Raw genomic sequence first — 72,089 nt, forward strand, 5'->3', positions numbered from 1 at the left:
TTGGGGTGTCTATTTTCCAAAATGGGGTCATTTGGGGGGGTCTTGTACTGCCCTGCCATTTAGCACCTCAAGAAATGACATAGGCAGTCATAAACTAAAAGCTGTGTAAATTCCAGAAAATGTACCCTAGTTTGTAGACACTATAACTTTTGCAGCTGCGGGCATCATCCCGGTATAACCCCGGAAAGCCGAGTACGCATATCTGCGTACGGTTGGCGGGAAGGGGTTGTTTACTATGTTTTTTTGTATTTGCTTTGCAGGTATGGTAAGTCTTACTGTTATACTGTAATGTTACTTTGTTTTATTTTTAACCATCATTTGCTTAGCAGGTACGCCATTCAGTTGCAGCGCGGATTTATGTATCTTGACAGCAACAGCGTTTGCTCCCACGATACATAAAGCCATGACTCCAGTGCTGTTGGAGGTGATTTCACCACCACAGTTACATACTTCAGCATATATGCCAAAGCGTGGGGGCAGCAGTGGGCGGAGGAGCGATTTGCTCCTACCTTTTGCATGAGGATGCCCCCATGCTTCGGCATATATATATTTTAGGCACAGGTTGCGTTAAATGTTTTATTTTTTACTATGTTTTTTTTGTATTTGCTTTGCAGGTATGGTAAGTCTTACTGTTATACTGTAATGTTACTTTGTTTTATTTTTAACCATCATTTGCTTAGCAGGTACGCCATTCAGTTGCAGCGCAGATTTATTTATCTTGACAGCAACATGTCATGCCATGCCATAGGAATATGTGAAATTACACCCCAAAATACATTCTGTTGCTTCTCCTGAGTACGGGGATACCACATGTGTGAGACTTTTTGGGAGCCTATCTGTGTACGGGACCCCGAAAACCAATCACCGCCTTCAGGCTAAGGGCGTCAATTTTTGATTTCACTCTTCACTGCCTATCACAGTTTCGCAGGCCATGGAATGCCCAGGTGGCAACCCCCCCCCCCCCAAATGACCCTATTTTGGAAAGTAGACACCCCAAGCTATTTGCTGAGAGGTATAGTGAGTATTTTGCAGACCTCACTTTTTGTCACAAAGTTTTGAAAATTGAAAAAAGAAAAAAAAAATTTTCTTGTCTTTCTTCATTTTCAAAAACAAATGAGAGCTGCAAAATACTCACCATGCCTCTCAGCAAATAGCTTGGGGTGTCTACTTTCCAAAATGGGGTCATTTGGGGGGGGGGTTGCTATCTTGGCATTTTATGGCCTTCGAAACTGTGATAGGTAGTGAGGAGTGAATCAAAAATGTACGCCCTTAGAAATCCTGAAGGCGGTGATTGGTTTTCGGGGCCCCATATGCAGCTAGGCTCCCAAAAAGTCCCACACTTGTGGTATCCCCGTACTCAGGAGAAGCAGCAGAATGTATTTTGGGGTGTAATTCCACATATGCCCATAGCATGTTTGAGCAATATATCATTTAGTGACAACTTTGTGCAAAAAAAAAAAATTGTCACTTTCCCGCAACTTGTGTCAAAATATAAAATATTCCATGGACTCAACATGCCTCTCAGCAAATAGCTTGGGGTGTCTGCTTTCCAAAATGGGGTCATTTGGGGGGGTTTTGTGCCATCTGGGCATTTGCTTAGCAGGTACGCCATTCAGTTGCAGCGCATATTTTTTTTATCTTGACAGCAACAGCGTTTGCTCCCACGATACATAAAGCCGTGACTCCAGCGCTGTCAGAGGTGATTTTGCCACCACAGTTACATACTTCAGCATATATGCCAAAGCATGGGGGCAGCAGAGGGTGGAGGAGCGATTTGCTCCTAACTTTTGCGGGAGGATGCCCCCATGCTTCAGCATATATATATATATATATATACGGTGCATGTATGCCCATCATTAGAAGTGGGTGGATGAAGGGAGGTATTCTAATGGTGGGCATACCCACAGATCAATCTCTTTTTTTGTTCAGCCCACAGGCCGTATGAAAAAAAAGTTTACAATATATGCCCAACTCAGACCAGCAATGTACTGGTATGTTGCTGGACTTTGAGTGGTTATACCAGAATGATGCCTGCAGGTTTAGGTATCATCTTGGTATCATTCTTTTCAGCCAGCGGTCGGCTTTCATGTAAAAGCAATCCTAGCGGCTAATTAGCCTCCAGACTGCTTTTACAAGCAGTGGGAGGGAATGCCCCCCCACCGTCTTCCATGTTTTTCTCTGGCTCTCCTGTCCCAACAGGGAACCTGAGAATGCAGCCGGTGATTCAGCCAGCTGACCATAGAGGTGATCAGAGACCAGAGTGGCTCCAAACATCTCTATGGCCTAAGAAACCGGAAGCTACGAGCATTTCATGACTTAGATTTCGCCAGATGTAAACAGCGCCATTGGGAAATTGGGAAAGCATTTTATCACACCGATCTTGGTGCGGTCAGATGCTTTGGGGGCAGAGGAGAGATCTAGGCTCTAATAGACCCCAATTTTTTCAAAAAAGAGTACCTGTCACTACCTATTGCTATCATAGGGGATATTTACATTCCCTGAGATAACAATAAAGATGATTAAAAAAAAAATGAAAGGAACAGTTTAAAAATAAGATAAAAAAGCAAAAAAAAAATAAAGAAAAAAAAAAGCACCCCTGTCCCCCCCTGCTCTCGCGCAAAGGCAAACGCAAGCGTAGGTCCGGCGTCAAATGTAAACAGCAATTGCACCATGCATGTGAGGTATCACCGCGAAGGTCAGATCGAGGGCAGTCATTTTAGCAGTAGACCTCCTCTGTAAATCTAAAGTGGTAACCTGTAAAGGCTTTTAAAGGCTTTTAAAAATGTATTTAGTTTGTCGCCACTGCACGTTTGTGCGCAATTTAAAAGCATGTCATGCTTGGTATCCATGTACTCGGCCTAAGATCATCTTTCTTTCATCAAACAGTTGGGCAATATAGTATGTTTTAGTGCATTAAAATTTAAAAAAGTGTGTTTTTTCCCAAAAAAATGCGTTTGAAAAATTGCTGCGCAAATACTGTGTGAAAAAAAAAATGAAACACCCACCATTTTAATCTGTAGGGCATTTGCTTTAAAAAATATATAATGTTTGGGGGTATAAAGTAATTTTCTTGCAAAAAAAAATATTTTTTTCATGTAAACAAAAATTGTCAGAAAGGGCTTTGTCTTCAAGTGGTTAGAAGAGTGGGTGATGTGTGACATAAGCTTCTAAATTTTGTGCATAAAATGCCAGGACCGCTCAAAACCCCCGCAAATGACCCCATTTTGGAAAGTAGACACCCCAAGCTATTTGCTGAGAGGCATATCGAGTCCATGGAATATTTTATATTGTGACACAAGTTGCGGGAAAAAGACAAATTTTATTTTATTTTCTTGCACAAAGTTGTCACTAAATGATATATTGCTCAAACGTGCCATGGGCATATGTGAAATTACACCCCAAAATACATTCTGTTGCTTCTCCTGAGTACGGGGATACCACATGTGTGAGATTTTTTGGGAGCCTATCCACGTACGGGACCCCGAAAACCAAGCACCGCCTTCAGGCTTTCTAAGGGCGTAAATTTTTGATTTCACTCTTCACTGCCTATCACAGTTTCGGAGGCCATGGAATGCCCAGGTGGCACAAAACCCCCCAAATTACCCTATTTTGGAAAGTAGACACCCCAAGCTTTTTGCTGAGAGGTATAGTGAGTATTTTGCAGACCTCACTTTTTGTCACAAAGTTTTGAAAATTGAAAAAAAACAAATTTTTTTTCTTGTCTTTCTTCATTTTCAAAAACAAATGAGAGCTGCAAAATACTCACCATGCCTCTTAGCAAATAGCTTGGGGTGTCTACTTTCCAAAATGGGGTCATTTGGGGGGGGGGGGGGTTTGCTATCTTGGCATTTTATGGCCTTCGAAACTGTGATAGGTAGTGAGGAGTGAATCAAAAATTTACGCCCTTAGAAATCCTGAAGGCAGTGATTGAATTTCGGGGCCCCGTATGCAGCTAGACTCCCAAAAAGTCTCACACATGTGGTATCCCCGTACTCAGGAGAAGCAGCAGAATGTATTTTGGGGTGTAATTCCACATATGCCCATGGCATGTTTGAGCAATATATCATTTAGTGACAACTTTGTGCAAAAAAAAAAAAAATTGTCACTTTCCTGCAACTTGTGGCAAAATATAAAATATTCCATGGACTCAACATGCCTCTCAGCAAATAGCTTGGGGTGTCTACTTTCCAAAATGGGGTCATTTGGGGGGGGGGGGGGGGTTGTGCCATCTTGGCATTTTATGGCCTTCAAAACTGTGATAGGTAGTGAGGTGTGAAATCAAAAATTTACGCCCTTAGAAAGCTAAATATATTTTGGGGTGCAATTCCGCATATGCCCATGGCCTGTGTGAGCAATATATCATTTAGTGACAACTTTCTGTAATTTTTTTTTTTTTCTTGTCATTATTCAATCAATTGGGACAAAAAAAAATTATATTCAATGGGCTCAACATGCCTCTCAGCAATTTCCTTGGGGTGTCTATTTTCCAAAATGGGGTCATTTGGGGGGGTCTTGTACTGCCCTGCCATTTAGCACCTCAAGAAATGACATAGGCAGTCATAAACTAAAAGCTGTGTAAATTCCAGAAAATGTACCCTAGTTTGTAGACACTATAACTTTTGCGCAAACCAATAATTATACGCTTATTGACATTTTTTTTACCAAAGACATTAGGAGCACGGGACGCTGCCACAAACTAGCTGAGTGTGACGAGCTCGGCGCTCGTGGATGTATTACCCCCCAGCCGGTTTTTAAATGTAAGTTTATGGGACTTTTTCTACTCAATAAATTGTATTCTATATGGGATCACGCTATGTGTGCTTTCCCATTTTTATACCGCACACTTTGACTCTGCCTGACGAGCTGTGAGGAGCAGAAAGCGGGGACAGACTGAGGACTGTAGCCAGCATTTGGAGGCATACGAGCTCGTCGCTCGTGGGTTGAGGCCTGCGCTCATTTTTTACAAGTGAGTGCAACCCCCCCTCCCCTTCCCCCTCCCCTTCTGTGCCCTGCTACCCCCCCCTCAGACGTCACGGAATTATACTATATGCTGTTCGTTTTTTATCTCTCCATATGCCATACTGCATACTCAACCATCGTCACCTACTGTACTACCGGACTATTCCATTCGCTGACCTTTCACCACATATGCTGTATACCTTACAGCAGTAAGGTAAGCGGCCTGTGAACACGGAGGTGTCCTCACTGAAGAAACCCCCCTTTTTCACCACTGACATTTGGTTTGCATTTAGAAGTGTCATATTTGGTGGTGGGACTGTTGTTATTCCTTGGATTTACCACTTACAAGTTGCCACGTGCTGGCGTGATACTAGCACATATTCACTGGGACTATTTATTTTATAATGTTCATATACTTTTACTGATATAATTTTTCTGATTACCATATATCTGTTTTTTATGTTATTAACTGTTTACAGTGCCAGCATATTGATACACTCAATAAGGGTTTTTACCTGATGTTTTCTGGGCTTATGCACCCATTATTTTGATTCACACACCTATGTGCACTGTTTGTTTGTATATTTTTTGATGTCAGCATTCTCTGTATGCACTATTATGTTTTAGTGTTTTTATATGCTTTTACATATACCCTTACATTTATATATCTGCATCCGTGAGTCTTTTTTTGATGTATCTGACTCATGTACTTAGGTTATTTGGCATCTATTGTGTATGCGCTTTAGTATAGTCCGCCTCTTCCTTTTCCCTATTCCCCTTCTATCACAACGCAACCACCACTCCCTTTTTGGGGTCTTGTACTGCCCTGCCATTTTAGCACCTCAAGAAATGACATAGGCAGTCATAAACTAAAAGCTGTGTAAATTCCAGAAAATGTACCCTAGTTTGTAGACGCTATAACTTTTGCGCAAACCAATAGTTATACGCTTATTGACTTTTTTTTACCAAAGACATGAGGCCGAATACATTTTGGCCTAAATGTATGACTAAAATTGAGTTTATTGTATTTTTTTTATAACAAAAAGTAGAAAATATCATTTTTTTCAAAATTTTCGGTCTTTTTCCGTTTATAGCGCAAAAAATATAAAATCGCAGAGGTGATCAAATACCATCAAAAGAAAGCTCTATTTGTGGGAAGAAAAGGACGCAAATTTTGTTTGGGTACAGCATTGCATGACCGCGCAATTAGCAGTTAAAGTGACGCAGTACCAAATTGTAAAAAGTGCCCTGGTCAGGAAGGGGGTAAATCCTTCCGGGGCTGAAGTGGTTAATTCATTTCTTACTGGAGGCTCCCACACCATTACCACCAAAAAGGAGTACCTTCACACTGACGCGGCCTCTAGCTCGCGGGTGGAGGCTCCCAGACAATTACCACCGAAAAGGAGTCCCTTCACCCTGATGCGGCCTCTAGATCGTGGGTGGAGGCTCCCAGACAACTACCACCGAAAAGGAGTCCCTTCACCCTGACGCGGCCTCTAGCTCGCGGGTGGAGGCTCCCAGACAATTGCCACAGAAAAGGAGTCCCTTCACCCTGACACAGCCTCTAGCTCGCGGGTGGAGGCTCCCAGACAATTACCACCGAAAAGGAGTCCCTTCACCCTGTCGCGGCCTCTAGTTCGCAGGTGGAGGCTCCCAGACAATTACCACCGAAAAGGAGTCCCTTCACCCTGATGTGACCTCTAGATCGCGGGTGGAGGCTCCTAGGCAATTAAAATCGAAAAGGAGTCCCTTCACCCTGACGCGGCCTCTAGATCGCGAATGGAGGCTCCCGGACAATTACCACCGAAAAGGAGTCCCTCCGCCCTGACGCAGCCTCTAGCGAACGGGTGGAGGCTCCATCTAACAAAAAAGTAGAGTGATTGGCCGACTATTAGGGGATGGAGGAGGCAGGATTTTTTTTTTTCATGACACTAAATATAAAATATTTTATATAATCCATACAGATCGACTACTCCACGTCTCTGTAATTTATTTTTAATGAAATAATTTCCTTGTCACATCCTCTGTCAACTTCTGAGCCATTACCTGACCATTACCACCGGAAAGGAGTCCCTCCACCCTAAAGCGGCCTCTAGCTCGCGGGTGGAGGCTCCCAGGCAATTACCACCGAAAAGGAGTCCCTCCACCCTAAAGCGGCCTCTAGCTCGCGGGTGGAGGCTCCTAGGCAATTAAAACCGAAAAGGAGTCCCTTCACCCTGACGCGGCCTCTAGATCGCAGGTGGAGACTCCCGGACAATTACCACCAAAAAGGAGTCCCTCCGCCCTGACGCAGCCTCTAGCGCACGGGTGGAGGCTCCATCTAACAAAAAAGTAGAGTGATTGGCCGGCTATTAGGGGATGGAGGAGGCCGGATTTTTTTTTCATGACACTAAATATAAAATATTTTAAATAATCCATACAGATCGACTACTCCATGTCTCTGTAATTTATTTTTAATGAAATCATTTCCTTGTCACATCCTCTGTTAACTTCTGAGCCATTACCTGACCATTACCACCGAAAAGGAGTCCCTTCACCCTGATGCGGCCTCGAGCTCGCGGGTGGAGGCTCCCAGGCCATTACCACTGAATTTGTTCTTCTACTTCCTTGTACTGCAACATCCTCCATGAGCTCCCACACCTCTCATTTTCCCTTTCACTTCTGTTTGTTTAGAACAAGCAGTGCACGTTTGTTGCAGTTATTTACACTGCTCTATGTACACTGCCCACAGCCCACAGCAGGAAGTCAGATCACAAAAAAATATGGAGATTTAGAGGAGTCTGAAACCAGTAAAAATCACTTTTTTGGGGTTAATAACACATACCCGAATTGGATATTTTTTTAAACCAGAGTTTAGCATCACATTTTTACCATCTAACAAAAAAGGAGATTGATTGGCCAGCTATTATGGGATGGAGGAGGCCAGATTTTTTTTTCATGACATTAAATATATAATATTTTAAATAATCCATACAGATCCACTACTCCATGTCACTGTAATTTATTTTTAATTAAATCATTTCCTTGTCACATCCTCTGTTAACTCCTGAACCATTACCTGACCATTACCACCGAAAAGGAGTCCCTTCACCCTGACGCAGCCTCGAGCTTGCGGGTGAAGGCTCCCAGACCACTACCACCGAAAAGGAGTCCCTTCATCGTGACGCAGCCTCTAGCTTTCAGGTGAAGGCTCCCAGACAATTACCACCGAAAAGGAGTCCCTTCATCCTGATGCAGCCTCTAGCTCATGGGTGGAGGCTCCCAGACCATTACCACCGAAAAGGAGTCCCTTCATCCTGATGCAGCCTCTAGCTCATGGGTGGAGGCTCCCAGACCATTACTACCGAAAAGGTGTCCATTCACCCTGACGCAGCCTCTAGCTCATGGGTGGAGGCTCCCAGACCATTACCACCGAAAAGGAGTCCCTTCATCCTGACACAGCCTCTAGCTTTCGGGTGAAGGCTTCCAGACCATTACCACTGAAAAGGAGTCCCTTCATCCTGATGCAGCCTCGAGCTCGCGGGTGGAGGCTCCCAGACCATTACCACCGAAAAGGAGTCCCTTCACCCTGACGTAGCCTCTAGCTTTCGGGTGAAGGCTCCCAGACCATTACCACCGAAAAGGAGTCCCTTCACCCTGATGCAGCCTCAAGCTTGCGGGTGGAAGCTCCCAGACCATTACCACCGAAAAGGAGTCCTTTCATCCTGACGCATTCTCAAGCTCGCTGGTGGAGGCTCCCTGACCATTACCACCGAAAAGGAGTCCCTTCACCCTGACACAGCCTCTAGCTCACAGGTGAAGGCTCCTAGACCATTAACACCGAAAAGGAGTCCCTTCATCCTGACGCAGCCTCTAGCTTTCGGGTGAAGGCTCCCAGACAATTACTACCGAAAATGAGTCCCTTCACCCTGACGCAGCCTCTAGCTCGTGGGTGGAGGCTCCCAGACCATTACCACCGAAAAGGAGTCCCTTCATCCTGACTCAGCCTCAAGCTTGTGGGTGCAGGCTCCCAGACCATTACCACCGAAACGGAGTCCCTTCATCCTGACGCAGCCTCTAGCTCGTGGGTGGAGGCTCCCAGACCATTACCAGCGAAAAGGAGTCCCTTCAACCTGCTGCAGCCTCTAGTTTTCAGGTGAAGGCTCCCAGACCATTACCAACGAAAAGGAGTCCCTTCACCCTGACGTAGCCTCTAGCTCGTGGGTGGAGGCTCCCAGACCATTATCACCGAAAAGGAGTACTTCATCCTGACGCAGCCTCTAGCTCGCGGGTGGAGGCTCCCAGACCATTACCACCGAAAAGGAGTCCCTTCATCCTGATGCAGCCTCGAGTTTGAGGGTGGAGGCTCCCAGACCATTTCCACTGAAAAGGAGTCCCTTCACCCTGACGTAGCCTCTAGCTTGCGGATAGAGGCTCCCAGACAATTACCGCCGAAAAGGAGTCTCTCCACCCTGACGCGGCCTCTAGGACGCGGGTGGAGGCTTCCAGACAATTACAACCGAAAAGAAGTCCCTCCACCGAGGCGGCCTCTAGATCGCGGGTGGAGGCTCCCAGACAATTACCACCGAAAAGGAGTCCCACCACCCTGAGGCGGCCTCTAGGTCGCGGGTGGAGGCTCCCAGACAATTACCGCCGAAAAGGAGTCCCTCCACCCCAATGCGGCCTCTAACTCACGGGTGGAGGCTCCCAGACAATGACCACCGAAAAGGAGTCCCTCCACCCTGACACGGCCTCTAGATCGTGGGTAGAGGCTCCCAGACCATTACCTCTGAAAAGGAGTCTCTTCACCCTGACGTAGCCTCTAGCTTTCGGGTGAAGGCTCCCAGACCATTACCACCGAAAAGGAGTCCCTTCATCCTGATGCAATCTCGAGCTCGTGGGTGGAGGCTCCTAGACCATTAACACTGAAAAGGAGTCTCTTCACCCTGACGCAGCCTCTAGCGTGTGGCTGGAGGCTCTTAGACCATTACCACTGAAAAGGAGTCCCTTCACCCTGATGCAGCCTCATGCTCGCGGGTGGAGGCTCCCAGACAATTACCACTGAATTTGTTTTTCTGCTTCCTTGTACTGCAACATCCTCCATGAGCTCCCACACCTCTCATTTTCCCCTTCACTTCTGTTTGTTTGGAACAAGCAGTGCACGTTCGTGGCAGTTATGTACACTGCTCTATGTACACAGCCCACAGCAAGAAGTCGAATTAAAAAAAAAAAAATATGGAGATTTTGAGTCTGAAACCAGTAAAAATCACTTTTTTAGGGTTAAAAACACATACCTGAATTGGATATTTTTTTTAAACCAGAGGTTAGCATCACTTTACTATCTAACAAAAAAGGAGAGTGATTGGCCGGCTATTAGGGGATGGATGAGGCCGTTTTTTTTTTTTTTTTAATGACACTAAATATATAATATTTTAAATAATCCATACAGATCCACTACTCCATTTCTCTGTAATTTATTTCGAATGAAATCATTTCCTTGTCACATCCTCTGAACCTCTCCCTTTCCCCTCACTTCTGTTTGCTTGAAAAAAATAAAAAATAAAATTATATTAATTATATTATAGATATAGATATATATATATATAGAGAGAGAGAGAGAGACACACACACACACATTCTAGTTAATGTCCTTGTAAAGTATTTTTCATGAAATTGCGTCTGTACATTTTTGCCTCCTTCTGTCATCCTCCATTAACCCCACAAATCTATACTGCAGCCCAAAGCCCATTTCAGGAAGTTAGATTAGAAAAAAAAAACAGATGGGGATTTGGAGAAGTCTGAAATCAGTAAAAAGTACTTTTTTTGGTTAAGAACACATACCTGAAATAATTATATTTTTAAACCAGTGTTTAGAGTCACTTCTTACCATCTAACAAAACAGCAGAGTGATTGGCCGGCTATTAGGGGATGGAGGAGGCCAGATTTTTAGTTTTTTGTTTTTTTTATACACTAAATAATATATTTTTTTCAGTAGAAATTCATACACATCCACTAGTTAATAGTCCTACTACATCCCTCCTTTTTCCCTCATGTCTGTTTTAAAACAAGCAGTGCATGTTATTTGCAGTCATGTTCACTGCTCTATGTACACTGCAAAGCCCATAGCCCAAAGTTCATAGCCCTAGCCCAAAGCCCTTTTCAGGAAGTTGGATCATAAAAAAATAATAAACGGACCAGAGTTTAGTGTCACTTCTTTACCAACTTACACAAAAGCAGCGTGATTGGACGGCTATAAGGGGAGAAGGAAGCCCATAGCCCAAAGCCCATAGCCTATAGGCCCGAGCATAAAGTCTAAAGCCCATATCCTAAAGTCTAAAGCCCATATCCTAAAGTCCAAACCTCCTAGTCGAAAGCCCATATCCCAGAGCATAAGCCCATAGCCTAAAGTCCAAAGCTCATAGTCCAAAGCTCATAGCCCACAGCAGGAAGTCGGATCAAAAAAAATAAAATATGGAGATTTGGAGAAGTCTGAGATCAGTAAAAATCACTTTTTGGGTTAAGAACACATACTTAAATTGGATATTTAAAAAAAAAAAGTTTAGTGTCATTTTTTTAACAAAGACAGAACATGAATGGCTGGCTATTAGAGGAGGAGGCCAGATTTTTTTTAATGAAACTAAATAATATATATTTTTTTAAATCCATACACACACATTGCTCTATGTACACTGAAAATCTCATAGTCCACTGTCCATCCCAGGAGTGAGAAACAGAGAGAGAGAGAGAGGCTATGCTCTTGCGTACAGTGGGGACCATGGAGAATGAATGTAGCCACCCTCCAACAGGAAGTCACATCACAGGGTAAAAAAAAGGAATTTGGAGATTAAGAGGGTGAGAGCAACAGAAGGGACTTTTTTTAGTTAAAGTGATTGTAAATGGTCACCTTGTAAGACAACCCATTCAGTTTAACCACTTCAGCCCAGGAAGGTTTACCCCCTCTTCATGACCAGGCCATTTTTTTGCGATTTGGCACTGTGTCACTTTAACTGACAAATTGCACGGTCATGCCACGCTGTATCCAAATAAAATGATGCAAATTTTTCCCCACAAATAGCTTTCTTTAGGAGGCGGGGCGATGCACATTCTACCGCATCACACAGCTCTTTTTTTTCTCTCTTTTTTGTGTGAACTTTATGTGGAGCGCATAAATTAACACATCATTTATGTCACCGTAGAGCAGTGCAGTGTGATGAGCTGCTGTACAGTAATATGTAGTGCCTTCCTGTGTGTTACGATACAGTGCAGCATGTCTGCATTTTACTGCGGCTCCAGGCTGCATTGCAGAGCACACAGGGCACATAGATAACAACTGTGTGACTGGCGTTCTTCCAGTGCACAAAAAATGCCAGTCACTGTATTATGTGTGAATCGGCACAGAGCTTCTTCACACCGTGTCCGTTTACTGCACAACAACACACATGCATGGTGTGAACAGGGCACATAGAATACAATAGTTTCCTAGGGGACATGCTGTACATGTGTGGAGGTGTGCAGCAAAATGCAGCTCAATGGACATGATGTGAATAAGCCCTTCTTTAGTATTACAGCACTGGATGGTGCTCATGGGATACCCCTTCAGTATATGAGCCCTTGCACACTGGGGCGGCGTCAGCGGTAAAACGCCGCTATTAATAGCGGCGTTTTACCGTCGGTATGCGGCCGCTAGCGGGGCGGTTTTACCCCCCGCTAGCGGCCGAGAAAGGGTTAAAAACCACCGCAAAGCGCCTCTGCAGAGGCGCATTGCCGGCGGTATAGCCGTGCCGTCCCATTGATTTCAATGGGCAGGAGCGGTAAAGGAGCGGTATACACACCGCTCCTTCACCGCTCCGAAGATGCTGCTAGCAGGACTTTTATTACCGTCCTGCCAGCGCATCGCTCCAGTGTGCAAGCCCTCGGGGCTTTCACACAGGAATACATGCAGCGGCACTTTTGGGGCGGTTTGCAGGCGCTATTATTAGCGCAATAGCGCCTGCAAACCGCCCCAGTGTGCAAGGGCTCTAATGGAAGGACTGCTCACTGCCACTGCTGGAAGAATGAGGATTCGCAACATTCTTAAGTGCGGAAACAAGAAAATGTGTGTAAATAACACGGCTTTGTGATTTTTATTATAGGCTCTTGTATGTATTTTCATTTCAGGAAATAATAAAAATATATATCTTTATAGCTCTTGTCAGTGGATTCATTTGTCTTATTACGAAAATAAAACTAATACTAAAGTCTCCATTTTTTTTTTCATTTAAAAATCACAAATATGTTATACTTACCTGCTCTGTGGAATGGTTTTGCACACAGCAGCCGGCATCCCCCTCTTCTCTGGTCCCCCACAGGCTCTCCTGGCCCCTCCTTCCTGCTGAGTGCCCCCACAGCAAGCACACAGAAGACTTTTTAAAATAAAAAAAAAAAACCTTCTGACTTTACAACCACTTTAAGCCTGATTTGTTTATATGCAATGGTCAGCAGTGATAGATTCCTCCATGTGCACTGCTAGTAAGGTTAGATTTTTAGAACACGTAAAGTGATTGTAAACCTCAGATATGAAATATGAATAAAGCATTTCCGTCTATAGTGTTTACTTGTCTCAGTTAATCAACATAATCAATCAACATTATTTTTAATCCTTATGTTGCTAGTCTTAGTAAATAGATGGAAAAGTATACCATATTAATTGTTTTAAAGTTTTTTTTTTTACCATTTCTTCAGTTACTTCCTGGTTTCTTGCCTAGGCAAATTATGTTGGAGTCTTCGGGAGGGGAGGAGGGTTTTTCTCAAATAAGCACACACTTATGCAGGCCTGAGCTAAAGGCAGATGGAATCCAGGAAGTAAATGTTACATGAATCATTGCCCCTGCTCAAAACGGTTGATGGCCACAAATGCTAGGGGGGTGTTTTTAAAGTGATTTCTCAACAAAATAAAGCATAGATAGAGACATGGATGGATGGGGGAGTTTGCTTTGAATATTAAAAATTAATTAGTGTTTTTGGTTTAGTGTAAAGATTGGAACAGCGCTCCCCTAAGTGGTAAATAAACTTTATATACCTTATGTGTGAACCTTCTGTGATAGGCAGCAATACAATAAATCAATTAACATAATAAAGTAATGACAAAAATTAAAAAGAATATTAAAAATGCAAATCATTTAGGTGAAGTCACTCAAACTGTCACTTTAAATAAAAAATACTCCTAATAACATTACAATAGAACATCATCACAGTGGTAGAGTCCATGAGTGGAACCATACAAACCAATAAAGCAGTAGACTCCAATGGTTAAAAAGTGCAGTCCAAAGACATCCAGAGGATTAGATGGTACAGGGCAGACACACAAACACCTTCAGTGTTCCTCCACCTTCACTCTTATGCACTCACCTCCACTTTGGACCTAATACAGGTCACCATGCGCCTTCCACTTTAAGGGGTGTAAAATCCTCTAGTGGATGGTATTATTCTCTATTGGTACTTGCAATAATCCTGATGGTCCTGGCTCCTGCTAGGTGCTTGCAATATGTCCTATACCAGTCTTGTGCAGCATTGCTCACATAGAATAGAGAGGACTGACATAGTGCTGAATCCTTATAAAAACTTTAATAAAGGCCAATATAAAATATAAAAACTCACATTTTGTGGTGCACTGGTACTTGTAAACTCAGATCACATACATGGCACATAAAGGGTGTTGATAGAAAACAAAACAACCAGGATCAAACCTCCTTGTTGTGATGTCACTAGGCCCCGCACTGACGTATTTCCTGACATGTCATATGACTTCTTCAAAGGAAAAAGTTCCCAGTGACATTCCAGGGCTTTATATAATAAATGGTTAACTAATTCATTTGGGTGACATTTTCTTGTGGCCCGCCGCTTCTTCCCTTAGGCCCCTTTCACACTGGGGCGGTGGGGGCGTCGGCGGTACAACATCGCTATTTTTAGCGCTGCTGTACCGTCGTTCTTGCAGTGGTATTCGGCCGCTAGCGGTGCGGTTTTAACCCCCGCTGGCGGCCGAAAAAGGGTTAAAATCCCTCATACAGCGCGGCTATAGCCGCGGTATTGCCACGGTATAGCCGCGCTGTCCCATTGATTTCAATGGGCAGGAGCGGTTTAGGAGCGGTGAATACACCGCTCCTTCACCGCTCCAAAGAAGCGGTTTGCAGGACTTTTTTCACCGTCCTGCCAGCGCACCGCTTCAGTGTGAAAGCCCTCGGGCTTTCACACTGAACAAACAGCGGAGGCTGTTTAGGAGCGGTTTGCAGGCGGTATTTTTAGCGCAATACCGCCTGCAAACTGCCTCAGTGTGAAAGGGGCCATAGACTACTATGCGGGTGCCAGTTCATCATAGTCCTCCCATAAAAAAAGCAAGGGAGGAAGCCACTACTCAAATCTCATACTGGAACACCGGAGGTAAGATGTAAAAACGTTCAGTGCAGGCTATTGCAGATAGAAGCTACATAAGACTACAGAGGGAGTAATATGTACATAAATAAAAAATAAAGATAAGGGGCCAGCACGCACCCAGTACATAATAGATAGTGAAAAGGTAGATACGGGCACCAAGTTTTTATAGCCTGCCCCCAATTCACATATATTAAAATGCGTACTCCAATTTGTAATAGTCCTAACATGCAGAGGTATGCAAGGACTAGCAGCGGCCAAGGCATAAAAAAAAGTGCATAGAAATGGTAATAAAGATGAAAGATGGAAAACTAGGAATTAATTACCTCAAATATTGTAAGCATGTTTATAGTACTAAAAAAGGTATTACTATACCAATGTCCAAGTGTCATTAAAGAGCTTGACAAATTAGATATTGATTAACCCCTTCAGCCCCGGAAGGATTTGACCCCTTAATGACAAGGCCATTTTTTTGCGATACGGCACTGCGTCCCTTTAACTGACAATTGCGCAATCGTGCGACGCTGTATACAAACAAAATCGATGTCCTTTTTTTCCCACAAATAGAGCTTTCTTTTGGTGGTATTTGATCACCTCTGCGGTTTTTATTTTTTGTGCTATATACAAAGAGCCACAATTTAAAAAACTTTTTGCTATAATACACATCCAAAAATAAATAAATAAATAAATGTATTCATAGGTTAAGGCCGATATATATTCTTCTACATGTTTTTGTTATAAACAAAAAATAGCGACATTTTTGAAAAAAAAGCATTATTTTTTTACTTTTTGCTGTAATAAATATCCCCAAAAAATATATAAAAAAACATTTTTTTTCCCTCAGTTTAGGCCAATATGTATTCTTCTACATATTTTTGGTAAAAAAAATCCCAATAGGCGTATATTGATTGGTTTGCGCAAAAGTTATAGCGTCTATAAAATAGGGGATAGACTTATGGCATTTTTATTATTTTTATTTTTTTTTTACTAGTAATGGCGGCGATCTGCTATTTTTAGCGGGACTTTGCGGCGGACAGATCGGACACTTTTGACACTTTTTTGGGACCATTGACACGTATACAGCGATCAGTGCTATAAATAGCCGCTGATTACTGTATAAATGTCACTGGCAGGGAAGGGGTTAACACTAGGGGGCGTTTAAGGGGTTTAATGTGTTCCCTCAGCGTGTTCTAACTGTAGGGGAGGTGGGCTGGCAGGGACATGACAGAGATCACTGTTCCCGATCACTGGGAACAGTGGATCTCTGTCATGTCTCCTGTCAGAATGGGGATCCGCCTTGTTTACAAAGGCAGATCCCCATTCTGCCTCTGTATACCGTGATCACGGGTCACCGGCGGACATCGAGTCTGCCCGACCCGTGGGTGCGCTGCCACAGCGGGCAGGAGCCGCCGTACAGCTACGGCAATTTGCCTAGGAGAGTCGACCTGCCGCCATATAATGAGGGCGGCTGGTCGGCAAGCAGTTAAACACTCAGTATTCTCGCCATCTTGTGCTCACAAAACATATTACAATTTAGTATAAGTTCACACAGACATCCTGGAAGCCGGAATCGATCTGTATATATGTACCTACTCTACTAAGTGTAAATCTATGGCTACCTCTATACCCCCTAGTGGAGAAACAATGTATCCCTGGTCAGTCTGGTCATCCGCACCCCCCCTTCCCCCCGTGGGATGGTCAGCCCTGCACTTACCCCATCTATGGCGCGGGCAGCCACTGACACACATACCTCCCTGCTGATTGCAGTCGAAGAGGAAGCAGCTAAGGGCCCCGGGCTGACCTCTCCACCACAACTCCAGACACTGCCTCCAGCTGTTCACCTCCCCGGGAGCCTTCAGGAAGGTGGCCCTGGCCTCCAGGGAGTCCTTGGTATGGAGGATATAGTCCTCCAGCTGGGTAATGTTACACAGATCCTCCCCCACATCCCCGGCCGGGCCACCACTTCTTGGAGCCGCTGCTGCATGTTTTCCCCCTCGTCCTCCGTGATTTCACTTGCTGAAGGCAAAACTAAAGGCAGAAAGACCCACAAACAAAGAACAACTGAAGACAGTTGCAGTTAGAGCCTGACAAAGCATCAGAAAGGAGGAAACCCAGTCTTTGGTAATGTCCATGGGTTCCAGACTTCAGGCAGTCATTGCCAATAAAGGAATCTCAACAAAATAATAATGAACGTTTTATTTATGATTAAATTGATTTGTCCAATTACATTTGAGCCCCTGAAAATGGGGGGACTGTATATAAAAATGCTTGCAATTCCTAAAATTTGTACTTGATATTTATGTTCAACCCCTTGAATTAAAGCTGAAAGTCTGCACTTCAAATTAATTTGGATTGTTTAATTTTAATTTTATTCTGGTGGCATACATGAGAGAGAGAGCTGTGCATGATGTCATGCACAGCTCTCTCTCTGTGATCGAGAACAGTGATCACTGTCCTGTGTGTTCAAGCCCAGCCCCCTCACAATTAGAATCACTCCTTAGGACACACTTAACCCCTTCACTGCCCCCTAGTGGTTAACCCCTTCACTGCCCCCTAGTGGTTAACCCCTTCACTGCCCCTAGTGGTTAACCCCTTCACTGCCAGTGTCATTTACACAGTAATCAATGCATTTTTAATCGCACTGATCGCTGTATAAATGACAATGGTCCCAAAAATGTGTCAAAAATTTCCGATTGTGTCCGCCATAATGTCGCAGTTCCAATAAAAATCGCAGATCGCCGCCATTACTAATAAAAAAAATTAAAAATAAAAATGCCATAAAACTATCCCCTATTTTGTAGATGCTATAAATCGCTTATTGCGATTTTTTTTCTACCAAAAATATGTAGAAGAATACATATCGGCCTAAACGGAGGAAAAAAAAAAATGTTAATATATTTTTGGGGGATATTTATTATAGCAAAAACTAAAAAATACTGCATTTTTGTTTTCAAAATTGTTGCTTTTTTTTTTTTGTTTATAGCACAAAAAATAAAAACCGCAGAGGCGATCAAATACCACCAAAAGAAAGCTCTATTTGTGGGAAAAAAAGGACGTCAATTTTGTTTGGGTACAGCGTCGTTGTCAGTTAAAGTGAGGCAGTGCCGAACTGCAAAAAACGCTCTGGTCTTTGGACAGCCAAATTGTCTGGGGCTGAATTGGTTAATGTTTGATTCTTTAAATGACCACAGCCCTTGTCAGGTCCCGGCAATGATCAGCATGCCCACCCTACCATTACATGTGTATTTGTGTAAATTACTGCAAATGTAAAAAAAAAAAACAATTTTCTTTTTGATGGCTCTGTGTTACTGATCTTTGTTCCTAAGGCCTGGTTCACACCTATGCATTTTTTAGTGCATTTTCAGTTTTGCAGAAACACACTACAGTCCATTTAACATGGTTTCCTATGGATCACATTCACATCTGTGCATTTTATGGAAAGGGTCAGGGACTTTTTTCTGGTTTTTTGTTCCATAGACTTCAATGGATCAAAAAGGTGTATTGAAAAATGCAAAATGCACCTGGAATATGCAAAACTGCATAGGTATGAACCAGGCCCAAGACTCCATTCACACCTCATGGTTTGGAATCCGCAATTGCTGCACAATGCGCATTTGGGTGCCATTATTATTTAATGGCACCCCAAACGCGATGCGATTCTGCCACAATTTTCATGCGTCAGGATGGCGCATCAATCATGGCAAACAATGTCTTTAGAAATCACAGAAGGTTCGTGCTTAGGGCAGCCTATTCAAGTGAATGTACTGGCGCTATGTGACACTCAAAATCGTTTGAGAATTGCTCTTTGAACGCTCCAGATACATGATATGTGAACAGGGCTTTAGACAACAATATATCTATGTCCAGATCAGTAAACGTGCCGTTTTTCACTCCTGTATGCAAGAGACCTTTGCCACAGTTGCCAACAGTCCCGATTTTCCCGGGACAATCCCGATTTTGGGACCCTCGTCCCGATCGGAGGCTGTCCCGAATCGGGATTTGCCCAGGGAAATTCGGGAATGTTTGCATTCTTCATTTTTTTGCAACAGGCTTCAGAAAAATGGCGGCCGGTCCCGCCGCTGCCGCTAGAACGCTCCCCCTTGTGTTCAGTAGAAAGAGGAAGGGGGCTCGATCCGTGCAGCCAATGAATCGGCTTCTCCTCTCGCACGGATCGCCCCCTCCCCACTCCACTGAACACACGGCGCCGGCGGCCGCTGTAATGTAATGTGCTGGGGCCTGGGGGTGTTATGGGAGGGGGGTCTGCACTGAGGGGGGTCTGCCGAGGGCTTCTGCATTGATGGAGGGGGATCTGCACTGAGGGGGCCTGCATTGATAGAGGGGGCCTGCATTGATGGAGGGGGGCCTGCATTGATGGAGGGGGGTCTGCACTGAGGACGTCTGCATTGATGGAGGGGGGTCTGCACTGATGGGGGGTCTGCACTGAGGGGGTCTGCATTGATGGGGGTCTGCACTGAGGGGGCCTGCATTGATGGAGGGGGGTCTGCACTGAGGGGGTCTGCGCTGATGGAGGGGGGTCTGCACTGAGGGCATCTGCATTGATGGAGGGGGGTCTGCACTTAGGGGGTCTGCACTGATGGAGGGGGTCTGCACTGAGGGAGTCTGCACTGATGGAGGGGGTCTGCACTGAGGGGGTCTGCACTGAGGGTGTCTATACTGACTCTGCTGGGGGCACCTGATGCGAGGACGGACTCTGCTGGGGGCACCTGATGCGAGGACGGACTCTGCTGGGGGCACCTGATGCGAGGACGGACTCTGCTGGGGGCACATGATGCGAGGACGGACTCTGCTGGGGGCACCTGTGTGGACTCTGCTGGAGACCCCTGATGCAAGGACGGACTCTGCTGGAGACCCCTGATGCAAGGACGGACTCTGCTGGGGGCACCTGATGCAAGGACGGACTCTGCTGGGGACCCCTGATGCAAGGACGGACTCTGCTGGGGGCACCTGATGCAAGGACAGACTCTGCTGGTGGCACCTGATGCAAGGATAGCCTCTGCTTGTGGCAGGCGACGTGGCTAGTGACACGCTCAGAGATCCCACTGATTCGCCATTATGGTGAGTTGAGTTGAATGATTTAATTTTAAATTACAATGTAATAATAGAAATAATGCGCTTCAATCATCCTGACACCATAACAATCATGGTGCTGGGATGATTGAAGTGTTAACACCAGGTGTTTGGGGTATCTTTATCTGATGATTGTTAAACTTTCTAGAATACACATATTTCTATTGTTGTATAGGATCTGGGGCTGCTGTCCCTTCATTCCTCTCCCCCTCTTTCCCTCTCCATCCCTCATTCATCTCAGACTCTAACCACACCCCCTTTGAGACACGCCCATTTAAGCCACACCCACCATTTCACATAAACCACGCCCAGTTTTATTTTTTGCTAAGTTGCGCCTATAAACAAATGCCCCGCCCCCTAATTATTATATGGCTCCGCCTACAGCCAAAAAAGTGTCCCACATTTTTTTTTTTGCAATGTTGGCAACTATGCCTTTGCTTTTTAAATATTTATTATTTTAAAAGATGGACTGTGCTTCCACAGGTTCCCAGTGACATTTTTCCACCCTCTAATAAACGCTCCCTGTGTCAGTTGATGACATTGGCTATTGGTAAAGCTGAGTTGTTCCAGTGAGAGTCTTATCACCTGACCATCTTTAGAGCGGGAAGGAATGCGGAACTCTCCATTAGAACACAGCAACAACCAATGGGCGATATGAGAGCGAGGCGTGGAACGCAGATGGTACACGACATCGGAAATCAGCCTTCAGTCTTGTCTCTTAGCAACCCGGCAGCCCTACCTGCTGCTGCTACCGCCGCTCTGTAGACATGGTGAGCCTTCTGCAGCTCCTGCTTCCCTGCCTTGTCCTAGTCGGAGCCGGGGCCATCTCCTTCCATCTGCCCGGTGATAGCAAGAAGTGCCTGAAAGAGGAGATCCACAAAGATGTGCTGGTGACAGGGGAGTACGATGTGTCCGAGCAACCGGGGATCGTCACACACCTCAAGGTATCCCTATGTGACGTGTACAAGTACCGAGCACCGCTCTGCTGTGTCTGTGATGAGTTGTGTGCTGGGGTCAGAGATCCGACGATTCCCACTCATTGTCCTTTGTGTCATGAGATCCCTCACATCAAATGGGTTCTGTAAAATCAGTTCTATCCGGATGTGATGTACTGCTATGCTGCAGCAGGTAGGTAGGCGATCAGCAAACATGGCAGGCAGGTAAGTGATCATCACACATGGGAGGTAGGTAGGCGATCATCACACATGGCAGGCAGGTAGGTGATCATCACACATGGCAGGTAGGTAGGCGATCATCACACATGGCAGGTAGGTAGGCGATCATCACACATGGCAGGTAGGTAGGCGATCATCACACATGGCAGGTAGGTAGGCGATCATCACACATGGCAGGTAGGTAGGCGATCATCACACATGGCAGGTAGGTAGGTAGGCGATCATCACACATGGCAGGTAGGTAGGGGATCATCACACATGTCAGGTAGGTAGGTAGGCGATCATCACACATGTCAGGTAGGTAGGTAGGCGATCATCACACATGTCAGGCAGGTAGGCGATCATCACACATGGCAGGTAGGTAGGTAGGCGATCATCACACATGTCAGGCAGGTAGGCGATCATCACACATGGCAGGTAGGTAGGTAGGCGATCATCACACATGGTAGGTAGGTAGGCGATCATCACACATGGCAGGTAGGTAGGCGATCATCACACATGGCAGGTAGGTAGGCGATCATCACACATGGCAGGTAGGTAGGTAGGCGATCATCATACATGGCAGGTAGGCGATCATCACACATGTCAGGTAGGTAGGCGATCATCATACATGTCAGGCAGGTAGGCGATCATCACACATGGCAGGTAGGTAGGCGATCATCATACATGTCAGGCAGGTAGGCGATCATCACACATGGCAGGTAGGTAGGCGATCATCACACATGTCGGGTAGGTAGGTAGGCGATCATCACACATGGCAGGTAGGTAGGTAGGCGATCATCACACATGGCAGGTAGGTAGGTAGGCGATCATCACACATGTCAGGTAGGTAGGTAGGCGATCATCACACATGTCAGGTAGGTAGGCGATCATCACACATGTCAGGTAGGTAGGTAGGCGATCATCACACGTCAGGTAGGTAGGTAGGCGATCATCATACATGGCAGGTAGGTGATCATCACACAAGTCAGGTAGGTAGATGATCATCACACACGTCGGGCTGGGTTTACAGTCAATGAAGGGCAGTTCACACCTGATTGCAGTGCGTTTTTTATTTTTTGTGTGTGTTGGATCTACATTAAGCAGCGTATTCAAAACGCATCAGCTGCAAGGCCTGGTGCACACCTATGCGTGTTCAGTCCATTTAACATAGTTTCCTATGGGTCACGTTCTTATCTTTGCGTTTTTTGAAAAGGGTCAGGGCCAGTTCACACCATAGAAACAACGTCCAGATGCATTTCGGCATGCACATTTTTTTTATGTGTTTTTGGTGCCTTTCAGTGCAAAACAAATTGCACTCCTGTGACCCCTAGGAGAAGCTCAGGCTTCCTTGGGGGTCACCTTTAAGGCTACATAAACACTACAGCGTTTTGACACCTCAAATTGCGGTGCGGTAAATCGTGCTGCAATCACGGCAACCCGCATCGTAGGACGCATGCCGCCCAAAAGTAGCTCCTGAACTATTTTTGGGTGACATGCGCCCTGCGATTGCAGCACATCTTATCGCGCGGCAGACCCGCAACGCAATTTGAGGTGTCATACAAATGAATGGCCTCTCAAATGCGAGTCCCGCGATTTGCCATTCACACCTTGGCGCTGTCAAATCGCAGGCAGATCCGCAGCAAATCTGCCCACGATTCAAAACGCTGTAGTGTGGATGCAGCCTTAGGCCTGGTTCACACCTATGCATTTTTAATGCGTTTTCAGTTTTGCAGAAACACACTGCAGTCCATTTAACATGGTTGCCTATGGATCACATTCACATCTGTGCATTTTATGGAAAGGGTCAGGGACTTTTTTTTTTATGTTTTTGGGTTCCATAGACTTCAATGGATCAAAAACGTGTATTGAAAAATGCAAAATGCACTTGGGATATGCAAACCTGCATAGGTGTGAACCGCGGCTAAATGGAGACGTGCATTCTGGTGCGTTCCAGTGCGTTTTTGATGGTTTTACTGCGTTTCAGTTCAGTGTAGAAAAAATGCAGCATGTTCTACTTTTGTTTACTGCAACTGACCACACTGGTTTGAACTATGCCATTGGAAACCATATGATCTACTATCCATGTGTTTCTGGTGCAGAAAAAAACGCCCTGGACTGCATGTTGTGTGGACAACCCCTCAGGGACCTTTTTTTTTCCAGTTCACACCACAAAAATGTCCTCCATGTCCGTTCTGTATCCATTTCTGCATGCGCATTTTTGACACGCTCCAGTGAGTTTCTGGATGCGCGTCAGATGCTTTTTTTTATTGTTTTTATTCTCTTGATTTCTTTCACAGTACTGGAGCATTTTTGGTGCATTCTGGTGCGTTTTTCCACATTTCAGTGCCGTAAAAATGCAGCATGTTCTACTTTTTTTTTTTTTTTCTGGAACTGCAAACACTGGTGTGAACTATGCCATTTGAAACCATATAACCTACTTTCCATGCATTTTTTTTTTTTTTTTTTTATGCAAAAAAGACTGGACTGCATGTGGTGTGAACTGGCCCTCCAGCAGCAATTCCCTAAGCCTGATTCACACCTAGGCATTTTTAGTGCTTTTTGCATTTTGCAGATTTGCACTACAGTACCTTTAACATGGTTTCCTATGGAACACGTTCTGTAGTGCAAATCTGCAAAATGCACTAAAAATGCATAGGTGTGAATCCAGCCTTACACTTCAATGGAAACACAGTAAAAATGCATAAAAAAATTCAGTTTTTGCTGGTTTCTTCTGCAACTGACTCCTCCCAAAAACGCATTAAAAATACGTGTGAACAACGCAAAATGCACCCAGAGAATGCATCAACCGCAACCTGCATAGGCGTGAACCAGGCTTAAGAATGGGCTCACACCGGCGTGCTGCAGTTTGCTTACAGCGTGATTGTGTCTGTTTTTTATCTGCAGTTGTAGGTTCACTCCCATTGACTTCTTTTAGACCCTGCGTTTTCATGAAAGCGCATCCTATGTTCTGCATCTTTATTGTGCTTTCAGAAAATACACAGTCTAATAGAAGTCAATGGGAGCGCACATATGGTTACACTGCGGGCAAACCACAGCACACCGGCGTGAACGCGCTCTACGGCCTGGTTCACACGAGTGCGAATTCAGATGTGACTTCAGTTGCACAGAATCGCATGACAATGGAAATCGCATTCTTTTCAGTGGTGATTGATCATTTTAATGCAGCGCAGGGTGTTTTTGGAAAAGGTGCAGGTGCAACTTTTCTGCGGTTGCAGCATGATTTGAGCTAAAATTCTCCATCTAAAAAAAACAAAACGCATTAAGCATGAAATCACGTCAAAAACATACTACAAAATAGCACTGAAAATGGGATCAATTTACAGCTGCACTAGTGTGAACCTAGTCTTAATACAGGCCATACATGGGTCAAAGTGACAAACCATTTGTCAATCGATAATGTAATGCCTTTTGTAATCAGATGGTGCCACCATGATTTTGAAATGTAACCAACTAAGCCTTTCACCTTACGGAAAATAAAATTTGTGCCGGGAATCTTCTTTTCTTTCCTGGTCACAGCTCATGCGCATTTCTTTTTTTTATTAGATTTCTCACATGATTCTCACACCATTGATTAGAAATTTTGTTAATTTTTCCAATAATTTCCAACATGCCGGATCACTCAAATTCAATGGCCGCACGAAAATTGGTCATCGCTGTGGCCCCACTAATGGTCGAAAATCAAATGATTATTCAAAGGTATGATTTTCCAATGAAAAATCGTTCGGGAATTTGACACGTGTATGGCCAGCCTGAGGCTGCAATCATACCTGAGCGTTCCAAAAACACGCGTGCTTTATTGCGCTTTCACAGAACACACACAAATCGTGTTACTCGTGCAGTGCCATTCGTTGTCAATGACACCTCGAACACAGCAATCAGACGCACGTTTAAACATGCAAAGCTCAAAACCCAAAAAAGTACATTAACATCTTTTTCTTCTACTTATTATTGGTAAAAAAAATCCCAATTGGTGTGTATTGATTGGTTTGTGCAAAAGTTATCACGTTTACAAAATAGGGGATAGATTTATGGCATTTTTTATTTTTTCTTACTAGTAATGGCGGTGATCAGCGATTATTTTTTTTTTTTTTTTTATTTTCAGGATTTCGGCAGACAGACCGGATACTTTTGACACTTTTTTGGGGCCAGTGACATTTAGGCCTCATGCACACTGGACGTTTTTACAACAGCTGCTTTTGGCTTCAGACGTTTTTTTCTACAGTCAATAAACTCCCCATCATGTTATCCTATGTGTCCATGCACACCTAGGCTGTTATCAACTGTTTTTGGCTGTAAAAAAAAACCCCAAACTAGTGGGTTCTGAGAGGAGTTTTTCAGCAGTAAAAACGCTCAAACGCAACTCACCAGTGGTGTTTTTTTGTTTTTTTTTTTTAACGTTTTTGATCCATTATAAAAAAAAAAAAAAAAAAAAAAAAAAATCCAGTAACAAACTGTCTCACCCTGCTCTACACACACTGTTAGGATACTTTCACACTGAGGCATGCTGGCGGTACATCGGCGCTAAATTTAGTGCCGCTTTACCGTGGTTTTAGCAGCGCTAGTGGGGCGGTTTTAACCCCCCGCTAGCGGCCGCAAAAAGGATTAAAGCAGCGCTGCCCCATTGTTTTCGATGGGAAGGGGCGCTTTAGGAGCAGTAAATACACCGCTCCTACAGCGCTCCAAAGATGCTGCTTGCAGGACTTTTTGGACCGCCCTGCAAGCGCACCGCTCCAGTGTGAAAGCCCTTGGGGCACTGGAGTGCATTGAGCGGCTCTTTCGGGGCACTTTGGAGGTGCTATTTTTAGCACTTTAGCGCCTGCAAAGCGCCTCAGTGTGAAAGGAGCCTAACTCTCCATTTTTAGGCCCTGCTGAATTTGTAGAGGCCAATCAGCTGAAAGCAGATTTAAACCCTCCTACCCTTTACAACCAAGGAAGCTACTTCTGTTTGAATTGCAACTGCCATGGTGCTGCACATGTGATCAGTTAGGACACCAGACATTTAATGGTTTGACAGTTTGATTGAGGACACAATCCAATCAGTTTTTTTGAAAGTGGCAGATCAAGGGGTTTAGTTCCGTGGTTTCGGCTTTGTGATTTACAGCTGGGGCTTTGGGCTTCAGCAAAATGGCAGCCTCCAGTAAGAAGAAACAGGAGGAATGCTGGAGGCAATTTACAGCACACACAAATTTTGGTGGAATAACTATTAATGTGAAATGTATTTTCCTTGCTAAAGAACATTTTTTTTTTTTTTTAATCAAGTTTTTATGGGTAAAGTTCTGCTTTAAGTGGTTAGCACTTCTGTCTGGTAGCACTAGGGTTATCAGTTTGAATCCCAACCACAGCACTACCTGCCTGGAGTTTGCATGTTCTCCCTGTGCCTGTGTGGATTTCTTCCAAGTACTCCGGTTTTCTCACATACTGATGGGTTTAATTGGCTCCTGTCTAAATTGCCCCTAGTATGTGAGTTAAAGTGGATGTAAACCCGATTCATGACATTTGAGCTGGGCACATATATATCTGTAGTGTTTTGTTATCTCTCTGCAAAGCATTATGTCCCGTAGCTGTCTCCTGCTCCTTTCTGTTATCAGCTTGAAAACTTATGATAAGCTCTCCCTCACATATGATAAAAGCAGCCTGAGTTTTGTGTTGGGGGAATGCTATAAATAGATTAGCAGAGCCCCAAACTATTAAACAAACAGAGCTGAAATTCTCTACCTATGAGGAGAGGGGGTGTGTGCCTTTCCTCCAATCAGCTGTCTTGGATGTATGCCCAGGCTTCACTGCAGTGCTGATCAGGAAGAGAAAATCTTCTAACACTAAGAGCACTTTATAAACCGTATATAAAGATGAAGACAGCAGATATACATGTAAAACTCCTGTAGGGAGATTTGTTTCATCCCTGTGTATCATCTGAGGCTGTTCACTTCACTGGGTATGTGTGAGGATTTACATCCACTTTAAGGACCTTAGATTGTAAGCTCCTTGAGGGCAGGGGCTGATGTGAAATGCATAATATACAGTATATGGAAAGTGCTGTGTAAATTGACAGCGCTATATAAGTACCTGTAATAATAAATAGTGTGATTTTCTCCTGTGTCTGTTGTCTCAATGCCTTGCACAGCAACAGAAATTACATTATTCTCTATGATGCCCAGTCGCATCAATGCAATGCGGTGAGGTGCTGTTTTTTGAAAAGGTGCAGGTGCTTCTTTGGTGCAGTAGAATGCATTTCTTTGACCCATAGACTTCAATGGGAGCACATGAAAAGTGCATGTAAAACACATGTACGTGCTTTTTTTTTTTTCCATTTTTGACAGAGCTTTGTGTTTAAATTCCAATTTCTTACTACTACAAACAAATTGTGTAAAACCATTCAAAAACGCACGCTCTAGTGTGAAACTAGGCTAAAGGCTGAGTCCACCTTTTACGAAAATAATATTGAATACACACATATTTACAGCAAAATGCACAAAACATGCATGTATTACTTGTTTGCAAATCAGCCTGCAGAGCATTGCACCTGTGATCAGTGGATGGCGGGTGCAATGTCAAGTTCCTGCTGACCCTTCCTCTAGCTCTCTGCCCATACGGAGGTACAGACTTCTGAGCCTTCGTCAATCGACCACGAGGACAGTGATCACTAGAGGTCGACCTATATATATATATATATATATATATATATATATATATATATATATATATATATTTGGTGTTTTTTACTTAATCGGCAAAGGCCGATATAACTCAGCGCGACTTGCAAATGACTTCTGAAGTCAATACAAGTTGCCTGTATTCTTCTGTGAAGCACTTCTCTCCCCTCTCTGGGCAGCCTGCCAAATCTGATAAAGAGAACCTGCATTGATACAATGTTTACACTTCTGAATGAGCTGAACTGTGTAGAAGCTCTCAGTTTAACCATTTAGGCCTCTTTCACACTGACGATCCGTATGTCCGTTTTTTATCCTTCCGTTTTCGGATGAAAAACGGACATACATTCATCCCTATGGAGCGTCGGATGTCAGCGGTGACATGTCCGCTGACATCCAACCCCGCTCCGATCCGAAAAGTGTAACGGAGGAAAAACCTACTTTTCCATCCGTTATCGGATCGGGTGACGAGGGACACTACGGTCCGTCATCATCCGATCCCCCATAGGGGAGAGCGGCGCTCTGACAGGTCCATCGCTGCACAGCGTGCAGCGATGCACCTGTCATCTTCCTGCTCAGTGGGGATCGGCGGAGCGATCCCCGCTGAGCCAGCGGATGTTCACGGGGTGGATCATCACTGATCCGCCCCGTGAGAAAGAGGCCTTAAAGACTAAATCTTATCTGACATTTGTTGCTTACAAGTAAAAATCCTGTATTTTCTGCTAGAAAATCACTTAGAACCCCCAAACATTATATATATATATATATATATATATATATATATATATATATATATATATATATATATAATATATAAATATTTTTTAGCAGAGACCCTAGGGAATAAAATAGCGGTTGTTGCAATATTTTATGTGACACGGTATTTGCGCAGCGGTCTTTCAAACGCAATTTAAAAAAAAAAAATACACTAATTTAAAAAAAAACTAAGCAGTAAAGTTAGCCCATTTTTTTTCATCCAAAAGTTTTGATTACCTGTTTTTGTGTATTTATTTTTAAGATATAGTTAGTTTTTTTTTTAATCTAAATTCTACATACAAGTGAACTGATTGGAGGTTTGTTTTGTTTAATAAATGTAAAACATTTTCTGTATCACTTTAGGTTGCTTTCACACTGCAGCGGGCATGCGTTGACGGTAAAATGCTGCTAGTTTTAGCGGCGCTTTACCGTCATTTTAGCGGCGCTATTCGGCTGCTAGCGGGGAGCTTATAACCCAGCTAGCAGCCGAGGAAGGGGTTAAATGCGCCGCTGCTGAAACGTTTTGCAGGCGCTTTGGCAGCGGTGCGCATTCATTTCAATGGGCAGGAGTGGTGGTATACACCGCTCCAAAGATGCTGCTTGCAGGACTTTTTTTTACATCCTGCCAGCGCATCGCCTCAGTGTGAAAGCACTCGGGATATCACACTGAGACTGCAGGGGAGCCGTTTTACAGGCACTTTACAGGCGCTATTTTTAACCCAAAAGCGCCTGAAAAACGCCCCAGTGTGAAAGGTGTCTAACTTAAATTTTATGAGATGAAGGAAAAAAAAAAAAGAAGAAAAAAAAATCGGCCTAATATATCGGCCCAAAAAAATCGGCATCACATATCGGCCACCGCGATTTCTAAATATCGGCATCGGCCAGAGAAAAACCCATATCGGTCGACCTCTAGTGATCACCACACACATGCTCCATTGGGATCTACAAGTTTGTGTACCGCAGTGGCAGACAGGACTTGTAGTTTATTCATTCGCAGATCTCTGTGAATGAATGATGTGGCTGTGCGGGTACAGTACATTTTAAAAGTGACAGTGGCTGCGAGGGAGAAGAATTCCCACATGCATTTTTTTTTTTGGAGTTGGCCTTTAATTTTGTTCTATAGTGAAGTGGCAGCTGAAGGGTGAAGGCACCTAATGGGGGTTGTGTTTTCTGACACACCTGAAAGTGTCAGGTAATAGTAGTACCCATAGATCTGTAACAGCGAAGATCTGAGCCAAGGTAGGTATTCAATGTCTTCTCATACAGATTACTCATATCTCAAACCTTTTTATTCTTTAATTTTTTTTATTTTATTTTTTCCATTCCTGTGAGCATGATTAGGTTGTTAAAGTGAATGGTGAAGATGACTTCTTCCTGGCATACATTAAAATGTTCTGGGGCTGAGTTACATGGGCAAGTACTGAGAGATTTAAAATGGGATTTCCAGCACCACCTAAATAATCTTAAAATTGCCCCCCCCCCATCACCTGTTCTAATTGACCTGTGTAAGCAGTTTCTGGACATACCGGTCCGGTTACATGCTCTCCCTTGTGTCAGCCAGTGTGGCTGTGGGGGAGCGGACAGAGCACTCCGACCAAAGCCTGGAGTGATGACATCACCCTTAGGCTTCAATGGCCCGATGTTGGTGCGTCCTCCTGACCCCTGAAGCACCACTGGTTGACACAAGGGAAGTGGGCTCACGTGATTGGACCCAAGCTGGCTGAAAATAAGCACGTATACAGATGTTTCTTACACAGGTTAGGAGGGGGAGGGAGCATTTAAAAGATTAGTTTGGTGGAGCCTGAAATTCCTCTTTAACCACCTTCTGGCAGTCACCTTATTAGTCTAGAGCAGCCTTTCTCAACTATTGTTCCTCAGAGAAATCCTTAAAATAGTTTCTAGGTCTCGGGGAACCCTTGAATGGTTCTCTGGGGTCAATGGGAAATTGCACCTTTTACATTAACGGTCAATGAGCAGAATAATACCCCGTACAGTCAGTTAAAAAGATTCTAAAACCTCACAAAACAGTCTAGGCTAGTACAAGGCTCTACAGCAGCTAGCAAGTAGAACAATTTATATGTAGTTCTTGTTCAGATCTCAGTATAAATTGCAGCTCTAGGAGTGAGACTATAACTTCCACCATTTATACCCAGAAGAAGAACACAGTGACCTCCAGTATTATAAACAGGCTCCAACAGTCACTGTAAAATGACCACCACCATAAGCTCCCGGTGAAAGTAGGATCCAGATAGTACGACCTCACAGCATGAAAGCGGTCAATGTGCGTTTGTACAATTAGATGGAATGCAGATGGATCCTCAGTCCTTCTCCTTCAGTCTCAAAACAGTAAAACACTCCTGATCACAGTAAACCATAACAAGATAGGACTAGGGCCCAAACAACTAATCGATTTAACGATTATGAAAATAGTTGTCAACTATTTTCGTAATCGATTAATTGGCTGGCCTGCATACAGAATGCATTATTTGCTTACATATCAGGGAATACAGTGCAGCACACATACAGCTCAGTACACTGTCCATACATGTCAGTAAGTGCCTCAGAGCTTGCGAATGTGTGAGGAGCAATGCCTCATGGGACATGTAGTCCTGGGCAGGAATTGAGTGGTTCTAAAGGCAGAAGGTTTTTTTTTTTTTTTTTTTTTTTTTACCTTGCTATAGGGGGCACTCTATACTATAATTTGCAGCTTGCTGTTGGGGCACTCTAAAGGCAGGAGGAGGACCCCAGAAGAGACGATTCAGGGCTGCTCTGTGCAAACCATTACACAGAGCACGTAAGTATAACGTGTTTGTGTAAAAAAAAAAAAAACAAAAAAAAAACACTTTAACCACTTCAGTAAAAAGCATAATTTATTTTTGCTAGAAAATGACTTAGAACCCCTAAACATTATATATGTTTTTTTTAGCAGACACCCTAGGGAATAAAATGCAACTTTTTATCTTGCACGGTATTTGCGCAATAATTTTTCAAACGCCTTTTTTTGAAAAAAAAACGGTTTCATTAATTAAAAAATAACAAAACAGTAAAGTTAGCCCAATTTTTTGTATAATGTGAAATATGATGTTACACAGAGTAAATAGATACCTAATATGTCACGCTTTAAAATTGCGCACACTCATGGAATGGCACCAGACTTCGGTACTTTAAAAATCTCCATAGGCGACGCTTTGAAAATTTTTACAGGTTACCAATTTAGAGTTACAGAGGAGGTCTAGTGCTAGAATTATTGCACGCGCTCTAACAAACGCATCGATACCTCACATGTGTGGTTTGAACAGCGTTTACATATGTGGGCAGGGCTTTACATGTGCGTTCGCTTCTAAACACGAGCTACCGGGGACAGGGGCGTTTTTAAATTTTTTTTATTTTTTTATTTTTTTTTAATTTTACACTTTTCTTTACATTTTTTTTTTTGATCACTTTTATTCCTATTACAAGGAATGTAAACATCCCTTGTAATAGAAATCTATTGTGACAGGTCCTCTTTCTGGAGAGATGCGATGTCAGTAAGACCCCGCATCTCTCCTCCAGGCTGGAAAGCATGAGATCGAGGAAAAAAAATTCACCAATCTCATGCTAACAGCCGCGATCGCAGCTTTGTTTACATCCGGGAACTCGGGCGTGACGTCATAACGTCGCGCCCGGGCCTACGACGGTCCTAGAGATGACTGGTGACCATCTGGTCACCGGAAATCTCTATCGACGTCATCCGGCGCTGGTCGATTCTTTCTCCGGGCCCCCGATGGCATGGGAGAGCCCGGAGAAGCACTGGATGGCCTATAAGATCGATCAAGCGGCGGAACTGCCGATATGATCGTTCTTATCGTGCACAGAATCGCCGGCTGGAAAGAATGATACCTGGATGATGCCTGTAGCATCATTCAGATATCCCCTAACAAAGTAAAGGATGTCATATGACGCCCTTGTTATTGAAGTGGTTAAAGACTCTGTGCAGGGAAGATCAGCATCTAAACCCAGAGAAGGTGGAGGATGATAGACTGGAGGTGATAGAAGACATTACAATTACATTTAAAGTAAACTTTTACCAGTATTGTGCATTATATTTAAAATGATCATATCCATGAAAAGAAAAAAAAAAGTCTCAGCTTTTAGTACTGCTTTAATACCGTATTTATCGGCGTATAACACGCACCCCAAGTTTAGGAGGGAATTTTAAGGAAAAAAACTTTTAGGAGTAAAGTTTAAGGAAGAAAAACTTACATTAAAATGCCCATCAATGCAGCCTTATCAGTGTCCATCTGCAGCCTTGTCAGCGTCAGTGCAGCCTTGTCAGTGCAGCTTTGCCCCAGTGCAGAATTGTCAGTGCAGCCTTGCCCCAGTGTCCATTGCAGCCTTGTCAGTGCAGCTTTGCCCCAGTGCAGCCATGTGTGATCACCGCAAATCGATCCCTGCCGATATACACAGCCATGTGTAAATTCAAATATGGCGCCGAGACCGCAGGGACTCGGCGGAGCCGAGATACACATAACCGAGAGTCCTCGGCTTTTCTCGGCGCCGCTTACAGTCCCACCCAGTCCCGCCCTATGATGGACATCACACAGGTCCAATTGCGGGACTGTAAGCGGCGCCGAGAAAAGCCGTGGACTCTCGGGTATGTGTATCTCGGCTCCGTGATTTTCAGGGGGAAAAAGTGCGTGTTATATGCCGATAAATACAGTATAAAAGATATTTACCGTATTTATCGGCGTATAACACGCACTTTTTTCCCCTTTAAAATCAGGGGGAAATTGCGGGTGCGCGTTATACGCCGATCCCCCGCTGACTGATCTTCAAAATCGACGACCGCGTTTTGAAAATGGCGCCGCCGGCGCCGAAATACACAGAGCCGGTCCTCGGCTCTTCTCGGCCACTTTCGGCTTCACTCGAGCGCCGCCCGAACCTAGCCGAGTGTACTCGGCTAGCTCTGCTCACAGTCACGCCCATCCCGGGCGGGACTACGAGTGGAGCCGAAAGTGAACGAGAGCCGCCGAGAAGAGCCAAGGACCGGCTCAGTGTATTTCAGCACCGGCGGCGCCATTTTCAAACTGCAGTGAAAATGAAAAGTCACTGCAGTTTAACTGCAGCCTGAGCAAGGCTGCAAATAGACACAGAAAGCTGCAGATCATCACTGTAAAAGCTGCAAGGCATCACATGGACACTGATAAGGCTGCAAATAACACCAAGTAATATATATTATTACTTTCACTGTTTCACAGTATAAATGAACCCCTTATAGTAGCGATTATCTGCTCTTTTTGTGCTATAATGGGCTCATTTTAGTTTTTTTTAACCCCATTATGACAGGTGATACAAAAAAAAAAGCATGCCGCTGCTACTACATGTCTTAGGCCTGGTTCACACCTAATGCATTTTTTGGTGCTTTTTGCAGAAACGCACTACAGTTCATTTAACATGGTTTCCTATGGGACACGTTTCCACATTATCCGATTAATCTAAATTATTAATCGGCCAACTAATCGATTATGAAAATAATCATTAGTTGCGGCCCTAGATAGGACGTTCCAATTGTAAGTTGACCTTTTAAAAAAAAAAAATTGGGCATTCAGTTCATCTCACAGGAAGTAACACAACCTGTCCAGTGAGGTTAAATTTAGTTCACCTTTTCAGAAAAATTAAGAGGTGAACTAACATCGTACAACCTCCCCAACTCCCCAGTCCTCACTGTACTTAGTCCAAGGGTGATGAGCTGTCAGTGCCATCGTTCTGGAGATTTGAAATCCCCGTCCTTCTCCACCTTAGGGACAGATCAGAGCACATCGGCACAGAGCATTGCTCTACGTCTTGGAAGCGCTGCAGAGAAAAGAGGGAGAAGAGTGAGGATTTCAAATAAGAGAATGGTGCATGAGCGCTGACCGCTCATCACCTACGGAGCTAAGTATAGCGGGGACCCGAAGGGTTTATGGTGTTCACCTTTTTACATTTTTTTTTTATAAAAAGGTGAACTAACCATTCAATATTTACTGCACTTGAAGAAAATGTTCTTGAAAAAAGAAAACAAATGCGACCAGTAAATTTAAGGACTTATAAGCTATAAAATATTATGTTTTTGTTTTGGGTTTAGATATACTTTAACTTTAATAGCTCTGAAAATGGTGACAGGTGTATATGGAGAACTTTGTTCCAGTGGTGATGGTCATTGAATGTGCTGTAATTCTTCTATCCTGCTTTACATATAGGTTACAGATTCCATAGGTCATATTCTATATTCCAAAGAAGATGCCAAGAAGGGGAAGTTTGCCTTTACCACAGAAGATTATGAAGTATATGAAGTTTGCTTTGAGAGCGCTAGTTCTACCGGTCAGTACTTCACAAATGCTACTATTGGTTTACTACTTATTATAATAACCAGATCTTGCATTTCAAAATGGAACAAAGTGATACATGAACTCACTGCTGCCAAGAAAAATAACAATTGCAACCCTGCAAAACATACCTGTCTGCTGGCATGGGCTCCTTCACATTCCGACCAGCTGTCAGTTCTAATTTATTCACTGAAGCAGCAGGTAATGATTGTGTTAGCGCAGTGTCCATGCTTATCAATGCTTCTGACACCTGCACATGCCAAAGAAGCATAAGGGCTCGTTCACACTTGTGTGGAGACCTGCAATATTTATCACTAGAAAACCACAGGTCTTCGCAAGGGCGCACAGCAAAAAAAAAAAAGATTTCTATGTTCTCTGTTTACACTTGACTGCAGCCTTCAGGTGAGCTGCAATGTTGAAATCTGCAACGTGTCTGCATTTTTCATCCCGTACTGCAGCTCGCCCACAGCTAGGTTTATCTCTGCGTATCTTTACACCAGGGCCAAATCTAATTTGGGGGTGCAGAATAAAAAGCCAGCATAATGTCAGCAGTGTGACAGACTCAGAAAACCAGTCTTCCCTATTCACGCCAAATATGCAGCCTCTCAGTGGCTGGGCCTTGGTACCAAGCGGCTGCATATTTGGGTGCAATAGCACCGATTAAAGCTGTGCCAAGAGCGCATGCGGTGCACACTTCCGGCACAGTTACCGGTGGCTAACGGAGTCAATCAGGAGATTTCCGATCATGTGACAGTCCATCACAGTGGTCACATGGCCAAAAACCCCACCTCCCGGCATTCTAAAGCCCTTAAAAGGCCGGCGTGAGCCGGCGTCAAGGTGTTAAACAGAACTTGTCCCCGTCAGAGTCCCCCTTACATCTGGTCTTCCCATCAAAGTCCCCTCATATATCAGGTGTCCCTATCAGAGTGCCCCCTTGCATAAATCAGAGTACCTTCTTGCATCAACTGTCCCCATCAGAGCCCCCCTTACATCAGTTGCTCTTATCAGAGTGCCCCCATACATCAATTGTTCCCATCAGGGTGTCCCTCAATAGTCCCCATCAGTTGTCCCCTTTAAAGTCCTCCTTACATCAGTTGTCCCCATCAGACTGCCTCGTGGATCAATGGATGCACTGTTAGAGATCTGGGGGGGCACAACTAAAATCTGAGGGTGGAACAGCCCAACCCAGCACCCCGCCAGAACCAGGCCTACTTCATACTGTGACATTTGAATAGAGTTAGTAAAAAATAAAAACTAAACGGTGCCCTGCGCTTTAACCGCTTCCGGGACCGCCCCATGTACTAATACTGCGGCAGGGTGGCCCGGGTGCGCAAAATCACATACCTGTATGTGATTTCGTGCACGCGGCGTAAGGGGCACGAGCGCCACTCCTGCTGTGATTGGACACAGCGGAAACCGATCGGCGGGTATGGCAGCTGTGATCCGACGATCGTTCTGTGGAGAGACGGATCAGCGGTGTGCCGATGTAAACAAGGCAAACCGCTGATCTATCAGGGAGCAAAGGAGAGATCTTTGTGTTTCAGCTGAGTTGAAACACGATCTCTTTTCCTCTTGCACATGATACTCCTGTTTGAGCATCTACTTTTTCAGACTTACTTTTTTTGTATGTATTTGCACGTATCATCATGTGTGTTAGCGTAATTTGGCGCACTTATGCGCGCTTCTGCGCAAATGCGTGCAAACCTATTCTCGCAGTCTTTTTCTTCACAATATGTAAATGGCATATACAGATTGAAGACCATCAACTCACTATTAAATACCTCTACACTTGGTAGTAAATTGCATACCCATGTAGTGTCCTTAGATATGCAGACTCACCTATTATTGGTGCAGTCTCCGTGCCTATGGTAGGAAACTATGAACAAGTGGTACAGGGGAAAAAGAGTCACGGGCGGACCAAGCTGCTCAATAAAGTATATGATTGATATGATTCATATCGCAAAAAATGGCCTGGTCAGGAAGTGGGTAAATCCTTCCAGAGCTGAAGTGGTTAAAAGGGAAAGCCACTGCTCAGAGCCAACACTTTCTGCATTGTAAAACTTGACTTTTTACTGTGCTGGCAGTGTGGACCAGCCCTTGGTGTCAAAGAACCAGCTGCAGTTAAGACTGGGAGGGCTTGTGCCAGTGATTGAGTATTTCAAGGCTGGAAATTTTATTTTCATGGCAGCAGTATGTTAGCAGAACTACAGTTAGATTTTTAATTGAGGTCAGCTTTACCATTTAGGCGATATTTCTGCAGACTGGAGTGTGCTATTGAATCCCCTAATGGATTTTGTTGAGGTCTTCGTATCCATCGGTGCTTTATACAGCTACATGTTCATACTGACCTAAGTTGATCTTTGGCAGATCATGAAACATACACTCCCTATATGGGGATCCCTAGACACCTTTCTTCTAGCAGCAGAAAAATGCTGTGTGTACTGCTTTTAGTCACGTTTACCTGCATTTAGCAACGTTAAGCGCTTGGGTGTAAACGAATTTAATTGGTCAGAATAATAGTTTATTTGAGCCATTTAAATAAATTAACGCTCAAGTGCTAAACGCGTCTAGCGTTAACTCCTAAACGCTTTCCTTTCCTGAATGCGATTCTTCTGTGATCAGTAGAGGAACATTTACTGCCTCTAAATGCTGCTGCTCCTAAACTCTGGTAAAAGTCTATATGTGCATGGACACATAGGGATTGATTTACTAAAACTGGAGAGTGCTAAATCTGGAACAGCCTAGAAACGAATCGGCTTCCAGGTGTGTTTTTTTTTTTTTTTTTTTTTTTGTGTCAAAGCTCAATTGAATAAGCTGAAGGTAGAAGCTCATTGGCTACCATGCACAGCTGCAGCAGATTTAGCATTCTCCAGTTTTAGTAAATTAACCCCATAGGCTTTTACTGAGTTGTGTTCGGGGGCTTTGGCAAAAAAAAAGACAAAAGCTCCAAAAAACATGAGTTTAGGAGCAGCAGTGTGCATGAGGCCTTAGACGCTTCCTAATTCATTCTGGCATCCCCTGATCAGCCCATCTTGAGGAAAGAATTACTCAATTTGATAGCATTTTACCAGTTGATAACTATTAAGCCAGCTCCAGGCCAGTTTTCCAGTTTTTCTTCTTTGTATTAGTGCCTTCATTTCTAAACAGTGTACCCTGCCACTACTAGCTTCAGTAAGTGTAGAACAAAACTAGGTTGTTGAAAGTTTACATGATGGTAGATGTACAGAACTCTTTCTTTATCCTTTTAATTTAGTAATTTATGTTCAGCATGTTATTCTATTTATTCCATTTATATTTAAACATGAACTGTTTTTTTTTGCTCTATCTTTCTTAGGTTCTGTGACGACGCCTGATCAGCTAATCGTGCTCGATATCAAACATGGCGTGGAAGCTAAGAATTATGAGGGTGTAAGTTTATTATCTGACCCATACATTGCATGAGTTGTATGTGTTATGCAGCTATAAAATTCTGCCTTTTTTTGTCCCTGTCACATTTTAGCTGGCCAAGGCAGAGAAACTGAAGCCACTGGAGGTTTTATTAAGACGCCTAGAGGACCTGTCACAGTCTATCATTAAAGATTTTACATACATGAAAAAGCGGGAAGAAGAAATGAGTGACACAAATGGTGAGTGAAGGTTGAGATTCTGCCAAGACTGGGACAGGAGAGTTAATGTTTGAAGAAGGATGTTCATTGCAGATGTTCAGCAGTAACATTTATTTAAGGATGAAGCTGGGAATCTCTAACCGCTGTCTGCAGTGAAGAGGATCTGTCACATGACATTGCTAAAACAAAAGCTAATCGCGTAGATTGCCATTGTTATCGGTATTGGCTCCATAGAAGTCTGGGGCCAATTTCTACAGTTCAGTCAATGCACAGAGACCAGAATCATTTTAGCGAAGGCAGGAAAACACTGACCACCTTTCATGTTAGTCAGATTTAGGACCAGCAGAGGTTTGCTTTACCCTGTCCTCGGGGCTGGCATTTGGGGGAGGCCCTCACATTCCTATGTTGGCCGTACCTGCTTAGCTTGCGACTTTGGAGTGCAACTTTGATCCGACTTTACACTTTCTCGATCAAAGTCTCCTCAAAAGTCACATCAAAGTAGTGCAGGCACCTTTTCATAGTTGCTGCAACTTTAAGTTGCATAGATTGGAATGGGTGCCATTTAAATCAATAAACTGTGTGTGTAATGTGACTTTGTGTCCACAGTCACATGACAAGTAACAAACAGAGCCTTAGCCAGCTAGATTCTTCCACCTACCTTATTTGTGGTGGTCTCCAGCCCCCAAATCCCTCCACGGGACATAATTTCTGACGGCTGTACTCTGAACCGGATGAATATTGTTCAGGCTCTGTTCACACCTGGGTGTTTTTCTGCTGTAAGCCTCAGCTCTAAAAACACCCACCAAGACAAATCCCATTCATTTCAATGGCCCCTGTTCACATCTGAGTGTTTTGTCAGCTAAAGCAAAACGCCTGAAGCTCAAAAAAAAAAAGTACGGGAGCTTCTTTTTTGGCAGATTACAGGTGTTTTCTGCTTTTTATATTGGTGAACTTTTGACCTGTACAAAATCGCGGCAAAAATAGCACGACTTTCTGCCTGAAAACAAGATGCTTGGGTGTGAACAGAGCCTAAGTGTATGGCCAGCTTTAGGCTGGATTCACATATGCGCACACAGCGGCTCACTGCAGGAGTCTGGTGCATCCTCATTCACCATTTCAGCCCAAATTTTTGGCTGAATTCGGACCTCAAATGGACAAAAAGATGCACAGGGCTCCTGTGCAAATCGCACTGGAGCCACTGCGGAGATATGTGAACCGGCTCCATAGAGAGCTGGTCACAATCTCCTGCTGTGCGACTTGGATGCAGGAAAACCTGCATCCTATTCGCATTCGTATGAACCCAGAATTAAGGTTACCCACTGCCCCAGTATATGAAGAGCAGCACTATAAAAGCCGCTGTTCTTCCCCAATGTCTTGAGTTTCAACAAAGATCAGTGCGCTGCAGATTCTTCCAGCCTTCCTCTGTGTGCAAGATGACAAAAGCTACTGTGTGTGTGTGTGTCTCTGGATTTTAAAGTGCTAAATCAGGGGTCTCCAAACTTTCCAAATAAAGGGCCAGATAACTGTCCTTCAGACTTTGGAGGGTGCCGAACTGTGCCCACTGGGAGTAAACAATGCCCCATATTTGGTATTAGGGGGAAAATGGTGCCCCTTTGTTGGTGTCAGCGGCAAGAATAATGCCTCAAAGGCTAGATCAAGGCAAGCAAAGGCTAGATCAAGGCAAGCAAAGGGCCGCAGTTGGAGGCTGTAGATTGTGTGTATGCCTCTATAGTACTGGATTGTGTGTCAGTTTTAGGCAGGAGTATATGTGAAATAAACCCACTTTTGGAGTTCAGTTGTGAAACATGTTCTCCCTATATTCACTCATCTCATCCACATTACCTCTTCACAGCAGTGCTCATCTCCTGCACCTTCCTGTAGGAACACTTATCTCCTCCACCGTTCAATAGTCAGAACCCATCACAGTGAGCCCACAGTTAATATGTATCCCTATTTTCTATTTGGCGCAAGAGTTCAAGTGCTAATTATCTGCTATATAATACAACACTGACTTTACTTCTGTCTAATAAAAAAATATAAAGGCCTCACCCAGACTCCTATATTGTGATAGGTACTTCCAGTGATAAATTAGTTTCTTGGATACGTTCAGTGTTGACTTGAACCTTGATTCTTAGTTTTTACTGAAATGCACATACTTTACAATTTGTACATTTACTTTAATAAGTAACTATTTTTAAAGTGATAAATGGGGATAGTGTTTTTTTTTTTTTCTTGTATAGCACTTTCCATATCTTGCGTATTTGTTCTGCACAATGTCTTTATTCAATAGCTGTCTACATTCTCATGCATGACTTCAACTGAAAGCTCTGGTTTACCACGCCCGGTAGTTTGTGCTGTATGAGGTTTTAATCTTCACCTGTTGCGTTTTTGTTCCTTGGAGTAATTTGGCCTAATTTGTTTTTATTATTTTATGTGACTTTCTTTTGTAGAATAAAACCTAAAATCATTCACTCCATTGCAACATTTTTCACTTTTGAATAGTGCAGATCAGAATCTGTCATGTTGGTATTGCTTACCCTGTTGCCAACATTTCCTCTCACTTCCTGTCTTCTAACGCTGTGGCACGGGGATAAGAAGTGAAGTAAAATCTCTCAAATCGGGACAGAGCCAGTAACAAAAACCCTTTTCACTTGTAGAGTGGGAGAAGTTTAGAGCCTCTCCATTTTTTTCAGTGTGTGTCATCTTCTCCTGGTGCTGGAGACATCCATTTCTCTCTCAAAAAAGGGAAGCTCTGCTTGTCTCTGCCACATTTGATACCTTTTTTTGGGGGGGTACCCGGTTTTGACAGGTACCCATTACCACTTTCTGATCACTTCGCTGTGGCCAAATGAGGTGGAAGTTCGGCTCCCCTCCTTCACCCTTCAGCCGGCCCATTGACAAAGCTCTTTGCGATTCATGCATGCGAGTATGAAACCGGCGAGTATGAAGCCTTGTGGCTTCGGAGCCGGTTTCCCTTAGCCAAGATGGCAGTGCTGCACCCAAGAGCCGATTCAAAAATCACCTCGGGTTAGGACAGCGCTGGATGCCTGGACAGGTAAGTTCCCTGATAGTAAAAGTCAGCAGCTACAGTATTTTTACCTGCTGACTTTAAATGTTTTGGGTGGGGTGGCAGAACTCCTCTTTAACCTGACATATGTTCTAATTTTTTCCACTCTTTCCAAAACTTAAAACAATGTTTGGTTGTAGTTGGACTTTCAGGTCTTAAAATTCTGAATGGAAGATTGAATACCTGGATAACAAATCCTTACAATCCTTTATTACCATTGCTTAGTTTATTTCTAGCTAGTACTGTATATATGCTGCCACATGACATAATTTCCTTTACACACTAGAAAGTGTTTTGTTTTTTTTTTTTTTTTGTTTTTTTTTCGTTCAGCCAGTTTGGTTGAACAAAAAAAACAAACCATAGGTTGCTGCACTAACATAAACAATGTTGGACTGTCCCCCCACCAGAACACACTGATCAGCACTTGCAGCCATTAACTGCCAGCGCTGGCTGGATGCTGGTTTTCCAGCATTAGTGTTAGACAGAAGCCAGTCCTTAGACTGGCCTCTGTAGAACAGGCAGCTATATGCATGGGTAGTTATTTAGTAAAGGAAAATCCACTTTGCACTGCAAGTGCACTCGGAGGTGCAGTCGCTGTAGCTCCGAGCGAGACATGCAAAGAAAATAAAAAACAGCATTTTAGCTTGCACGTGATTGGATGATAAAATCAGCAGAGCTTCCACATATTTCAGATCTACCCCTCGGATTTAGAGCAACTGCACTACCAAGTGCACTTGCAGTGCAAAGTGGATTTGCCTTTCGTAAATAACCCCCATGGGCCGAAAGTGGGTTGATTCCTGCCAAACTGACTGTTTTTGGGCCGTGTGTACCTAGCTTAGGAGTCTGCAGATCCATCATTCTCTCAATTACATTTTGTAGATATGACTTGTCAGGAAGGCCTCATTTACACCGGAGCGTTTTGTAGCTCAAAGCTCTCAGCATCCTTAATCCCATGTATGTCAGTGGTGACTGTCCACATGTGAGCGTTCAAACACCTGTAGCTTGAAGCCTGAAGCTCCAAAAACTAAATGAGCTACTTTTGAGGCAGATTTGGCCCTATAGAGTTCAATGAGACTGCCTGTAAACTCAAGCTTTTTGGGGGGATTTTTTTCAGACCTATTTTAGGTGTGTGTATTGTGTGTGTTTTTGCCAGCTCAAAGCAAAAATTTTAATATTTGGATGATGGGAAGAAATAAATATCCAACATAAAAGATTTACATGATATTACATTTACAATACTGAAATATTCTACCTGCATATATTGACTTGCTGTTTTCTTCCTCTTCACAGAATCCACCAGCCAGCGTGTCCTTTACTTCACTACGTTTTCTATGTTTTGCCTTGTCGCTCTTGCCACTTGGCAAGTGTTCTACCTCAGGAAATTCTTCAAATCCAAGAAACTCATAGAGTAATGTGTGGACTTGGATGAAAGAACTTATGACGTGCTGAGTACCGTATATGCTCGAGTATAAGTCGATCCGAGTATAAGTCGAGGCACCTAATTTACCACCAAAAAATGGGAAAAACTTATTGACCCGAGTATAAGACGAGCGTGAGAAATGCACAGCTACTGTAAATGGAAAAGAGGGTCAACAATGCCCATTTGCAGCCTCACTGTGCCCATTTGCATGTCTCACTGTGCCCATTTGCAGCCATAGGTCCCCCTAACTTCAAACTCGGTAGTTAAGGGTTCCTAGATGCCCCCTAGCTGCAGCCAAAATTTGGGGTCTCTGAACCCAAAGGGTCCCGAAATGACATTGCTGCAGATGGACACAGTTGACCGACTTTGGGGCCCCGTATCTCGGGGCCACTTAGTACTAGGAACCCCAAATTTGGTGTGCAAACCCAGTGGAACTAGCACATAAAATAACCAAAGCTGGAGTTTCTAGCACCAAGTGGCCCCAAGATACAGGGCCCCAAAGTCGGTTCAGAAAATGTCAAGCACTTTTCTGCAGCAGAGAATTACATTTTCCGAACCGATTTTGGGGCCCCGTATCTCGGGGCCACTTAGTGCTAGGAACTCCAGCTTTGGATATGTTATGAGATACGGGGCCCCAAAGTCGGTTCGGAAAATTAAATTTTTTGCTGCAGAAAAGTGCTTGACTCGAGTATAAGTCGAGGGGGGGCACTTTCAGCACAAAAAATGTGCTGAAAAACTTGACTTATACTCGAGTATATACGGTAACTAAGAAAGACCAAGTGAATTTGTAGTTTACAATTAGTTTCCACATTGCGGCACATTTGTGTAAATTGATAATCGTGAGGGATATATATGTAGGTAGGTGCTAAAGTAGCTGTAAAAAAGGGAAAAAATATGAAATATCAACAAGTCAATTTCTAATTCTTGTATTTGGTACAAATTAAAAAAAACTAAAAGCAACATTCTGGTTGCTGTGACAGCTACCTGCACTGTCGTTTCACAAATGTCCTTCACGATACACTAAAATTTATTGAGCTGGGTGTAATGAGAAATTTTTGATACTGGATTATGATGTTTAATAGAGATTATATATACCATTTTGAGATTTTGTAACAGACCTGCAAATCCAAAGAGGAGGTGTGAACTATTTTAGTGGAAGAAACAATAGAAAGTCTGAAGCTAAAATATTTTTTATTACCTCTGCACTTGATTAAACTCTCCTGTGGAATATATTTTTTGATACTACAGAGTATTCTGCCCTGGTAGGCTTATTTTAATAAACCAAAGCCAAGAACTGCAGTGATATACAAAGTCCGGTAACCTATCACAGCCAGCCAGGTTTTTAAAGACAGATTGCTAAAAGATGTATTTTAAATTGATCACTGTTCGTTATTACACTTTGCATGTTGCTCTTTGCCTAATTAAATCCAATTATCTGTCACATTTCCTTCAATGGTTGTCTATGCCTTTTTTTTTTACCCTTAACAGAATACTATTTTACATTGTTGCACAGAAGCTTGTATCTAGAAGACAAATAGTAATTTACTGTCATTGCAGTTATGTACAAATTTGCTGTGAACCACATTAGCCAGGTTTTTTTTTTCCTATACAGAGTAATGAACCCACAAAACAGTCCATTCCCTACCGCTTAATCTATTTACAGGGTAGCCAGATTTGACCGTACCTTTAGATATCCAAAACGGACAGTTTTTTTTTTTTTTAGCTAAATGCCAAGGTCTTGTGATAATGTGATGGCCTCGTGCAGTGACTGATGAAGTCATACATAGTGTGTCTGAAATCTCCATCCTGACCATGTAATATCTGATGTTTAAAGGATAAGTTCACCTTTATCGAAAAACTGTCAAATGCCAGTAAGAGACGCCTGTAGATAAAAACAAACTCTGCAGCTATGACTGAAAAACTTCCAGAGATGGCATCATCCCACCCTGCCATGTTGCTCCCCTTGTATGCCTACTCTCTCCCTTATCACAATAGCTCTGAGCTCAGTGATGCTGCGAGAGAGGAGACAGTGGACTGCACATGTGTGGGGGTTTGGGAGCTTGCTGCTGTGATGCCGGAGGTGAGCTGGAAGTGTCTTGGCAATGTCCTAGAAACAAGTCGGGATGGGATAATGTCATCTCTGAGATTTCTTTATCCAGGCTTCAAGAGGTCTTAAATGACTTGCGCCAGTAGCAAGAACATTATCTAACTTTAATAAAAGCTGCTTAGTTTGTTTTTATCTACAGGCGCCCCTTATCTACATAGGCAGTTTTTGGTAAAGGTGAACTAACCCTTTAATTGCTCATTTGCTGATCAGCAGCCAGAGTCATTTTATTTTCTCACACTTCTTCGAAGGTTGGTATGTTTGGTTGAAAAACATTCTTCATCTAATATTTGCTTTGTGTGCAGTCTGTTTTAAAAAGCTGAATGCGATTACTGTATGTGTGTTAGCAGATTTTGCTCTTCTTTTTTTTTTTGTTTGTTTTTTTTGCAATGATTGAAAATAACTCAAATTCTAGAAGGTGTTATTCTGGCAGTTTTTAATAAAATCTTACTTGGAAATGTAAATGTGTGCATATTATTTATTTCCCATGTGGTACCTTAAAGGGGTTGTAAAGTTATTTATTTTTTTTTTTTAAAATAACAAACATGTTATACTTACCTTCACTGTGCAGCTCGTTCTGCACAGAGTGGCCCCGAACCTGGTCTTCTGGGGTCCCTCGGCGGCTGTTTCAGCTCCTCCCCGCAAGCATTTACCACCTTCATGCGAGCTCCCTCGCACGGTGGTGAGTGCTTGCGGGCGCGCTCCCGTGATACAGCCGGCGGCTATAGCCGCTCGCTGTATCACTCGGCCCCGCCCCCCGGCGCGCCGCGTCATCGGATGTGATTGACAGCAGTGCGAGCCAATGGCTGCGCTGCTTTCAATCCATCCACTGCAGCCAATCAGCGACCAGGCTGAGCTGCAATGAAGCTGACGAGGACGAGGAGCGAAGATTCGAGGCGTCAGGTAAGTAAAACGGGGGGCCTGGGGGCGGCGGTACTGTCAAAAGTTTTTTCACCTTAATGCATAGAATGCATTAAGGTGAAAAAATTTTTACCTTTACAACCCCTTTAAATCACACTGAGTCACCGTTCTTTATTACAGGTTTGTATAGCATTTTATACAGCGCCGACAATTTATGCAATATAATATATTATGTATGTGTGTGTGTATACATACATACATACATACATACATACATACATACTTTAGTCCCTGCCCTCAGGGAGCTTACAGTTTAAGATCCCTAACTCACATTCATACATACACATACTAGGGCTAATTTAGACAGGACCAATTACCCTACCAGCATGTCTCTAAAGTGTGGGAGGAAACTGAAGTACCCGGAGGAAACTCGCACAGGGAGAACATGCAAACTCAATTCTACTGTTTACTATCCAGTTCTGAAATCCAGAAGTGCTCAATGCTGATGGAGTCTGGATAAATTGATCACAGAGGATATCTTGGAATTAAAGGTTCCATGATCTCCTTCCATACTTCATCCTAAATCTGGCTGTAGATGTTTTTGGCTCCCATTGGGCACAGATGAGCCCGAGACACAAAGGAAAGAGAAAGGAAGGTTTTGAAGGAAGTAGGGCTACAATTTTGTTGATTTGAATCCCTTCTAGTAGACTGCTGGCAACCACCTAAACACAAATTTAAAACCCTTTTTTTCCCCCTTTTCTAACATTGTGCAATGATAAAGCTCAAAGTGAAAGTTTATTTTTTGCTTTGGGAGAGTTTTATTTTTCTTTCAACACTGCATTGCATTACATACAGGGAAAAAAACAAACATTTGTTTATACAACTTGTTAGCCTAAAGGAGTTGTAAAGTCAGAGGATTTTTTATATTAATGCTTCTATGCATTAAGATAAAAAACCTTCTGTGTGCAGCAGCTGCCCCAGCACCCCCTAATACTTACCTGAGCCCCATCTCTGTCCAGCGATGTCCATGAATGTCCTGATTGGCTGAGACACAGCAGTGGTGCCATTTGCTCCCACTGCTGTTAATTCAAGCCAGTCAGCCAATCTGGGGAGAGGGGGCAGGGCTGCAGCTCCATGTCTAAATGGACACAGGGAGCTGTGACTCAGCTCGGGTGCCCCCATAGCAAGCTGCTTGCTTTGGGGGCACTCAACAGGAGGTAGGGGCCAGAGAAGAGGAGCATCTGACTGGGCTGCTCTGTGCAAATCCACTGCAACAGAGTGGGCAAGTAGAACATGTTTGTAAATTTTATTGAAAAAAAAACCAAGACTTTACAATCACTTAACATTAAGGTCCTATTCACACCTGGACATTTGCGGGCTCTGCAAAACTGACAAATCGTACCATGCTTGTTCAGGTTCCATTCATTTTCAATGGCACCTAGACTCAGGTGCAGTTCTGCTGCAATTGTCAAGATAAACTGCGGTGCAATCAGGGAAAACGGTCACGCGAAACTTTTCGCCCTAAAGAAGCTTCTGCTCCTTTTTGAGCGAAAGTTTCATGTGATGTGGTTTTCCACGATTGCACCGTAATCTGTCAGATTTGCCAAGCATTTTGGGAGCGTGGACTACCTCGGGAATCTGGTAAGGGTAAGGGAATCTGGTCCCAAATATTCCCACAAGTAAATTTTACATTTTTAAAGGATCAAATTAAATTGCTTATTTTATAGGGATGGCTAATATTGCAATTAAGGAACATCTAACATAACTAGTCGGTAAAAATAGTCCATCCTGTCCCGCTCGCGGACTTAGAAAGAACCACCAACTGTGCCCCATATTATCCCCTATAAATGCCATTCGAAACATACTATACCCTCCTACAACCAACTAAGCGGGCGCATTTAACCTCTTCTGGGGGGTTAAAAGCCACGCCGTAACAGCGGTAAAGCGCTGCTTTACCACTACCTGACCCGCCGCTTCAGTGTTAAAGTGGCCTAAGAATTGTGGATAAAAGCATTGACATCTATATTAAGCCCAAAAGGGACATAAGATTTTACCCTATAGATCCAAGACTTCTCCTACTAGAGAACTTCCTCTCCAATGGGGGGCTATACCTGTCTATCCCTAAAAAGATGGTATTTTTTGGGTCTTTGTTATGCACCGCTAAGTAATGTTTTGACACAGTGATTTTTAAAACCCTTTCTGATGTTATTGCTATGCTCATTGAGACCGACCTAGAGGGGGCGTTTCGTCCTACCCACATACTGTAGCCCACATGGGCACTGCAGAAGGTAGACTACATCTAGAGTAGAACATTTGATAAAAGGTTCAATCTCGAACCTAACCGAAGTGCTCGTCGATACAAAGCTGTTAGTCGTCCTAGTTCTACACCCATTAATAGAGCAAATTCGACATTTTCTACACTGTTAGTACCTGGTGAGATGTTGAAAGAAACTGGGTCTCTCCAAAGAGGGATTAAGGACATTGGGAGCTAACTAGCCCCTTTAGGGAAGGAGCCCCTCTAAAGACCACTTGAGGTTTACAGGGCAAAATGGCATTCAGAACGCGATCATTGCTCTTTTTTTTTTATTTTTTTTTTTTTTTTGAGGTTTGTCATTTCAATTCCAAACAACATTACACTTCCATGACCATTTGACACAAACGTCATCCAAATGGGCCCAGGGATTATTAAAGTGTAAGTTCACCTTTGCAGTAAAATCTGTAAGGTGAACTAACGCAGGACCCCCACCTGGCACCCCCCCAGTCCCGCCAACCTGAATTGCAGCAATCGCCCGTTCTAAGCCCTGGTATAACCGCCTCATGGCTCCGGCGCTTAGAAAACCTCTCAGCGCTCTCCTCTTCTTCCTCCCCACTGAGAAATTGGTCCCGCCGCCCATGTGACGGCGCTGACCAATTAGAATGCTCCTAAACGCACCTCCTGACGGGGTACATTTAGGAGATTAAGCCCCAGAGCCGTGAGGCGGTTATACCAGGGATCAGAACGGGCTATTGCAGGTAAGCGGGACTGGGGAGGGGGGCAAGGTGGGGGTCCTGTGTAAGTTAACCTTACAGGTTTTTCTGTAAAGGTGAACTTACCCTTTAACTATAGCAACAGATCACTTCTACTGGCTGCAGTCAGCCAGCAATAGATCACTAAAATTGTCCCCTCTTCATCTGCCCTATGAATATAAAGAGTACCCTCCAAAAGGACTTGAGCCTGTGAAGTATCCCCTTTTCATCTGGTGAGTCTGCAATTTTCTCACACGAGTGAAGGTGAAGCACAGCTTGGTTAACTAAGAGTACCCGTCACTATATGGTGTTTTGGTGTGTTTGTTTCACTTATTTGAGGACTGTCCACTATATGATATAAGTTTTATGTGTGGTCATATGTTATGCACTATGTTCACAGGTCCAAAAAACATATGAGAGTTAGCGCCGGCCTTTTATATGTTTAACCGCCTCACGCCCGCCGGCCCTCAAATGACGGCCAGGCGGTGCAGCTCTCATTCTGAGCGGGTGTCATATGATGTCCTCCCTGAAAGACCGCTCTCGCGCGCGAGCGTCGTGGCGATCGGTGGTGCGGTGTGTCAGTCAGACACACTGCTACACTGATCTCGGTAAAGAGCCTCTGAGGGAGGCTCTTTACCACGTGATCAGCCGTGGCCAATCACGGCTGATCATGATGTAAACAGGAAGAGCCCTTGATCGGCTTTACCTCTTGCGTCTGACAGACGCGAGTAGAGGAGAGCCGATCGGCTGCCCTCCTGACAGGGGATCTGTGCTGATTGTTTATCAGCGCAGCCCAACTCGGATGCCCACCCAGAACCACCAAGAATTGGCACCAGCCTGGACCACCAGGTATGCCACCCTAAACCACCAGGGAAATGCCAATTAGTGCCCATCCCCAATGCCTGCCAGTGCCATCAGTGATGCCTATAAATGCCTATCAGTGCCCAGCAGTGCCACCCATAAGTACCCATCAGTGCAGCCTTTCAGTGCCCATCCGTGTCGCCCATCAGTGCTGCATAATAGTGCCTATCAGTGCCACCTCATTGGTGCCGCCTTATCAGTGCCCATCAGTGAAGGAAAAAAACTTACTTATTTACAAAATTTTAGAACAGAAACAAAAGAAAAACTTTTTTTTTTTTCCAAAATTTAGGTCTTTTTTTATTTGTTTAGCAAAAAATAAAAAACGCAGAGGTGATCAAATACCACCAAAAGAAAGCTCTGTTTGATGATAAAAATTCTGTTTGGGTACAGTGTAGCATGACCGTGCAATTGTCATTTAAACAGCGACAGTGCTGAAAATTGGCTTGGGCAGGAAGGGGGGTGTAAATGCACCGTATTGAGGTGGTTAAATAGAATACAGATATAGTGAAATCCCCTGGATGCTGTCTTACCCAGGATGAAGTCAAATGCATAGACCCGAGAAGTACAGGTCTGCCCTAGAGAATGTGGGAACCCCACACCAGGGGGCACACAGTCCTCTGTCTGGCAAGCAAATGGTAATGCCCTGTACACACGGTCGGACATTGATCGGACATTCCGACAACAAAATCCATGGATTTTTTCTGACGGATGTTGGCTCAAACTTGTCTTGCATACACACGATCACACAAAGTGGTCGGAATTTCCGAACATCAAAAACGCGGTGACGTACACCACGTACGACGAGACTATAAAAGGGCAGTTCAGTACCAAGCGCCGCACCCTTTGGGCTCATTTTGCTAATCTCGTGTTAGTAAAAATTTGGTGAGAGACGATTAGCGTTTTTTCAGACTCGTGGTTTTCAGATCGTATTTCTGATGTTCAGTTTGTGCTTGTGGGTTTGTATCTTGTCTTCAGTGCGTGCAGCGAGTTTCCATTGATTTGTCATTGTGTTCTTGTCCGTTCATTACTGATTTTCAGATCGCTCTTCACAGGCCTTGCTGTTCTTCAGTACGTTCCGTTACTTCGTTCTGACCAGCCGACCGTTTTCTAGCCATGTTGCGTGTACATACTCATCGTAGAGTTCGTGCTGTGCGGGGGCTTGGTGTTGGGGTTCTTACTTTGACACAAGCCCAGTCCATGAACAGGGCGAGGAGGAGTTCATGGACCAAGAATTAGTTGCTGTAGCGTGACCAATTCTGTCACATGCCTTTGCTCCGTGACATCCGTGAGAATAATCCTGACCATTTCAGGAACTTTCTCAGGATGACGGACCCTGTATTTCACCGTTTGTTGGCTTTGCTGACCCCTTATATCAGCAGGCAGGATACCTGCATGAGGCAAGCCATCACTCCGGAGCAGAGGCTAGTCGCCATGTTGCGGTACTTGGTGACGGGGAGAAGCCTGCAGGACCTCAAGTTCTCAACAGGCATCTCCCCCCAGCCTCTGGGGATCATTATCCCGGAGACCTGTTCTGCCATCATCCAGGTCCTGCAGAAGGACTATATTAAGGTAAGATTTATCCTTTAACATCACATTTTATAGTATTTCATGTTTGCTAATGTAATGTATTTCTTTCCTTATTCCCTAATTACCATGATTGTAATATGCTGTGAATGTCCCCTTTGTCCTCATGCATGCTAGTTTTATTTTTTTTTAATCAGAAAAGTTTTATTTGTCATATAAAAATAAAGAATTACAGAGGTACATTGTGCACAAATACATTGTAAAATCTGCAGGTTATACATTAGCAAGAGTATTATGCCAGTTTGTTGGGCCTTGCACAGAACAAAGTTGTGATAGTTCTAACAATGTAGTTGAATCGGGTATGTTTTGTCAAAGCTTATTACATTAGATGCAGATTTATTGAGGATTAACAGAAAATAAAGACAGAAAATAAAAGGAGTATGGTGTACCCTGTGAGAACCATAAAGAATAACAGTACATTTTCCAAAACATATAAATAAAGTTATATTCAGTACTTTAACCCATGTCTCGGCTCTTTTTCCTTTTGGTTACCTTCTTACCCATGGCGTGCATGTAAAGCCAATCTGTCTTATTGTGCTAATTTGGCTTGATCATGTTGTAGTATCTTAGCATACGTGGCCGGGGGGGGGGGGGGAGGGTTCGGTCCCCGGGCTACCTTGTTACCTAATTTGTTTTTAAGTACAGGTGTCAGGTGACTGTGTCCACTTGTCCCATATTTGCTCATACTTCAGGGGGCAACCTCTGTGTATATAGATCAATTTTTTATAGGGTAGTGTATTGTTGACCTCAGCTAGCCAGTGTGAGAGCTCCGGAGGATTAGGTCTCATCCAGGCCCTAGCGATGACTTTTCGAGCTGAAAAGAGTGTTTCGTGCACAAAGACCTTTTGGAATTTATTTATTTCGGGGTCTGATAAAATACCCAATAGGCAGAGTTTGGGCTGCAGTGTTACGGGGGAGCCCATTGTGTCGTGGAGGAATCTCACCACTTGTACCCAGTATGCCTGGATTTGGGGGCACTGCCACAATAAATGAAAAAAGGTTCCGGTAGCTTGGTTACAAATTATGCACATTGTGGATTGATCCTCCCTATATTTGGACAGTCTTAATGGCGTGAGGTATGCTCTGTGGATCATGAACAGTTGGGTCAAGCGGTCTGACAGTCTGGGGGACACTAGTTTGCATGCGTCTAGAGCATCGCTCCATTCGTCATCTGCCAGTGTGCCTACCTCTCCTTCCCACCTTGTTTTCAGGGCATAGGCTGATGACGTAGCCTGTGGTATCGTTAGCATTGAGTAGAACTGGGAGATTAGTTTTTTTGGGTCAGGGCATTTCACTGCTTCCATTAATGGGTTGCCTACCATGTGGCATTCCCCCGAAGGGAACTGCGCGTAAAAAGCATGACGCAATTGCATGTACCTAAAAAGCATTTGGTTTGGGAGCATGTATTCTGTTTTTAGCCTTTCAAACGTTTTTAGCCTGTCGTGGTGTACAATATGTAATAGATAAATGATCCCTCTGGAGCTCCATAGTTCACTGTCCGGTAGCACATCAAATTCAGGAAGGTTCGAATTGTGCCACAGAGGAGTGAACTCGTTAATCGTCGGTAGTTGGAGTCTATGCATGGACAGATTCCATATTTTGGTATAGTGGTAAGATAGTGTTTTACGGTTGGTGTTCCTGTCTGCCCCTGTGGCTTTCCCCGCTATTACAGTCAGTGGGTCTTGTGATACCTGGGACCACTTTGGGCACACTAAGTGTAGGAATCTTTTCCTATCTGTCTTATCCACATGAAATAGCTGGGATAGCTGCGCTGCGATGTAATAAACATTATGCTAGTTTTATTTTACATTTTTTTTATCCTTCATGCATATTTGCCTTCACTTACCTCTCCAGCATGCTCTCCTGGGCCTATATCCACCTCGTCTAGTCACTTAACAATGTATTTTGTCAGCTCCATAGTAGTGCTCTACCCTAAACACCAATTAAATGTGTAAAAATGTTTTTTGTGCCTTAAATTCTGGCAGAATGCCAGAGGCTTTTTTTTTTTGGGTCCCAAAATCATTTGGAACCCTCCCCCCAAGCTCTAACTCAGCTAAAACCAATCCTCTATCTGCTGACAAACCCATACACACTATACCTTACCTCTTTTGTGGTCAGATTTATGGATGAATTCACCAAAGCATGTAGTGCAAGGGCCTGCCTAAATACTTTCAAATGGTACTGTTTCAAGTTTTTGTTTCCTATTATTATCTTGATAGGTAATAACAGAATGTAAAATGTGCTAAAATTTGTACAGTGTGTATTTATATCTTTGTATAATGACACTTCTTACCTGTCCAGTGGGCTGCCAATAGTGTAAGTAAGGCGGGGCTGGCCAAAGTAATACACATTATTTAGGCATTCATCTCTCAATGAAGTGGAGAGGGTTACCTATCCAAAACATCTCCCCCCCCCCTAAAATTTTTAAATCGCCCATGAGAGGGGGGGAGAAATCTGATAGGTGGATCTTATACCTTTGTTTTTAAATACTCCCTAAAATAAATGTTATACTGATGTTGGCCAAGAATGTTTGTGTCTAATCTGCTTTCAGTGTTTATGTGCAAAATGATTAATTTTTGCTTCTTGTTTGACTCCACAGTTTCCTTCCAACCCACAGGAATGGCAGACTGTGGCCTCCCACTTTGCCCAGCGGTGGGACTTTCCTAACTGCGTAAGGGCAATTGATGGGAAACACGTCCACATCGTCACACCACCCAACTCGGGGTCATACTATTATAATTACAAGGGGTTCAATAGTATTGTGATGTTGGCAGTGGTGTCGGCTACTTACGAGTTCCTGTATTTGGACGTGGGGAAGAATGGCCGGATGTCAGATGGTGGAGTCATCGCCCACACAGAGTTCTACAGGCGTCTCCAGAATGGCAGCTTGGGCTTGCCACCTCCAGAAGACAATGCGGAAGGACTCCCATTCGTCTTCGTTGCGGATGAAATGTTTGCACTGGGGGACCATCTTATGCGGCCATTCCCTATGAGAACCCTCACCGCGGACCAGAGGGTTTTTAATTACCGTCTGGCCGGAGCCAGAAGAGTGGTGGAGAACACGTTTGGAATAATGGCCAGCCTATTTCTTACACCCATACACATGGCGGAATATAAACTGAATCACATCATCCTGTGTTGCTGTGTTCTCCACAACTTTTTAAGGAGAAATTCTTGGAACTATGCTGCCTCAGTTGGGCCTGAGGCCGGAATTAATATTAATGAACCAACCCTGACGGCGCTTGAAGCTGGCCGTCCTGGCTTGCCCCCCCAGAGTGCCCGCGAGGTCCGTATAAGATACATGGAATACTTTGCGGATAGAGGGGCCATCGATATGCCAGACAATGTCTGAGACATTTTTTAAATAAAAATATATTTTAAACTGAACAAATATTTGCTTTGATTTCCTGCTTGGCTTTCTTTTAGCTCTCTCCTCGGTTATCTTTTATTAACCACATCAGCCCCGGAAGGATTTACCCCCTTCCTGACCAGAGCACTTTTTCCAATTTGGCACTGCGTCGCTTTAACTGCTAATTGCGCAGTCATGCAATGCTGTACCCAAACGAAATTTGCGTCCTTTTCTTCCCACAAATAGAGCTTTCTTTTGATGGTATTTGATCACTTCTGCGATTTTTATTTTTTGCGCTATAGACGGTAAAAGACCGAAAATTTTGAAAAAAAAAAGATATTTTCTATTTTTTTGTTATAAAAAAATCAAATAAACTCAATTTTAGTCATACATTTAGGCCAAAATGTATTTGGCCACATGTCTTTGGTAAAAAAAATGTCAATAAGTGTATATTTATTGGTTTGCGCAAAAGTTATAGCGTCTACAAACTAGGGTACATTTTCTGGAATTTACACAGCTTTTAGTTTATGACTGCCTATGTCATTTCTTGAGGTGCTAAAATGGCAGGGCAGTACAAAACCCCCCCAAATGACCCCATTTGGGAAAGTAGACACCCCAAGGAAATTGCTGAGAGGCATGTGGAGCCCATTGAATATTATTTTTTTGTCCCAAGTGATTGAGTGACAAAAAAAAAAAAATTTACAAAAAGTTGTCACTAAATGATATATTGCTCACACAGGCCATGGGCATATGTGGAATTGCACCCCAAAATACATTTAGCTGCTTCTCCTGAGTATGGGGATACCACATGTGTGGGACTTTGTGGGAGCCTAGCCACGTACGGGGCCCCGAAAATTAATCACCGCCTTCAGGGCGTAAATTTTTGATTTCACTCCTCACTACCTATCACAGTTTTGAAGGCCATAAAATGCCAAGATAGCACCACCCTACCCCAAATGACCCCATTTTGGAAAGTAGACACCCCAAGCTATTTGCTGAGAGGCATGGTGAGTATTTTGCAGCTCTCATTTGTTTTTGAAAATGAAGAAAGACAAGAAAAAAATTTTTTTTTCTTTTTTCAAATTTCAAAACTTTGTGACAAAAAGTGAGGTCTGCAAAATACTCACTATACCTCTCAGCAAATAGCTTGGGGTGTCTACTTTCCAAAATTATGTCATTTGGGCGGGTTTTGTGCCACCTGGGCATTCCATGGCCTCCAAAACTGTGATAGGCAGTGAAGAGTGAAATCAAAAATTTACGCCCTTAGAAAGCCTAAAGGCGGTGCTTGGTTTTCGGGGTCCCGTACACGGCTAGGCTCCCAAAAAGTCTCACACATGTGGTATCCCCGTACTCAGGAGAAGCAATGGAATGTATCTTGGGGTGTAATTTCACATATTCCCATGGCATGTTTGAGCAATATATCATTTAGTGACAACTTTGTGCAAAAAAAAAAAAAAATTTGTCTTTTTCCCGCAACTTGTGTCACAATATAAAATATTCCATGGACTCGACATGCCTCTCAGCAAATAGCTTGGGGTGTCTACTTTCTAAAATGGGGTCATTTGGGGGGTTTTGAACTGTCCTGGCATTTTATGCACAACATTTAGAAGTTTATGTCACACATCACCCACTCTTCTAACCACTTGAAGACAAAGCCCTTTCTGACACTTTTTGTTTACATGAAAAAATATTTTTTTTTGCAAGAAAATTACTTTGAACCCCCAAACATTATATATTTTTTTAAAGCAAATGCCCTACAGATTAAAATGGTGGGTGTTTCATTTTTTTTTTCACACAGTATTTGCGCAGCGATTTTTCAAACGCATTTTTTGGGGAAAAAACACACTTTTTAAAATTTTAATGCACTAAAACACACTATATTGCCCAAATGTTTGATGAAATAAAAAAGATGATCTTAGGCCGAGTACATGGATACCAAACTTGACATGCTTTAAAATTGCGCACAAACGTGCAGTGGCGACAAACTAAATACATTTTTAAAAGCCTTTACAGGTTACCACTTTAGATTTACAGAGGAGGTCTACTGCTAAAATTACTGCCCTTGATCTGACCTTCGCAGTGATACCTCACATGCATGGTGCAATTGCTGTTTACATTTGACGCCAGACCAACGCTTGCGTTTGCCTTTGCGCGAGAGCAGGAGGGGACAGGGGTGCTTTTTTTTTTTTTTTTCTTTATTATTTTTTTGCTTTTTTTATCTTATTTTTAAACTGTTCCTTTTCATTTTTTTTTTATCATTTTAATTGTTATCTCAGGGAATGTAAATATCCCCTATGATAGCAATAGGTAGTGACAGGTACTCTTTTTAGAAAAAATTGGGGTCTATTAGACCCTAGATCTCTCCTCTGCCCTCGAAGCATCTGACCACACCAAGATCAGTGTGATAAAATGCTTTCCCAATTTCCCAATGGCGCTGTTTACATCCAGCGAAATCTAAGTCAGGAAATGCTCGTAGCCGTAGCCGTACACCTCCCTAACTAGCGTCACCAGTGACACTAATACAGCGATCAGAAAAACGATCGCTTAATGACACTGGCGACAGGGGGTGATCAAGGGGTTAAAACTTTATTGGGGGGTTGGGGGGGTATCCTAGACCTAAAGGGGGCTAACACTAACTGCCCTACCACACTAACTGTCACAAACTGACACCAAGGCAGTAATCAGAGAAAAAAAAAAACTGCTTGGTGTCACTGTGACGGGGGGGGGGGTGATTAGGGGGTGATCGGGGGGTGATGGGGGGTGTAAAATGTGCCTGGTGCGTTTTACTGTATGTGCGTGTGTTGTGCACTCACATCGATGTCTTCTCTCCTCGGCGCCGGAACGGAAAATACCGAGCCGAGGAGCAATGACATCACTTCCTCTGCCGCTGTTTACTATACAGCAGCAGAGGAAGATTACCATTGGCTGTGAGCGATGGCGAGGGAGTGGCCACGAATGGATGGCCTCCCCCTCAGCACGGATTGCTCGGGGACAGAAGCCGACCGCCTCGGGCACCGGGGGGGGGCCAATCGGACCCCCCCCGCCCGCGGGAGGCAAGTAACGTACCCATACGTTACTTTGCCTGCCTGTGCCATTCTGCCGCAGTATATCTGCGTGAGGCGGTCGGCAAGTGGTTAATGGTCTAATTTTTTGGCCTTTTTCTTCAACAGTGCAAACGAAATTTCGTTGACACATGAGGTGACAATCTCTTCTTCAGCTAACTATTAATTACTATGTTGTGGGTCTGCTACACACACACCTTGTTGTTTTTGTGAATGTATGTAATGCATTACTGACAAAAATAATAATAATTTTCAACACCATGCCCTAAATTTGTGGAGTCCTGAAAATGGCGTGATTGTGTAAAATTAGAAAGCACTGTTGGGTGTTATTTACTAAAGGAAAATACTCTTTGCACTACAAGTGCACTTGAGACTGCACTGAAACTGCACTTGTAGTGCAAAGTGGATTTGCCTTTAGTAAATAACCCCCATTGTCACTGAAAACACCAACTTTGCTCCAAAAAAATGCTTTTGAGCATTGAAAGAAAAAGCTACACATTGTTGATTATCAATCTTTTTAATCAAAGCACAATCACGTGCATTTCTAAAAGGTTTTTTGAACAAACCAACATGTTTGTTGTATAACAATTTTTTGGGTCACATTACAAAGTTCAACTTTTCAAGAAAGTGAAGGCAATATCAGACATGAGTATGTACAAACTCTGTTTGATATTGCATTCCGCAGATGGGGTGAAGCCAAATTTTGAAGATGCACACAAATCGCCTAATGTCAACATGTGCTAGCTGCCATCATGGGGGATCAAGGGACGTGTTTTGTGGGTGCAACCCCTTCCTCTCAGCTACTTTATTATTGAGGAAGGGGTTGCACCCACAAAACGCGTACATTGATCTCCCGTGATGGCAGATAGCACATGTTGACACACTGTGTGCATCTTCAAAATTTGGCTTTTCTATAATATGTCAAAAATTTGTCATAAAAATAACAATAATAAAGCTGCAGTAAGTTAGGGATTTCTGGATGTTTTAAATTCTCCCTAAAACATCAGTGATGTTCTTCATTTTGTTTTGAACATCACTGATGTTTTGCTAGATGTTTTCTAAATCTCTATTACACCCCATTATCTCCCCGATGAGGATCTGGGCACTTTCACTGGTGAAGTGACATTCCTCTTCCACAACATCACGATCACCTAAAAGATAAAAAAAAAATAACACACCATGTATTTTAAATATGCAGGCATCCATCTCTTACCTGAGCCTGTGGTCGCAGACACCTGTTGTGGTGACAATTTCCACAACGTCTCCCTCCTCCTCCTCTGGTTGGGTTTGGGGGATTTCCCCTTCTTCCTGAGGTGGGAGGTCTGTGGTCTCCTCTGATGAGTGGTGTCCCCGGAGTCTTTTCTCCCCATGTGAACAAAAATAGGTATACTTAGCACGCAGATATTTGATGGCAGAAATAGGAATATGGAACATTGCTTGGAAGTGGGGTACAATTGTCTGTTTTGGCAGAGTAACAAAATGAAGAAATATTTTTGTCCTTTGTCAAGCTTCAATACTTACCTGTTTTGTACAACCTTCACAGATGGAGACACCCCTATAGTATACACTGGAGCACCTGTGTAGGCCCCCTAATAAAAAGGGTGTTTTTTTCTCCCACACTAGTGCTCCAGCGTCCAGATGTGTAAACAGCTGCTGAGTGTCCTCTCCTTACACAGAATCTATTTTGCATTTCATTCTAGTTACAAACCCATCTAGACAACAAACTTATTTTAAGAGAAGTAGGCCAGAAAAAATGTATTGAACTGCATCTGGACAAAATATGGTGTTTTATTGGCCGAACGAACAATGTTTCCTACGAACGAATAATGTGTCCATGAACATGAAAGTTGCCATTTTAAACTGTACAACAGTAAAGAAAAGCACATGGAGCAGCACGAACGTAATAAAAATAAAGAATAGGAACACGGGACAACTACTTACTTTTTTGCAGCACTCTCCTGATCCTTCTATACTGATCGTGCTCCCTGATTTTGAGGTCCGACCACCGTTTCCTGAGTTCATCCTTCGTCGTACCCCAAAATTTCTGTGCAGGCTCTTCACAACTTTCGCCATGATCTTAAGGTCCATACTTCCCGTCATAGTCGGCCCTCTTCAAGATGTCCACCATCTCCACCATCTCAACAAAGGACATATTTGATGCCTTAAATTCTCCGGGACGTTTCTGGCTCAGGCCTTTCCTCGCCTCGTTGCTGCTATTAGCATGCACCTGTTGTATATCCGCCATTTGCTCTTCCCCACTGTGCCAAACGAGAAGGGGCGGGGAATAGACTAGAAAGAACATCAGGGGCGGGTGGAGTTTCACGCATGCGCAGTGTATATAAAGCGTAACACGTGTGCATCGTACGTACGATCTGTGAGCGGAGGAAGGAGTATCGGAAGCCTGATCGTGATAACGAAGGTAACATTTAAACTTGGGCCTATACTGCTTAGAGATTATGGCCTATATTGGGACAAGATTAGGAGACTTTAGCCTGACATTAGGGTTTGTCTTGTGTATTGCAGATAAAATGGATGGCTTCAATGACCACAACTTCCTACCCCTGTTCATAGATAAATACAGGGAGCTGCCCTGTCTATGGCAGGTCAAACACCCGCATTATAATCATAAACAAAAGAGGCAGGCAGCGCTGGAGAAAAAGTTGGTGAAGCCAGTGGTCCCCACGGGAACCATACCCTATTTAAAAACCAAAATTGGTGGCCTGAGGAGCACATATCTTAAGGAGCGCAAGAAGGTCCAGGATTCCCAGAGATCCGGAGCCGTAGCAGATGACATTTATGTCCCAAGGCTGTGGTACTATGAGAGACTGCGATTTCTGTCAGACCAGACTGAAGTCAGGGAATCTCTCTCAACTTACATAGTTACATAGTAGGTGAGGTTGAAAAAAGACACAAGTCCATCAAGTCCAACCTATGTGTGTGATTATGTGTCAGTATTTCATTACATATCCCTGTATGTTGCGGTCATTCAGGTGATTATCTAATAGTTTCTTGAAGCTTTCAATGCTCCCCGCTGAGACCACCGCCTGTGGAAGGGAATTCCACATCCTTGCCGCTCTTACAGTAAAGAACCCTCTACGTAGTTTAAGGTTAAACCTCTTTTTCTTCTAATTGTAATGAGTGGCCACTAGTCTTATTAAACTCTCTTCTGCGAAAAAGTTTTATCCCTATTGTGGGGTCACCAGTACAGTATTTGTAAATTGAAATCATATCCCCTCTCAAGCGTCTCTTCTCCAGAGAGAATAAGTTCAGTGCTCGCAACCTTTCCTCATAACTAAGATCCTCCAGACCCTTTATTAGCTTTGTTGCCCTTCTTTGTACTCGCTCCATTTCCAGTACATCCCTCCTGAGGACTGGTGCCCAGAACTGGACAGCATACTCCAGGTGCGGCCGGACCAGAGTCTTGTAGAGCGGGAGAATTATCGTTTTATCTCTGGAGTTGATCCCCCTTTTAATGCATGCCAATATTCTGTTTGCTTTATTAGCAGCAGCTTGGCATTGCATGCCATTGCTGAGCCTATCATCTACTAGGACCCCCAGGCCCTTTTCCATCCTAGATTCCCCCAGAGGTTCTCCCCCCAGTGTATAGATTGCATTCATATTTTTGCCACCCAAATGCATTATTTTACATTTTTCTACATTGAACCTCATTTGCCATGTAGTCCCCACCCCATTAATTTGTTCAGGTCTTTTTGCAAGGTTTCCACATCCTGTGGAGAAGTTATTGCCCTGCTTAGCTTAGTATCGTCTGCAAATACAGAGATTGAACTGTTTATCCCATCCTCCAGGTCGTTTATAAACAAATTAAATAGGATTGGTCCCAGCACAGAACCATGGGGAACCCCACTACCCACCCCTGACCATTCTGAGTACTCCCCATTTATCACCACCCTCTGAACACGCCCTTGTGGCCAGTTTTCAATCCATGTACTCACCCTATGGTCCATGCCAAGGGACCTTATTTTGTACAGTAAACGTTTATGGGGAACTGTGTCTAATGCTTTTGCAAAATCCAGATACACCATGTCTATGGGCCTTCCTTTATCTAGATGGCAACTCACCTCCTCATAGAAGGTTAATAGATTGGTTTGGCAAGAACGATTCTTCATGAATCCATGCTGATTACTGCTAATGATATCATTCTTATTACTAAAATCTTGTATATAGTCCCTTATCATCCCCTCCAAGATTTTACATACTATTGATGTTAGGCTAACTGGTCTGTAATTCCCAGGGATGTTTTTTGGGCCCTTTTTAAATATTGGTGCTACATTGGCTTTTCTCCAATCAGCTGGTACCATTCCAGTCAATAGACTGTCTGTAAAAATTAGGAACAACGGTCTGGCAATCACCTGACTGAGTTCCCTAAGTACCCTCGGATGCAAGCCATCTGGTCCCGGTGATTTATTAATGTTAAGTTTCTCAAGTCTAATTTTAATTCCATCCTCTGTTAACCATGTAGGTGCTTCCTGTGTTGTGTCATGAGGATAAACACTGCAGTTTTGGTTACTGAAGCCCCCCGATTCACTCGTGAATACTGAGGAGAAGAATAAATTCAATACCTTTGCCATCTCCCCATCCTTTGTAACCAGATGTCCTTCCTCATTCTTTATGGGGTCAATATGGTCTGTCCTCCCTTTTTTACTGTTTACATACTTAAAGAATTTCTTGGGATTTTTTTTGCTCTCCTCCGCTATGTGTCTTTCATGTTCTATCTTAGCCGTCCTAATTGCACCCTTACATTTCTTATTGCATTCTTTATAAACTCTTCCTTCCACTCTTCCTTCCACCCTATCTTCCACCCCAGCTGAGGCTTCCGATGTCCAACCTAGGACTTCCAGCCAGGAAGAAGTGGAGGAGCCCAGCTTGAGCCAGGTATAGCATTGTTCTACAGATTCCTTGTCAATAAATAAATTATGTTTACTAGATGTTATTGTGACAGACCTAGCCAGGACAGAGGCTGTTGGAGAGGACTGAATGCAAGCCTGTTGCCTTTTGATTATGGGCCCTAGCATTTGGGGGAATGGTGCTCTCTGTGAGCTGTATGCCTGGGGACCCTGGGGTTGGTGTTACTTTGGATTCAGCTCCATGTCCCCCCAAAACACACAGACTCTAGGAACCCGTTATATGCCATATTAGAATGATAAGACTGAATTATACTGTTGGGGCACATCCTGTGAGGAGATGCTGGTGTCATCGACTCCAACTGCCTGTGTTTATGTTAATTGAATGAGCTGATCACATTGTCCTCTATACAATGTAGGAGACGGGACAACTCCTATTGGAGCTGCTGCTATTGTGAGAAGGTGTCCTGTGATAATTAACTTAGTCTGGGCAAAAGGTCATGTCTCAATCACCTAGGCTGTATAAAGGATTAGTTAATTAGCTCATGTTAATTAGGTTAATTAGGTTACGTTTGTATTGTTAGAGTAATATTTTCTCCTGTATATAAGACTGTATTCTGGTTCTGAATAAAGTGAGTTCTTGGTAGCAACAAGCTAGTGTAGCCTTGTTTTGTGCTCAGAGAGGTTGGGATATCTGTATACAGACTGGGAGGAAGTGGTATATGACGGAAGCACTCAAGCGGAGTGTGGGACGTTCCGTGACATTGGTGGCAAGCAGCGGGAAAGCTTCCTGCAGTCTGGGACATCCAAACTTCCATCTGGATCCAAGGTCCAGATAGCAGGAGAGGTACAGATACCAGCTGCCATGGATGAGGAATTCAGAAGGAGGTTGCGAGAGATGCAGATACAGCACAGAGGACCAGTATCAGAGCAGGTCCTGCTGAGATGGTGTGATTCTATTCGCTGCAAACTCTGGAAGGAAGCGCTAGCCCGTGAGCAGCGACACCAGGGAAAACTTCTCCCCTCCATCGAGGAAAGGTACTGGTCGCAGTACGGACTGCGGGTGCGGTTTTTGGGAGAAAAAACACACAAGAAGCAGACAGCTGAATTAAGCAGGCTGGTCTGGGCAGAGATAAAGCTGGATGAGAGCTACAGAGCCCTCCGGTGGCATGTATCCCAAGCATGTCCCTGGATAGTGGATGACAGCCCAACGGAAGGCTTAAGCTACGGCGGCTTGGGACTGTTGTATGTGAAGCTGACAGGGGACTCTAACTTTGGGAGTGATTTGGAGTGGCGAGTGGACGAAATCATGGATTTCAGAGAAGGGCTACTGAACATTTCGGAAGTGCACTGGGCACAGAAAGATTTGGAGTTTCTGGACGTTCAGGAATGGGAGCTAGAGATCGCCTACAGACGGCTGCTGGACGGCTGCTGGACATTGCTCAGGGCTGGGCTCCCTTTGCCTGGGACTGTCAGGAAATACCAGCTGACAACCCTGAAATCCTGGCTGAAGAGTCGGCAATGTGGCAGAGCAATAGTGTGCTTTGCCAACCTGCCGCCTGGTTGGACCATAATGAACAAGCACTGCGTCGTCACCGTGCTGAGGTGGAAGGTGACTGAACGGGACATACTTCCAGATGGTAAGAGTGCTGTCCACACATTGAGATGCCACACTCTCTCTTTCTTGCTGTCTTTTCTGGTCCACAAAGTCACTACCATGCCATCTTTGGGGTTTTTTTTTTTTGTTTTTTTGTTTTTTTTTTGTTTTTCCACCTTTTTACCATAATCTACCAACTCACCTGACCTCTTCAAAGTTACCCAAGTGCCGGGAATCATCCCATATTTCTTCAGCGAAAGGAACTGAACTGTGAAACCCCCTTTACTTGACTTGTGATGTCTGAAGTATTAGTTGGTCTGTTTTTAGGCCGTGTTGGGCCCTATGGGCCTACCCCGTTGGCATGGCTCATCAGGATGCCTACTTTGTTTATTTTTGCCTGCTCTTTCACAGGAGTGAGAGCGCCAAATCACAAAAGGAAATACCTCAGTGCAGATGCACTGCTGTTTGTTGGCACCATTGTGCTATGTTATTCTATACAGCCTGTTTCTTACCGCAGTCCAAGAATCTCACTCCCACTAACCATCTGCTATTTTGATTTCACTCAAGCCTGCTGCAATCTCTCCCAACAGGATTTCGGTGGTCTCTGTGTAGGCAAGCCACCCTCTAACCTTCCCTCACAACTAACTGTGTTTTTGCTATGGCGGGTTCACCGGTGATCTCCTGGAATGTTAGGGGCATGAACTCCCCCCTGAAACGCACTATGATTTTCTCATGTCTGAAAAAGTTTTATCCTGCGGTTATTTGCTTGCAGGAAACACATTTAACGTCTGATTCTATAAGTTGTATGAGATATAGATGGATCGGGTGGTCGTACCACTCCACTCACACCTCCTTTTCTCGGGGGGTGAGTGTAGTGATACACAGCTCCCTGGACTATCAGGAGTTTGAGTCCAAAACAGATCAGGAGGGTAGATTTGTATTTTTGCATTGTCGCATTGGTATTCTGAAATGTATTCTGGCTTGTGTGTACATCCCTCCCCCGTTTAATGCTCGGGTACTCCGGCTCCTCCTGGAATTTCTGGAGGGGAAGCCGGATCTCCCGTTACTGCTGGTGGGCGATTTCAACAGCTGGCTGGCTCCGGCCCTGGATAAACACCCGGGCCCGAGCACCCCAGCTCCTTATAGGCTAACTCCGCTGGCTAGATTGCTACAGGAGGTGGGATGGCTGGATTTGTGGAGACACCGGAATCCCACTGCTAAACAGTTCTCCTGTTTCTCGAAATCACACGGTTCCTTATCTAGAATAGATTTGGCAGTGGGTAACCCGGCTATGCTTTCCTCGGTGCTAGACATTTCGTACAAACCACGGTGTGTATCTGATCACTCCTATTTGGTGATAAACCTTATTGTATCCCAACAATCCACACTCCCTAAGGTACCGTGGAAATTTAATGCCTTTTGGCTTCAGCTTTTTACCTCCCCTGAGAACTTAGAAGGCAACATAAAAAAGTTATTTTCATGTCAACCGGGCTCCTTGTCTGCCCTTGCAGAATGGGAGGGCTTCAAAACACACCTTAAGAAAATACTTAGTAATGAGGTCACCAAGATTAAGAAACATTCTGAAGCGCTGCGGGACACACTGGAATCCCATGCCTGCTCCCTTGAGGCAAAGTATATCCAAGACCCAACTGACTCCGCAAGGGAGGCTTGGCAGTCGGCTCAATCAGCTTATGAGCACCTGCTGACCTCCTCGGCGGACAAAAAGAGGTTTTTTTCTAAGACTGCCTTTTTCGAAGAAGGGGAAACGACCGGACACCTTTTAGCTAGAATAGCCAATTTTGATAAGAGATCTCCGGCAATCGGGTCCATAAGGAGGGCTGACGGGCGTCTGGTACACTCCCCAGATCAGGTACTCCAGACGTTGGCGGAGTTCTATGAGCAGCTATATTGCTCCTCTTCCAGATTTAGCTCCGAGGAGCTGTCCAGTTACTTGGATGGCATTGTATTTCCACAGCTTACGGACTCCCAGAGGAAAGAATTAGACGCCCCTTTGACTCTTGATGAGATGCAGGAGGCGGTGGCTGCATTCCCTAACTGTAAGGCCCCCCGGGGGGATGGTATCCCTATGGAAATCTATAAAACCTATTCTGAGATATTACTCCCCAAGCTCTTAAATGTATTTCTTACCGCTAGGAAGCATAATACCCTACCACCCTCCATGTCTAGAGCCCACATTGTATTAATTTTAAAACCAGGCAAGGACCCCGTAGACCCGGCCTCATATAGACCGATATCCCTATTGCAGTCAGACATCAAAATATTGGCAAAAGTTTTGGCTATCAGGTTGAATAAGGCTGTTTCCTCAATTATACACTCTGATCAGGCGGGATTTATGCCCAACAAATCAACAGCAATAAACCTTAGGAGATTATATCTTAACATGCAGTCCCCACCGGATAATAAAGGTAAGAGGGCATTGCTGTCTCTGGACGCAATGAAAGCCTTTTGACAGTGTGGAATGGCCATACCTATGGGAGGTAATGAGGAGATTTGGTTTTGGAGAGATATATATTTCTTGGGTGCGTTTATTATATCATTGCCCTCAGGCGATAATTAGAGAGGCGGGTAGAATGTCACTGCCCTTTGCTCTGGGGCGGGGTACACGGCAGGGGTGCCCTTTGTCCCCCCTGCTGTTTGCTCTAGCCATAGAGCCGTTGGCAATACGGATCAGAGACTGTGGAGATATCACCGGCTTCTGCTATGGTGACAGACAGGAGAAGGTGATGCTCTATGCGGATGATACTATGATTCTTTTGGGTGATACTGACCACTCCCTAAAAAACACAATGGATACAGTGGTTCGCTTTGGGGATTTTTTGGGCCTTAAAATAAACTGGACCAAGTCAGCCCTAATGCCAATAGATGATGCAAGATTATTAAATGAAGAGAAAGTTGGGGGAATCCCTGTGTCCGCTTCCTTCAGATACTTGGGGATACAGGTTTCTCCTAAGATTAGGGAATATAGTCAGTTGAATATTTCCCCACTACTGGCTCGATTTCGTCTACGAGTCAAAACCTGGAATGCTCTGGGTATGTCGGTTGCAGGCAAAGTGAATCTAATTAAAATGATTCTAATGCCTCAACTGCTATACATACTACATAATTCACCGGTAGTCATCCCACTTAAGATATTCAGAATAATCAATGCCATTTTTCGTGAACTGATCTGGAAGAACCGCCCACCAAGGATAAAACTAGAAAACTTACAACGCCCTAAAGATGAAGGTGGACTTGCATTGCCAAATCCATGGCTTTATTACTTGTCATCGCAAATGCAACATTTAATAGGCACCATGGCCGTGGAGGGGGAGTCTATGGCCAGGGTCCCTAGCGCTTCAGAATATATAATGCTACATACGATAGGGGGTAAATCCGTTCCCACAGCTTTAGAGGCCGCGGCCTTTAGCAAGCCTGTCAGGTCCCACACTTACCAGACAGATGAGTCCACTTGGGCAGAGGGTAGGCTCCCTTACGTATCCGATTCGGGGCCCCTGGTAGAGTAGACAGGAGGCCGCGAGTGCGGAATGGTATGAGGGCCTGAAGTTAGAGTCCTGGAGCACAGTGGTCTGGCAAGCAACCGGTAGAGCTTCAGACTTGGTAGAGCAGATGCTGAGCAGGAGTTAATCAGGCTTGGTCACACACAGGCAGAGGTCGGCAACGGGCTGGCGGCAACGGTACAAGGGAGGAGGCAGAAACGAGGTCAAACAAGCCGGGGTCGGGTTCAGGCAGCAAACAAGGAAGGTCCAAAGGTAAGCCGGGTCACAACGGGTAAACACTACGAAGATACAGGAACACAGGATGATCACGGAACAAGACACAGAGCTGTTTGATCAGGCAGCACCGAGTCAGTGTAGAAGCAGGCTTCAAATAGGCTGATTGGCGCCAAACACCGCGCACGTGCGCGTGCCGATTCGCCAAAGCGCGCCTCGCCCCCGCACGCGCCCGAGCGCGCCCCCGACACCAGCACGCACGCCCACACCACCGGGCATGTCAAAAGGCAGCGCCCACAGGCGGACGCGCGCTAACGCGGATGCGCGCTAACGCGGATGCGCGCTAGCGCGAACGCACGAACGCCCGGACGCCACCCCGCACGCCACGGCCGGTCAGCCCAGACGCGCCGGCGCCCCCAGGGACACGCGCCCCAGCACGCACAGGGACACGAGCACCAACGCGCCCCGGCACACACCGGCGCCCAACCAGGTAACCTCTCTGACAGTGCCCCCTCCTCAAGGGCAGACTCCGGATGCCCAGCTGGGCCATCTTTGAGGCATGAGAGGTTTTAAAGGATTGCAGGAGTTCCCTGGCATGTAAATTGCTTTCCGGCTCCCACGAATTATCTTCGGGTCCATAGCCCTTCCATTTTACCAGATATTGCACCTGATTGTGCCTTCTTCTGCAATCTAGAATTGCTTCTACTTCGAACTCCTCTTCGCCATCAACCATAATAGGTTTGGGTGGACCAATGCTGCGACCAGGAAAGAAGTTGGGGGTGACCGGCTTCAGGAGGGACACGTGGAATACTGGATGTATCCTCAGGGAGTTAGGAAGGTCAAGTTCGTATGCCACGTTGTTGATTTTCCTTTTGATCACGAAAGGACCCAGGTATTTGGGGCCAAATTTCCTGGATGGGCAGGCCAACTTGAGATTAGCAGTAGACAGCCAGACAGAATTGCCAGGTTCAAGAACAAGTTCCCCCCGTCTCTTCCTGTCAAAGATCTTCTTGTAATCTTCCTGAGCCTTGGTCATGGTCTCCTGCAGCAATTTATTGTTGTTAGAGAAGAAATCCAAAGTTTTGGATACTGCAGGAACAGGACACTCGGGGAATGATCCAGGCAAGAAGGATGGATGGAAACCGTAATTGGCATAGAACGGAGACTGGTTAGTAGCTGAATGTAGAGAGTTATTGTAGGAGAATTCTGCGATGGGAAGCAGGGAGGCCCAATCATCCTGGGAGAATGCAGAAAAACAGCGGATGTATTGCTCCAAGGTCTGGTTCATCCTCTCGGTTTGTCCATTTGACTGAGGATGGTAAGCCGAAGAAAATGACAACTCGATTTCAAGCGCGCCACAAAGGGCCCTCCAGAATCTGGAGGTGAACTGGACGCCCCTGTCTGAAACTATATTGGTCGGGACTCCATGCAGTCTGACGATCTCCTTAATGAAGATGGAAGCGGTCTCCATGGCTGAAGGGGTGCCCTTCATGGGGAGAAAATGGGCCATTTTAGACAGCCTGTCTACCACAACGAAAATGGACGAAAAACCTTCTGATAGTGGAAGCTCAACAATAAAGTCCATTGAAATCATGGCCCATGGTCTCTCTGGGACTGGCAATGGTCTCAACAGGCCCCATGCTCTTGTCCGGCTAGTCTTGTTTCTGGCACACGTGTTACAGGACTCCACATATTCCTTGCAATCCTTAGTAAGACGAGGCCACCAAAAGGTGCGTTGGACAAGGTCAGTTGTTTTCCGAGTGCCGAAGTGGCCAGCAAGTTTGTGATCATGACACAAGCTTAACACCCGTACCTTTAACTCCTCAGGGACCACAATCTTATTCTTGAACCAGAACAGTCCATCTTTGGTACAGGCTTCAACAGGTGGAGACATTCCCATAGAGGCACGTCTGATTTGGGAAATTAGGTCCTCCTGAAGGATTAGGAAATTTCCAGAGGGGAGGATGGTGTCTGGGGACACGGTTCTTTCAGAATCGAGAAACATCCGGGAAAGGGCATCAGATTTAACATTCTTGGATCCGGGTCTGTAAGTAATGTGGAAAATAAATCGGGAAAAAAAAAGTGCCCATCTGGCCTGCCGAGGTCTCAATCTCTTGGCTGTTCTTAGATATTCCAAGTTCTTATGGTCTGTGTAGACCAAAATGGGGTGTGCTGCGCCTTCCAGGAGGTAACGCCATTCCTCCAGAGCCGCTTTAATGGCCAAAAGTTCCCGATCACCCACGTCATAGTTTTTCTCGGAGGGAGAGAGTTTGCGTGAGAAGAATCCCACAGGGTACAGGAGTGCTTTGGCACCCTGTCTCTGAGAAAGTACAGCTCCGACTGCAACCTCAGAAGCATCCACCTCTAGGACGAAAGGCAAGGCAGGGTTGGGATGCTTAAGAATAGTGGCTGATGTGAACAACGCCTTGAGTCTTTCAAAGGCCTTTTGTGCCTCAGGGGTCCAGCAGAACCGGCATCCTTGTTTTGTAAGCTCTGTAATGGGAGTTATGATTGAAGAAAATCCTTTAATAAATTTCCTATAAAAATTGGCAAAGCCAATAAAGCGTTGTACTCCTTTTTTGTCAGTTGGTGCAGGCCAATACAGAATAGCGGATACTTTCTGTGGATCCATTTTAATGCCGTCAGGGGAAATGATCAGGCCCAGGAACTGGATAGATTGAAGCTCAAATTCACATTTTTCAAGTTTGGCGTACAGCCCATGTTGTCTGAGCCGGGAAAGTACATTTCGTACATGTTTGCGGTGCTCCATCAAGGAGGCAGAGAAAACCAGGATATCGTCCAGGTAAACGATGACATATAAGTCCAGTAAGTCATGAAAGACATCGTTGACGAAATGCTGGAATGTCGCCGGTGCGTTGCACAGACCAAAAGGCATGACGAGATACTCGTAATGTCCGAATCGAGTACGAAAGGCCGTCTTCCACTCGTCTCCTTCTCTTATGCGGATCAAATTATAGGCTCCACGGAGGTCTAGCTTAGTAAAAACGGTAGCAGATCCCAATCTCTGAAATAGTTCAGGAATCAGGGGTAGCGGGTATCTGTTCTTAATAGTGATTTTATTGAGCTCCCGATAGTCAATGCAAGGACGTAAGGAGTGATCTTTCTTTTCCACGAAAAAGATACCTGCCCCAGCTGGAGACGTGGAAGGACGGATGAACCCTTTCTTCAGGTTTTCATCTATATAGGTTTTCAAGGTGCCCAGCTCCTGCTCAGTTAGAGGGAAGATCCTCCCAAAAGGGACTTCGGTACCTGGTAAAAGTTCTATTGGGCAATCATAGGGTCTATGTACTGGAAGGGTTTCTGCCCCTTTTTTACTGAACACATCCAGGAAATCCCGGTAAGGTTCGGGAAGATCTTGGTAGGACTTAGTTTCTGAGTCTATGCACAGGCATTGGGAGGAGGTTAATGGGGTCCCCCGTAAGCAATGTTGTCTGCAATATTCAGAAGAAAACTGGATCTTGCCTGTTGACCAGTTGATACTTGGATTGTGAGCCTGTAGCCAAGGTATTCCTAGGATGACTGGGAAGAGAGGAGAGGAAATGACATCTAGGCGTAAAAGTTCCTGGTGTTCCGGGCCAATGGTGGCCAAAAGAGGAAGCGT

The 72,089-nt window shown here is 44.2% G+C and overlaps 1 protein-coding gene across 1 annotated transcript; it reads left to right on the forward strand.

The window, feature by feature from the left end:
• Positions 1 to 21,059: 21,059 nt before the first annotated feature.
• Positions 21,060 to 46,018, forward strand: LOC141112426 (transmembrane emp24 domain-containing protein 10-like). Its single transcript, XM_073605269.1, has 5 exons — positions 21,060 to 21,377; positions 35,233 to 35,353; positions 38,693 to 38,766; positions 38,858 to 38,984; positions 43,321 to 46,018. Exons 1-5 carry the CDS (start codon positions 21,201 to 21,203, stop codon positions 43,440 to 43,442), a joined length of 621 nt encoding a protein of 206 aa, XP_073461370.1. The 5' UTR covers positions 21,060 to 21,200; the 3' UTR covers positions 43,443 to 46,018.
• The last annotated feature ends 26,071 nt before the right edge of the window (positions 46,019 to 72,089 follow it).

The sequence above is a fragment of the Aquarana catesbeiana genome, linkage group LG11 (genome assembly GCF_042186555.1).
Source record: "Aquarana catesbeiana isolate 2022-GZ linkage group LG11, ASM4218655v1, whole genome shotgun sequence".
In the NCBI taxonomy this organism is placed as follows: domain Eukaryota; kingdom Metazoa; phylum Chordata; class Amphibia; order Anura; family Ranidae; genus Aquarana; species Aquarana catesbeiana.

Excerpts from the sequence above, each read along its gene's own strand:
- LOC141112426 (XM_073605269.1), top strand. The coding sequence starts at position 21,201 with ATGGTGAGCCTTCTGCAGCTCCTGCTTCCCTGCCTTGTCCTAGTCGGA. Across the intron at positions 21,378-35,232 it reads GGATCGTCACACACCTCAAG|GTTACAGATTCCATAGGTCA; the intron begins GTATCCCTATGT and ends CTTTACATATAG. Across the intron at positions 38,767-38,857 it reads AAGCTAAGAATTATGAGGGT|CTGGCCAAGGCAGAGAAACT; the intron begins GTAAGTTTATTA and ends GTCACATTTTAG.